Below are 69,644 nucleotides of genomic sequence, written 5' to 3' on the forward strand. Positions count from 1 at the left end.
CAAAGCCCGTCCTCTTTCCACTGAGCCACGCTGCTTCTCAAGTAAGCACACATAAATCCGATTGATCATCATCATCAATCATATTTATTGAGTGCTTACTATGTGCAGAGCACTGTACTAAGCGCTTGGGAAGTACAAATTGGCAACATATAGAGACAGTCCCTACCCAACAGTGGGCTCACAGTCTAAAAGACTGATGACTTCTAACTCGATGGTATTCTTCCAAGTGCTTAGTAATCAATCAATCAATCAATTGTATTTATTAGTACCGTTTCCGGGATACAGTAGCCATCCAAAAAAGGCTATTGATTGATTGTAAAGATCACAAACAGACCCTCCCCCAGGTCATCATCTGTGGGACAATCTTGCAGGTGTGAATTTGATCCTAGCTGTGCCCCGTTCCAACAACGGTTTGTCCCAGACCAGTGTGCCTGCCCGTCAGTGAGGAGGCCAGCTGAGCTAGACTGTGAGATAATAATAATAATAATAATAATGGCATTTATTAAGCGCTTACTATGTGCAAAGCACTGTTCTGAGCGCTGGGGAGGTTACAAGGTGATCAGGTTGTCCCACGTGGGGCTCACAGTCTTCATCCCCATTTTACAGATGAGGGAACTGAGGCCCAGAGAAATGAAGTGACTTACCCAAAGTCACACAGCTGACAATTGGCGGAGCCGGGATTTGAACCCGTGACCTCTGACTCCAAAGCCCGGGCTCTTTCCACTGAGCCACAATGCTTCTCAATAATACTGGCATTTATTAAGCGCTTACTCTGTGCAAAGCACTGTTCTAAGCCCTGGGGAGGTTACAAGGTGATCAGGTTGTCCCATGTGGGGCTCACGGTCTTAATCCCCATTTTACAGATGAGGTCACTGAGGCCCAGAGAAGTGAAGTGACTTGTCCAAGGTCACACAGTGGACGTGTGGCAGTTCCCTCATCTGGAAAATGGGGATGAAGGCTGTGAGCTCCCCCCCCACCGTGGGACAACCTGATCACCTTGTAACTAACCTCCCCGGTGCTTAAAACAGTGGTTTGCATGCAGTCAGCGCTTAATAAACGCTATTATTATTATTATTATTATTATTATTATTATAAGGTTTTTGGGTGGGTATCAGTGGGGGTCAGGGTGTTTGGCTGTGCACACATGGGTCCGCGTCCCTGTAGCTCCTTGTGTGCACGTTTGTGTACCGTCTTGTCGATGCGTCTGGGAGCATGCGCTCACTGTGCACACATGGGTCTGCGTCCCTGTAGCTCCTTGTGTGCACGTTTGTGTACCATCTTGTTGATGCGTCTAGGAGCATGCGCTCACTCTTGTGTGACACCAGGTCTGGGTGTGTTTCTCTGTGACAATGTGCAGAGACCAGTCTTCCGCCAGCATGAGTTCTCTCTGTCCTGTCCCTTCCCCTGTCCTGCTCCAGCTGCTGGCCGGGGAATGGGCCCATGGAGGGCCCTCCCATACAGGAGAAGCAGCATGGCGCAGTGGAAAGAGCCCGGGCTTTGGAGTCAGAGGTCACGGGTTCAAATCCCGGCTCCACCGATTGTCAGCTGGGTGACTTTGGGCAAGTCACTTCTCTGGGCCTCCGTTACCGCATCTGTAAAATAGGGATTAAGACTGTGAGCCCCCCCATGGGACAACCTGATCACCTTGTAACCTCCCCAGCGCTTAGTACAGTGCTTTGCACATAGTAAGCGCTTAATAAATGCCATCATTATTATTATATAGGGACCGTCTCGCGGTGGGAGAAAAACGCAGCTAGGCCTAACGGATAGAGCAGGGGCCTGGGAGTTCGAATCCCGCTCTGTCACTCCATTTCTTCCGTCTTTCCACTGTATTTATTGAGCGCTTACTGTGTGCAAACCACCGCGCCGAGCGCTTGGTGTCTGCTGTGTGACCGTGGGCAAGTCACTCGTTTCTCTGCGCCTCAGTTCCTTCATCTGTAAAATGGGGACTGAGACTGTGAGCCCCGCCCAGGCAGGCACTGTGTCCAACTTGATTATCATCGACTCCAGCCAGCAGAACAGTGTCTGGCGCATAGTCAGCACTTAACAAATACAATTAAAAAGAAAAAAAAAAGCCCCAGATCTGGAGGGAGTCATAGGGAGGGATAAGTGACTCAGATCTGAAGTTCGAGGGGAAGGCCTGAGCCTGGGAGTGAGTGTGTGTGGGGGCGGGAGGGAGTGGGGAAAGGGGCGGACTTGGATCTGTGGGCAGTTGGTGGGGAGAATAATGATAATAATAATAATAACAATAATGGCATTTATTACGTGCTTACTACTTCCCAAGCGCTTAGTACAGTGCTCTGCACACAGTAAGCGCTCAATAAATACGATTGAATGAATGAATGCAAAGCACTGTTTTAAGCACTAGGGAGGTTAGAAGGTGATCAGGTTGTCCCACGGGGGGCTCACAGTCTTAATCCCCATTTTACAGATGAGGTAACTGAGGCACAGAGAAGTTAAAGTGACTTGCCCAAAGTCACCCAGCTGACAATTGGCAGAGCCGGCGGAGAAGCCGGCCCTGCTTCCCTTTGGCAGATTGGCAGAGAAGACCCTCCCTCCCCCAAGACTAGGGAGCAGAGGTCCGCCCAGGTTTGGTGGATGGACAATAACATTAATATTTAATATAATATCAACAGTTAATATAATATTAATAATATTAATATTTAATATACTATTAATACTATTAATTAATTGATATAACAGCAATATTGATAATATTATTAATGTAATAATAAATAATAATAAATTGTGGTATTTGTTAAGCTCTTACTATGTGCCCAGCACTGTACTATTTGCTTGTAATAATAATAATAATAATAATAATAATAATAATAATGGTATTTGTTAAGCACTTACTTTGTGCCAGGCACTGTACTTAACACTGGGGTGGATACAAGCAAATTGGTTTGGACACAATCCCTGTCCTGCACAGGGCTCACAGTCTTAATCCCCATTTTACAGATGAGGAAACTGAGGCACAAAGAAGTGAAGAGACAGCCCTCTGGGAGGCCAGGTAGGCTCCAAGGAGAAGCAGCACGGCCTGGTGGCTACAGCTCAGGCCTGGGAGTCGGACTGAGTTCTAATCCCAGCTCCATCATTTGTCTGCTGTGTGACCTTGGGCAAGTCACTTCACTTCTCTGGGCCTCATTTCCCTCATCTGTAAAATGGGGACTGAGACTTGTGAGTCCCATGAGGGACAGGGACTGTGTCCAACCTGATTAGCTTGTATCCACCCCAGTGCTTAGTACAGTTTGACCTTGGGCAAGTCACTTCACTTCTCTGGGCCTCATTTCCCTCATCTGTAAAACGGGGACTGAGACTTGTGAGTCCCATGAGGGACAGGGACTGTGTCCAACCTGATTAGCTTGTATCCACCCCAGCGCTTAGTACAGTGCCTAGCACAAAGTAAGCGCTTAACAGACACCATAAAAAAAAAAAGGAGCTGTTGGCGCAGCCTGGTTGTGTCGCGGCATTGCCGATCTCACCTTCACAACATCACCAAGATCCGCCCTTTCCTCTCCATCCAAACCGCTACCTTGTTTGCAAGCTCTCTTCCTCCCTTCAAGGCCCTACTGAGAGTTCACCTCCTCCAGGAGGCCTGCCCAGACTGAGCCCCTTCCTTCCTCTCCCCCTCGCCCCCCTCCCCACCCCCCCATCTTACCTCCTTCCCTTCCCCACAGCACCTGTAGATATGTATATATGTTTGTACATATTTGTTACTCTATTTATTTATTTTACTTGTACCTATCTATTCTATTTATTTTATTTTGTTAGTATGTTTGGTTTTGTTCTCTGTCTCCCCCTTTTAGGCTGTGAGCCCACTATTGGGTAGGGACTGTCTCTATATGTTGCCAACTTGGACTTCCCAAGCGCTTAGTCCAGTGCTCTGCACACAGTAAGCGCTCAATAAATACGATTGATGATGATGATGATGATGATGATACAATCTCTCATCCTATCCCGACTGGATTACTGCATCGGCCTCCTTTCTGATCTCCCATCTTCCTGTCTCCCCCCGCTTCAGTCTATGCTTCTCTCTGATTATCTCTGTACAGAAACACTCTGGGCACATCACTCCCCTCCTCAAAAATCTCAAGTGGTTGCCTATCAACCTTTGCATGGAACAAAACCTCCTCACCCTGGGCTTCAAGGCTGTCCATCACCTCACCCCCTCCTACCTCACCTCCCTTCTCTCCTTCTCCAGCCCACACCGCACGCTCCGCTCCTCTGCCCCTAATCTCCTCACCGTTAGGCCTCGTTCTCGCCTGTCCCGCCGTCGACCCCCAGCCCACGTCCTCCCCCGGGCCTGGAATGCCCCCAATCCCTCTGCCCATCCGCCAAACTAGCTCTCTTCCTCCCTTCAAAGCCCTACTGAGAGCTCACCTCCTCCAGGAGGCCTTCCCACACTGAGCCCCCTTTTCCTCTGCTCCTCTTCCCCTCCCCATCGCCCCTACTCCTTCCCTCTGCTCTACTTCTCTCTTCCCACAGCACTTGTGTATATTTGTACATTTGTACATATGACTATTTTATTAATGATGTGTACATATCTATAATTCTATTTACCTATCTTCTAAACTGTGAGCCCGTTGTTGGGTAGGGACCGTCTCTGTATGTTGCCAACTTGTACTTCCCAAGTGCTTAGTACAGTGCTCTGCACACAGTAAGTGCTCAATATGATTGATTGATTTGTATTTCCCAAGCACTTAGTACAGTGCTCTGCACACAGTAAGTGCTCAATAAATACGACTGAATGAATGAATGGGATTGATGCCTAATTGTTTTGTTTTGTTGTCTGCCTCCCCCTTCTAGACCGTGAGCCCGTTGTTGGGTAGGGATTGTCTCTGTCATTCATTCAATCGTATTTATTGAGCGCTTACTGTGTGCAGAGCACTGTACTTAGCGCTTGGGAAGTCCAAGTCGGCAACATATAGAGACAGTCCCTACCCAACAACGGGCTCACAGTCTAGAAGGGGGAGACATAGAACAAAACAAAACATGTAGACGGGTGTCAAAATCGTCAGAACAAATAGGAATTTAACTATATGCACATCCTTAACAAAATAAATAGAATAGTAAATATGTACAAGTAAAATTGAGTAATAAATCTATACAATAAATCTGGAGAAGCAGCATGGCTCAGTGGAAAGAGCCCGGGCTTTGGAGTCAGTGGTCATGGGTTCAAATCCCGGCTCCGCCAACTGTCAGCTGTGTGACTTTGGGCAGGTCACTTCACTTCTCTGGGCCTCAGTGACCTCATCTGTAAAATGGGGACTGACTGTGAGCCCCCCGTGGGACAATCTGATCACCTTGTAACCTCCCCAGCGCTCAGAACAGTGCGTTGCACATAGTAAGCGCTTAATAAATGCCATCATTATTATTGTTATTACTACAAACATATACAAGTGCTGTGGGGAGGGGAAGGTATCTGTTGCCGAATTGGACTTTCCAAGCGCTTAGTCCAGTGCTCTGCCCCCGAGTAAGCGCTCAATAAATACGATTGAATGAATGAATAATGAATGAATTGGGGAGCCTAGGAGCCAGGCAGCCGGGCTCCCAGCCCTAAGGGAGGGATCGACCGCCCCTGCGACCTGGTCGTCCGCCGCTAGGGGGCAGGCGAGCTCCATCCATCGGCCTGGCCTGGTCATCATCATCATCAATCGTATTTATTGAGCGCTTACTGTGTGCAGAGCACTGGACTAAGCGCTTGGGAAGTCCAAGTTGGCAACATAGAGAGACGGTCCCTACCCAACAGTGGGCTCACAGTCTAAAAGGACAGTCGATGTCCCGCCATCGACCCCCGGCCCACATCATCCCCCGGGCCTGGAATGCCCTCCCTCTGCCCATCCGCCAAGCTAGCTCTCTTCCTCCCTTCAAGGCCCTACTGAGAGCTCACCTCCTCCAGGAGGCCTTCCCAGCCTGAGCCCCTTCCTTCCTCTCCCCCTCGTCCCCCTCTCCATCCCCACTTCTTACCTCCTTCCCTTCCCCACAGCACCTGTATATATGTATATATGTTTGTACATATTTATTACTCTATTTATTTTACCTGTACATATCTATTCTATTTATTTTATTTTGTTAGTATGTTTGGTTTTGTTCTCTGTCTCCCCCTTTTAGACTGTGAGCCCACTGTTGGGTAGGGACTGTCTCTATATGTTGCCAATTTGTACTTCCCAAGCGCTTAGTCCAGTGCTCTGCACATAGTAAGCGCTCAATAAATACGATTGATGATGATGATAAAAGGGGGAGACAGAGAACAAAACCAAACATACTAACAAAATAAAATAAATAGAATAGATATGTACAAGTAAAATAAATATATAGAGTAATAAATATGTACAAACATATATACATATATACAGGTGCTGTGGGGAAGGGAAGGAGGTAAGATGTCCTTGGCTTGGACTGGTCTTCGACCTGGCCTGGTCTTCGGCCTGGCCTGGTCCTCGGCCTGGGCTGATCCTCGGCCTGGGCTGGTCCTCGGCCTGGCCTGGTCCTCGGCCTGGCCTGATCCTCGGCCTGGCCTGGTCCAGCCGGACTTGGCCAGAGCGTTTCCCCTTCCATCGCCCAGGCCCCAGACCGGGCCTGGCCCTTCCAGCGCAGACCAAGACCCCCGGGGCGGTAGAGTCCCCTTACCCCCTAGAGCCCCCATCTCTTTGGGGAGGGGGCTCGGCTCCTTTCCAAGTTCCTCCTGCCGGGCAGCACCAGAGCGGGTCAGATGGGCAGGCGCGAACTCAGCCTGGCCGAGCCCCGGGCTCACGGCAGGTCCCTGCGGCTCCCGGACACCAAGATCCCCCACCCTGCCCCATTCCTTCTTTGGCCGCAGACCCTCGCTCCCTCTCCCAACCTCAACCCTTCTACACCCCACCCGCCCCCAGCCCCTCCATCTCCCCTGCCTTTGGCAGCAGCCTCTCGCCTGCCCCGCCCTCCCTCAGCCCCTCAACAACACCCCCCTCCAGCCTCAGTCCTCCAACCCACCCCCATCCACCAATGCTGCTCCCTCTGGGCCTGGGGACGGGCATCTTTAAACACAGATTTATTTGGTTGGTACAAAATGGTAGAGCCCACCTGGCTGGTAGGGACAGGGCGGCATGTAGGGATGGTTTAGACACAAGGCCTCTGCTACTCCCACCTGCTGGGGCAGGCGAGGCGGCCCCGCGGGCCCCAGGAGTCCGGGGGAGGCGAGGCACGCCCTGCTAAGGGTCACCCAAACCCGGCCGAGGTTCGCAGGAGTCGGGGGGTAGAGATGGAAGCTGGGGGAAGGGACAGAGGGGGCTGGGGGCAAAGAGACGGCTTGGAGCCAGCTGAGCTCCAGGGTCCACAACTGTTGCAACAACTGCCCTGCTGCAACTGCGAACTGCCCAGCCGGGGCAGAGTGTGGACGGGGGGGTGCATGGTCCAGCTGTCGCCGGACCCACAGGAGGAGCTGACCCTCTCTAGGGCCAAAGTGTTATTTAAAAGGCTAGTGGAGGCAGGGCAGGGCAAGCAGAGAAGAGGAAAAGACAGCAGGGGGGCACCACCCTGGGGCAATTCCCGAAGTCCTGGAGGTGGAGAAGGGGAGGGCAGAGCAGCCACCATTGGCACAGCAACCCGGCAGGCAGAGGGATGGGCTACACCGCATGCAGCTGGGCTTGCAGGGAAGGCCCACAACCCGGGCACACGAGGGCCATGTATGTGAGCATGTGTGTGTCTATGTTCGTACACATGTGGAATGCAGCTGTGGATTGGGTTTCTGGAGGAGGAAGGGCACCTGGACAAGAAGGGGCAGCAGCAGAGGTCAGACTTTTCAGCCTCGGGGGTGCCATGGCTGCAGCTGCCCTGGAGCGAGCTGGCTACTGGACAGCCCCACTTCTTGTCCACAGGAAGAAATCCCAGGAGCCTGAGGTGGGGCAGGAGATCCAGGCCCAACGCCACCTGAGTTGGGGTGGGCAGCGGAGGGCACAGGCATCTAGTCTCCCCCCAGAAGTGAAACGGAGGAGGGGCGGACCTGCGGCAGGGAAACGGGACAATCGCCACCTCCTCCTCCCCAGCCTTGGTCAGCACAGCCGGGGAGACCTGGTGGCCTCAATGGGAACCCACTCGCCACGACAGGAGTAAAGGGGAAGAGAAGAAGGGGAGGGAGAGGGAAGTAAAGACATGAGGGGCAGAGGCTGCCCCCCTCCAGCGCTCCCCTCTGAAGGCCTCTGGGTGCTGGGGTGGGCCGGCGCGACCGGGGTCACTGAAAGGCTGCGTTGAAGGCCCGGCCGATGACCAGCCGTCGGACCTCGCTTGTCCCGGCCCCGATTTCGTACAGCTTGGCGTCGCGGAGGAAACGACCCATAGGGAAGTCATTGATGTAGCCGTTGCCACCTGTGGGGAGGGTGAGGAGGGGGCTGGTGGCCGAGGGAAGAGGCGGGGGCCCCGGCAGCAGCCGGCAGGATGGCATGGGAAACAAGAAGAGCTGAGTATATGAGGAGGGGGAATAGGCAGAGCTGGGCACTTGGGCACCAAGATGCCAGAACGTGGGTGTGGGTGAAACTGGCTGAGAAAGGGCTGATGCTTGGCATCCACCTTTGGTCGGGGGTGAGGGGTGGGAAAGGAGAGGGGGCGGGCATACTCACCCAGGCACTGGATGCCATCTAGGGCCACCTGCGTGGCTGATTCTGCTGCATAGAGGATGACACCAGCACAATCCTGTGAGGTGACGAGGAGGGCAGGGTGTGCTGGGATGCCGAGGCCCAGCCCCCTGCCCCTCCTGGAGGGTGCCCAGTCCCGCAAAGCCCCTGCCCCAATCAGCGCCTGGGCACCTAAACGCCCCCACTCCGTCCCAGCAGGGCCGCTCACCTTGGCAGTGCAGTGCCCCTGGTCGCAGGCTCTGGCCACGTTGTAGATGTACTGCCGGCTGGCCATGAGGCGGGTGTACATGTCTGCCATCTTACCCTGCATCAGCTGGACACGGGCACAGCGAGGGTCAGGGGCTCTGGGGCCTCCTGCCCGACCCCCATTCCTTCGGTCTTCCCTCTCCCTGCTGTATCGAGGATACCGCGGCCACGGTGGGAGCCCGGAGACCCAGCATAGGTGGGAGGGGGGTAGTGGTCCCACCCTGGCCCCAGCGGGTGGAGGCCGGGGCCCTGGGGGGGCCTCCACACCCTGCCTCTCCTCGCCCCCTCCGGCTCACCTGGAAGTGGCCGATCTTTTGGCCAAAAGCCTCGCGTACGTGCAGGTAGGGGATGGCGTGGTCCAGGACGGCCTGCATGAGCCTGTCAGGGAAGAGTCGCCTTGCTGACGAGCCTCCCCACGCCGCCACCCCGCAGGGTACCACCCGCGGCCCCGCGGCTTCCTGTCTCTAATAATCATCATCATCATCAATCGTATTTATTGAGCGCTTACTATGTGCAGAGCACTGTACTAAGCGCTTGGGAAGTACAAATTGGCAACATATAGAGACAGTCCCTACCCAACAGTGGGCTCACAGTCTAAAAGAGGGGAGACAGAGAACAGAACCAAACATACTAACAAAATAAAATAAATAGAATAGATATGTACAAATAAAATAAATAAATAGAGTAATAAATATGTACAAACATATATGCATATATACAGGTGCTGTGGGGAAGGGAAGGAGGTATAACGATGGCATTTATTAAGTGCTTACGATGCGCAAAGCACTGTTCTGAGCACTGGGGAGGTTACAAGGTGATCAGGTTGTCCCTCGGGGGGCTCACGGTCTTCATCCCCATTTTCCAGATGAGGTAACTGAGGCCCAGAGAAGCGAAGTGCCTTGCCCGAAGTCATACAGCTGACAACTTCCCCCTTCTAGACTGTGAGCCCACTGTTGGGTAGGGACCGTCTCTCTATGTTGCCAACCTGTACTTCCCAAGCGCTTAGTACAGTGCTCTGCACACAGTAAGCGCTCAATAAATCGACTGAATGAATGAACTGGCGGAGCCGGGGTTTGAATCCATGCCTTCTGACTCCAAAGCCCGGGCTCTTCCCACAGAGCCGCGCTGCTTCTCTAGACCGTAAGCTCGCTGTGGGCAAGCAATGTGGCTAGGTACTGTTCTGCTGTACTCTCCCAAGCGCTCAGTACAGTGCCTGGTACGTCGTAAGTGCTCAGTAAATACGAGCAAATTGTCGGGCGGGGAGGGGTGGGTTGCGCTCACCCTAAGGGGCCTCCGGACAACACCAGTCGCTCCAGATCGAGGCCGCTCATCAGCACGTACACCCCCTTGCTCAGTTGTCCCAGGATGTTGGAGGCTGTTGGGAAAGGGGAGGGGGCTGTCGGTGGGAAACCAGCACCTACGTCCATCAGGTACTGGGGAATCTCCCATTCTGGGACTGGGACAAAGGTGCTGGTTTCCGTCTGGACTGGAAGGGGCCGAGGGCAGGAAGCCTGCTGCCGCAGCCCTAAACCCGGCCCCGTGGGCCGTAACCAGGCCGTGCCGGCCGCTGGGTCCTTTTTTTTTATGGTATTTGTTGTGGGCATATTATGTGCCAAGCACTGTTTTAAGAGCTGGGGTAGGTTCAAGGTCCATTTATAATAATAATAATGGCATTTATTAAGTGCTGGGGAGGTTACAATAATAATAATAATTGGCATTTGTTAAGCGCTTGCTTACTAGAGGAGCAGCGTGGCGCAGTGGAAAGAGCACGGGCTTTGGAGTCAGAGGTCATGGGTTCGAATCCCAGCTCTGCCAACTGTCAGCTGTTTGACTTTGGGCAAGTCACTTCACTTCTCTGCGCCTGAGTTCCCTCATCTGTAAGATGGGGATTAAGACTGTGAGCCCCACATGGGACAACCTCATCTCCTTGTGTTCCTCCCAGCGCTTAGAACAGTGCTTTGCACATAGTAAGCACTTAACAAATACCAACATTATAATTATTATTATGATGTGCAAAGCACTGTTCTAAGCGCTGGGGAGGATACCGGGTGATCAGGTTGTCCCACAGGGGGCTCACAGTCTTCATCCCCATTTTACAGATGAGGTAACTGAGGCCCAGAGAAGTGACTTGCCCAAGATCACACAGCAGACATGTGGCGGAGTCGGGATTCGAACCCATGACCTCTGACTCCAAAGCCCGGGCTCTTTCCCACTGAGCCACACTGCTTCTCTGATTTATTACTCTATTTAGTTTACTTGTACATATTTGTTCTACTTTTTTTTTCATTTTGTTAATATGCTTTGTTTTGTTCTCTGCCTCCCCCTTCTAGACTGTAAGCCCGCTGTTTTTTGTTTTTAATGGCATTTGCTAAGCGCTTACTATGTGCAGAGCGCTAGGGAGGTTACAAGGTGATCAGGTTGTCCCGCAGGGGGCTCACAGTCTTCATCCCCATTTTACAGATGAGGTCACTGAGAAGTGAAGTGACTTGCACACAGCTGACAATTGGCAGAGCCAGGATTTGAACCCATGACCTCTGACTCCAAAGCCTGGGCTCCTTCCACTGAGCCACGGTTCCCACCGAGGGTGCACAGTCTTAATCTCTGTTTTACGGATGAGGTAACTGAAGCCCAGAGAAGTGAAGCGACTGGCCCAAGGTCAAACAGCACACAAGTGGCGGAGCCGGGATTAGAATCCAGGTCCAGCGTGGCTCAATGGAAAGAGCACGGGCTTTGGAGTCAGAGGTCATGGGTTCAAATCGCGACTCCGCCAACTGTCAGTTTGGGCGACTTTGGGCAAGTCACTTCACTTCTCTGGGCCTCAGTTCCCTCATCTGTAAAACGGGGAGGAAGACTGTGAGCCCCCCGTGGGACAACCTGATCACCTTGTAACTTTTAGACTGTGAGCCCACTGTTGGGTAGGGACTGTCTCTATATGTTGCCAATTTGTACTTCCCAAGCACTTAGTACAGTGCTCTGCACACAGTAAGCGCTCAATAAATACGATTGATGATGATAACTAACCTCCCCAGCGCTCAGAACGGTGCTTTGCACATAGTAAGCGCTTAATACATGCCATGATTATTATTATTATTCCAAGTCACAGGTCCAGGCTCTATCCACTAGATCACACTGCTTCTCACCAGGAACCCTGCAGTTCTCGAAGATGAGCTCACAGGTGTTGGAGCCCCTCATGCCCAGCTTGTCCAGTTTCTTGGATGTGCTGAAGCCCGGCATGCCCTGCGGGATCAGGGAGAGAGGTGCCCGGGGTCAGGGCCCAGTCCTCCCTTTGGTGGGGAGGCCACTGATCCCCCTCCCAACGGGGAAGAGGCCCCAGTGGGGTGGGTTTCAGCCTCCTGCCAGGCCCGAGTGGGGCAGGGGGAGGGCACTCGCCTTCTCCACGATGAAGGCCGTGATGCCCTTGGAGGCGGGCACCGCCCCCGGGTCGGTCTTGGCGTAGACGATGAGCACATCCGCGTCCGGCCCGTTGGTGATCCAGCACTTGGTTCCGTTCAAGATGTAGAAGTCCCCTGGGGACCGGGGAGAGAAAGGAGCTGCGTCTCGGGATGGGGGGGCGGGGGTTAATAATAATAATAATGATGGCATTCGTTAAGCGCTTACTATGTGCAAAGCACTGTTCTAAGCGCTGGGGGGGATACAAGGTGATCAGGTTGTCCCACGTGGGGCTCACAGTCATCATCCTCATTTTACAGCTGAGGGAACGGAGGCTCAGAGAAGTGACTTGCCCAAGGTCGCACAGCAGCTATGTGGCGGAGCCAGGATTCGAACCCATGACCTCAGACTCCCAAGCCCGGGCTCTTTCCACTGAGCCACGCTGCTCCAGGCCCCTTCCCCCCGTCCCCCTGCTTCCTGGGGAGGTCTCCGGAGCGGGACTGCGACCCCACCCAGCCGGGTCGGGGGGCTCACCTTCCTTCTCAGCTTTGAGCCGCATGGAGACCACGTCAGAACCAGCGTTGGGCTCGCTCATGGCCAGGGCTCCGATGTGCTCCCCACTGATCAGCTGCAAGGGGAACCCCAATGCCTCACCGACTCATCAGCATCATCAATCGTATTTATTGAGCGCTTACTATGTGCAGAGCACTGGACTGAGCGCTTGGGAAGTACAAATTGGCAACATATAGAGACAGTCCCTACCCAACAGTGGGCTCACAGACTCGCCACTCCCTGGCCTCCCCCCTCCTTCCAGATCTCCCCTGGGTCCAGCCATGGGCGGGGCGGTTTCTAATAACTATAACTGCGGTGTTGGTTAAGCGTTTACTGTGTGCCGGACACTGTACTAAGCGCTGGGGTAGATACAAGATAATCAGGTTGGACACAGTCCCTGTCCCACTTAGGGTCATAATACTAGTATAGTCCTAGTCTTCTAGACTGTGAGCCCGCCGTTGGGTAGGGACCGTCTCTATATGTTGCCAACTTGTACTTCCCGAGCGCTTAGTACAGTGCTCTGCACACAGTAAGCGCTCAATAAATACGATTGGATGAATGAATGAATAATCCTCATTATACAGATGAGGAAACCGAGGCATGGAGACATTAAATGACTTGGCCAAGGTCACGCAGCAGACAAGTGGCGGAGCTGGTATTAGAACTCAGGTCCTCTGGCGCCCAGGCTCTTTCCCATTTCTGCCAGGAGGGAATCACACCCCCGACACAATACCCATCCCTTCTCCGGTTATCGGGAACCGGCCTGCCAGGATTCAGCCTGGGACGGGATTCCCTCGCACCTTGGCTCAGAACACCCTGTTCCGTCACGTCCATTCGACTGTGGACCGTGGGCTCACCTCTAGATTGTGAGCTTGTTGTGGGCGGGGAATGTGCTCTCCTAAGCGCTTGGTACAGTGTTTTGCACACAGTAGGCGCTCAATAAACACGATCAAAGGAATGAATGAATGACTGCAAACCTCCCGAGGGCGGGGGCCGGGGCCTCTCGCCAATCGTATAGGGCTCCGTTCACGGCGGGCGCTCCATCATCATCATCATCAATCGTATTTATTGAGCACTTACGGTGTGCGGAGCACTGTACTAAGCGCTTGGGAAGTACAAGTTGGCAACATATAGAGACAGTCCCTACCCAACTGTGGGCTCACAGTCTAAAAGGGGGAGACAGAGAACAAAACCAAACATACTAACAAAATAAAATAAATAGAGCCTTCTCTAAGTGGCTTAGAGAAGCAGTGTGGCTCAGTGGAAAGAGCACAGGCTTTGGAGTCAGGGGTCATGGGTTCAAATCCCAGCTCTGCCAATTGTCAGCTGGGTGACTTTGGGCAAGTCACTTCTCTGGGCCTCAGTTCCCTCATCTGGAAAACGGGGAATGAGACTGTGAGCCCCCCATGGGACAACCTGATCTCCTTGTAACCTCCCCAGCGCTTAGAACAGTGCTTTGCATATAGTAAGCGCTTAATAAACGCCATCATTATTATTATTAACAGGCCAGGCCCGGGCCCAAGCTATACGCTCCCAGTGAGGCGACAGCGGGAGGATATAAAATCAGCTATGACACCATACATCTCCTCAGTTGACTGGACCCCCCGGAAGCAGTCGAGCCCTGGGGGGTCCAGCTCGCCCTGTCTCCCCAGACCCGGACCCTAATTAAGGCCCTGGCTGAAGCAGGGAAAATCAAAGGCCAAATACCTGGCTTTGACTTAATTGACTCTGACACAATAATAATAACAACAATAATTATGGTGTTCGCTAAGTACTTACTATATTCATTCACTCAATCGTATTTATTGAGCGCTTACTGTGTGCTGAGCACTGTACTAAGCGCTCGGGACGTACAAGTTGGCAACATATGCCAAACGCTGTTCTAAGCGCTGGGGTAGATGCAAGCTAATCACGTTTTTTTTTTTCACGGTATTTGTTATGCGCTTACTATGTGTCAAGCACTATTCTAAGTGCTGGAGTAATAATAATGATAATAATGGTATTTGTTAAGCACTTACTATGTGGCAAGCACTGTTCTAAGGGCTGCAGTAATAATAATGATAATAATGGTATTTGTTAAGCGTTTACTATGTGGCAAGCACTGTTCTAAGCGCTGGAGTAATAATAATGACAATAATGGTATTTGTTAAACGCTTACTATTTTGCAAGCACTGTTCGAAGCGCTGCAGTAATAATAATGATAATAATGGTATTTGTTAAGTGCTTACTATGTGGCAAGCACTGTTCTAAGCGCTGGAGTAATAATAATGATAATAATGGTATTTGTTAAGCGCTATGTGGCAAGCACTGTTCTAAGTGCTGCAGTAATAATAATGATAATAATGGTATTTGTTAAGCGCTTACTATGTGGCAAGCACTGTTCTAAGCGCTGGAGTAATAATAATGATAATAATGGTATTTGTTAAGCGCTTACTATGTGGCAAGCACTGTTCTAAGCGCTGCAGTAATAATAATGGTAATAATGGTATTTGTGAAGCGCTATGTGGCAAGCACTGTTCTAAGTGCTGCAGTAATAATAATGATAATAATGGTATTTGTTAAGTGCTTACTATGTGGCAAGCACTGTTATAAGTGCTGCAGTAATAATAATGACAATAATGGTAATTGTTAAGCGCTATGTGGCAAGCACGGTTCTAAGTGCTGCAGTAATAATAAAGATAATAATGGTATTTGTTAAGCGCTTACTATGTGGCAAGCACTGTTCTAAGCGCTGCAGTAATAATAAAGATAATAATGGTATTTGTTAAGCGCTTACTATGTGGCAAGCACTGTTCTAAGCGCTGCAGTAATAATAAAGATAATAATGGTATTTGTTAAGCGCTTACTATGTGGCAAGCACTGTTCTAAGCGCTGCAGTAATAATAATGATAATAATGGTATTTGTTAAGTGCTTATTATGTGGCAAGCACTGTTCTAAGTGCTGGGGTAGATACAAGGTAATCAAGTTGTCCCACATAGGGCTCACAGTCTTCATCCCCATTTTCCAGATGAAGTCACCGAGGCACAGAGAAGTGAAGTGAGTGGCCCAAGGTCACACAGCAGACAAGCGGCAGAGCCGGGATTGGCGTCGAGGTCCTCTGACTCCCAAGCCCAGGCTCTTGATGATGGCATTTGTTAAGTGCTTACTATGTGCAAAGCACTGTTCTAAGCGCCGGGGGGGATACAAGGTGATCAGGTTGTCCCACGTGGGGCTCACAGTCTTCCTCCCCATTTGACAGATGAGGGAACTGAGGCTCAGAGAAGTGAGGTGACTTGCCCAGGGTCACAGAGCAGACACGTGGCGGAGCCGGGATTCAAACCCATGACCTCTGACTCCCAAGCCCGGGCTCTTTCCACTGGGCCCCGCGTCCCCGGAGGAGAGGACCCCCCATTCCCGGCTGCTCCCGCCCCCCTCACCTTGGGGAGGTATTTCTCCTTCTGGGCCTCGTTGGCGTTGCGCACCAGCTGGTTTATGCAGAGGTTGGAGTGGGCGCCGTAGCTCAGCCCCACGGAGGCCGAGACCCTCGATATCTCCTCCATCACCAGCACGTGGTCCAGGTAGCCCAGGCCGGAACCGCCGAACTGAGCTGGGAGCGGGGAGACGGAGCTAGGGTGAAGAGCGCCTGGGGCCTTGGAGCTCAGGCCTGCAAGCTCCGCTTCCCCACTGCCCGAGCACAGGGGGTGACCCTTGACAGACTTTCTAAATCTCCCGTCTCATCCGGTGCCTGGGGAGGGCAGATGCGGGGCGGGAGGGGTTGGGAGTGTGAGGGCGTAGGTGTCTTTTGGGTGAGAATCTCGTCTATCTCGCCGCCGACTCCAAGATCCGCCCTTTCCTCTCCATCCAAACCGCTACCCTGCTCGTTCAAGCTCTCATCCTATCCCGTCTGGACTACTGCATCAGCCTTCTCTCTGATCTCCCATCCTCGTGTCTCTCCCCACTTCAATCCATACTTCATGCTGCTGCCCGGATTGTCTTTGTCCGGAAACGCTCTGGGCATGTTACTCCCTTCCTCAAAAATCTCCAGTGGCTACCAATCAATCTGCGCATCAGGCAGAAACTCCTCACCCTGGGCTTCAAGGCTGTCCATCCCCTCGTCCCCTCCTACCTCACCTCCCTTCTCTCCTTCTCCAGCCCAGCCCGCACCCTCCGCTCCTCCGCTGCTAATCTCCTCACCGTACCTCGTTCTCGCCTGTCCCGCCATCGACCCCCGGCCCACGTCATCCCCCGGGCCTGGAATGCCCCCAATCCCTCTGCCCATCCGCCAAGCTAGCTCTCTTCCTCCCTTCAAGGCCCTGCTGAGAGCTCACCTCCTCCAGGAGGCCTTCCCAGACTGAGCCCCTTCCTTCCTCTCCCCCCTCGTTCCCCTCTCCATCCCCATCTTACCTCCTTCCCTTCCCCACAGCACCTGTATATATGTATAGATGTTTGTACATATTTATTACTCTATTTATCTTACTTATACATATCTATTCTATTTATTTTATTTTGTCAGTATGTTTGGTTTTGTTCTCTGTCTCCCCCTTCTAGACTGTGAGCCCACTGTTGGGTAGGGACTGTCTCTATGTGTTGCCGACTTGTACTTCCCAAGCGCTTAGTACAGTGCTCTGCACACACTGAGCGCTCAATAAATACGATTGATTGACTGATTGATTCTCGCCCATGTCCTGCCTCTAAGCTGGCACACCCTCCCTCTTCAAATCCAGGAATGACTCTCCCCACCTTCAAAGCCTCACCAGAGGCCCATCTCCTCCAAGAGGCCTTCCCTGACTAAACTCTCTTTTCCTCTTCTCCCAGGCCCTTCCGCCTCATCCTGACTTACTCCCTTTTCTCATCCCCCCTCCCAGCCCACAAGCACTTGTGTCCCTCCCTCTTCAAATCCGGCAAAGACTCTCCCCACCTTCAAAGAACTCCTCCAAGAGGCCTTCCCTGACTAAACACAATTTTCCTCTTCTCCCATTCATGCATCCAATCGTATTTATTGAGCGCTTACTGTGTGCAGAGCACTGTACTAAGCACTTGGGAAGTACAAGTTGGCAAGTTGGCTCCCACTCTCTTCCGCCTCACCCAAACTTGCTCCCTTTCCTCATCCCCCCAGCCCACAGCACTTATGTCCATAACTGTAGTTTATGTATATTAATTATATTAATGTTCATCTCCCCCTCTAGACTGTACTTGAACATATTTACTATTCTATTTATTTTGTTAATGATGTGCGTATAGCTTTAATTCTATTTGTTCTGACGATTCTGACACCTGTCCACATGTTTTGTTTTGTTCATTCATTCAGTTGTATTTATTGAGCGCTTACTGTGTGCAAAGCACTGTACTAGGCGCTTGGAAAGTACAATTCGGCAACAGATAGGGACAATCCCTACCCAAAATTGGGCTTTTGTTGTCTGTCTCCCCCTTCTAGACTGTGAGCCGGTTGTTGGGTAGGGATCGTCTCTATATGTTGCCGACTTGTCCTTCCCAAGCGCTTAGTACAGTGTTCTGCACACAGTAAGAGCTCAATAAATACGAGTGAATGAATGAATGATTGTAGGTTCGTTGTGGGAAAGAAATAATAATAAGAATAATAATGGCATTTATTAAGCACTTACTATTTGCAAAGCACTGTTCTAAGCGCTGGGGAGGTTACACGGTGATCAGGTTGTCCCACGGGGGGGCTCACAGTCTTCATCCCCATTTTACAGATGAGGCAGCTGAGGCACAGAGAAGTTAAGTGACTTGCCCAAAGTCACACAGCGGACAGTTGGTGGAGCCGGGATTTGAACTATGAAGAAATGGGTCTGTCCATTGTTAAACAGGAGGTGGGTGGGGCGGAAAGGAAGAAGAGATGTGGGATGGAAGGAGGGAGCAGTACTCTGGAGTTTCTAACTTCCTTCTTCCCAGGGGAGAATCCCACCTCAAAAGTCGGTGGGCATGTGATCTTTCCCCTTCCTCAATCAATCAATCATATTTATTGAGCGCTTACTGTGTGCAGAGCACTGTACTAAGCGCTTGGGAAGTACAAGTTGGCAACATATAGAGACAGTCCCTACCCAACAGTGGGCTCACAGTCTAAAAGGGGGATTCCTCCACCCTGAGCCCACCCCACCATGCCCACCCCTATAAGTCACATAAAGTGTTGCCCCTGCCTGCATCCCAGGACCCCCCCCCACGGTAGAGCCGGTCGGTGTTTGGCCGGAGACATCCCCCCGTTTCCTCCAAATTTCAACCCTGGTCGGTCAATCAGTCATTCAGTCATAATTATTGAGTGCTTACTATGTGCAGAGCACTGTACTAAGCACTTGGGAGAGGGTAATATAACAAACAGACACATTCCCTGCCCTCAACGAGCTTACAGTCTAGAGGAGAACCAGCCCCCTGCCCCGCCTTTTTTGGCAAATGCAAACCACTGTGGGAGATTCATTCATTCAATCATATTTATTGAGCACTTACTGTGTGCAGAGCACTGTAATAGTGATGGTATTTGTTGAGCGCTTACTATGTGCAAAGTACTGTTCATTCATTCATTCATTCAATCATATTTATTGAGCGCTTACTGTGTGCAGAGCACTGTACTAAGCGCTTGGGAGGTCCAAGTTGGCAACAAATAGAGACGGTCCCTACCCAACAATGGGCTGTTCTAAGCGCTGGGGGGATACAAGGTGATCAGGTTGTCTCACAGTCTTAATCCCGATTTTACAGATGAAGGAACTGAGGCCCAGAGAAGTTAAGTGACTTGCCCAAAGTCACACAGCTGACAACTGGCGGGGCCGGGATTTGAACCCATGACCTCTGACTCCAAACCCTGTACTCTTTCCACTGAGCCACGCTGCTTCTCACTGTAATAAGTGCTTAGTGCTGTACTAAGCACTTAAACGACTCCGCCATATTTCTGCTGTGATCTTGGGCAAGTCACTTAACTTCTCTGGGCCTCAGTTACCTCATCTGTAAAATGGGGATTAAGACTGTGAGCCCCACGTGGGACAACCTGATCACCCTGTATCCTCCCCAGCGCTTAGAACAGTGCTTTGCACATAGTAAGTGCTTAACAAATGCCAGTTATTATTATTATTATTAAACTCTACAGGGGAGATATTCCCCTCTAGACTGTTAGCTTGTTATGGACGGGGAATGTGTCTGCTAATTATATTAGAGAAGCAGCGTGGCACAGTGGAAAGAAACTGCGCTTGGGGGCCAGAGGTCATGGGTTCTAATCCCCGCTCCGCCACTTGTCAGCTGTGTGACTTTGGGCAAGTCACTTAACTTCTCTGAACCTCCGTTCCTCTCATCTGTAAAATGGGGATTAAGACTGTGAGCCCCACGTGGGACAACCTGATCACCTTGTATCCCCCCCAGTGCTTAGAACAGTGCTTTGCACAGAGTAAGTGCTTAACAAATGCCATTATTATTATTACTGTACTGTACAATCCCAAGTGCTTAGAACAGTGCTCTGCCTGTAGTAAGAGCTCGATAAATACTGTTGATCGACTGATTAATTTCCACTGTCAAATGGCTCAAATTTGGAGAAGAGGAGCCCCACTGTGGAACAGTGATGATCTGGGGGTTTGGCAGGGCACTCCCAGCAAGCCCCCCTACTATTACTACTACTACTACTAATAATAATAATAATGTGGCATTTGTTAAGTTCTTACCATATGCCAAGCACCGTATTAAGCACCAGGGTAGATACAAGAGAATCACATTAGACCCAGTCCTAATCCCACAGGGGGCTCACAGTCTACATAAGAGGGAGAAGAGGTATTGAATCCCCGTTTTACAGATGAGGAAACTGAGGCCAAGAGAAGTTAAGTGACTCGTCCAAGGATATGCAACAGACAGGTGGCAGAGCCGGGTTAGGGCCCGGATCCTCCCAAGCCCGGGGTCTTTCCACCAGTCCATGCCACTTCTCGACTCTGACTTTTCCAAATCCTCCAGGCCCCCACGGCTCACTCCCTGGGGGGCCACCCCCCGCGCCCCCCATGGCCCACCACCACTTCCCTGCTAGGTGGAGGAAGAGAGGAAGCCACTTGTCTACCGTGTGACCTTGGATGAGTCCCTTAACTTCTCTGGGCCTCGGGTCCTTCATCTGTAAAATGGAAACTAAGACTGTGAGCCCCAAGGGGACATGGAATGCGTCTGACCTGATTCATTCATTCAATCATTCAATCGTATTTATTGAGTGCTTACTGCGTGCAGAGCACTGTACTAAGCGCTTGGGAAGTACAAGTTGGCAACATATAGAGACGGTCCCTACCCAACAATGGACTCACAGGGGGAGACAGATGGCAAAACATGTGGAGAGGCGTCAAGTCGTCAGAAGAAACAGAAATAGAGCTAGGTGCACATCATTAAGAAAATAAATAGAATAGTAAATATGTACAAGTAAAATTAATAGAGTAATAAATCGGTACAAACATATATACAGGTGCTGTGGGGAGGGGAAGGAGGTGGGGCGGGGGGGATGGGGAGGAGGAGAGGAAAAAGGGGGCTCAGTCTGGGAAGGCCTCCTGGAGGAGGTGAGCTCTCAGTAGGGCTTTGAAGGGAGGAAGAGAGCTAGTTTGGGGGATGTGCGGAGGGACTGGGGGCATTCCGGACCGGGGGATGATGTGGGCCGGGGGTCGACGGCGGGACAGGTGAGAACGAGGTACACTGAGGAGGTTAGCGGCAGAGGAGCGGAGGGTGCGGGCTGGTGAGCTTGTCCTTACCCCAGTGCTTAGTACAGTGCTTGGCACATAGTAAGGGCATAACAAATAAGATAAAAACAAAAAAAGGGGAGTTGCCCTTGGTGGTTCAGGGAGCGGGCACTCACCAGGGGCAGTGATGCCCAATACGCCCAGGTTTCCCAGCTGCTTCCAAAACTCCTGAAAAGCAGAAATGGGGGAGGGATGGGGGTTGCTGAGACTGGTGGCGGTGGCACCCTCGCCCGCCTTACTCGATCGCTGAGAGGTCCGAGATGCCAAGCCGTGCCCCTGGGGGTAGGGGGCCGCCCGACCGGGTCCTCCTCCAAGATACCCAGAGGCAGCTGCTGCCCTGGGGCCTCCCCCTCCCCAGCCCCAGAGAACCCCCTTCCTCCTCTCCCCTGGCACGGCAGCAGGGCTCACCCGCATGCTCTTGAACTCATTGCTCTGGTCGATTTCCTGGGCCTTGGGGGCCAGGTGCTCCTGCAGAAACTTGCCCATGGTCTGTCGGAGCTGGAAGCCGAGGGCGGCGGTGGCGGCGAGGGAGAGAGGCACAGGTCGGGGCGGGCTCCCGGCTGCCAGGCGCGGGGGGCACCGGAGGGGTGGAGGCTCGGGTTCGGCCGGGTTTCGGCTGCGGGGATGTCCCACCCCACCCTACCTCGGCCCCGGCTCCAGCGGCTCTGCCCAGGAAAAAGTGGCCCACCCGGGGGCTCAAAAATCCCGGCCCCCCAAATCCCTGCCGGAGCCAATGGGCACCGCTTCCGAGGGTCCCTGCCAAGCCCGGTCTGAGGCAATGCAGCAGAAGGGCTTTCTGGTCTTCGCTCTAAGCGAGGGCCACTGGAGGGAGAGAGGAGGGCAAGCAAAGCAGCGTGGCTCAGTGGAAAGAGCCCGGGCTTTGGAGTCAGAGGTCATGGGTTCGAATCCCGGTCTGCTGGGTGACCGTGGGCAAGTCACTTAACTTCTCTGAGCCTCAGTTACCTCATCTGGAAAATGGGGATGAAGACTGGGAGCCCCACGTGGGACAACCTGATCACTTTGTATCCCCCCAAGCGCTTAGAACAGTGCTTTGCACATAGTAAGCGCTTAACAAATGCCAACATTATTATTATTATTATTCCCTGCCCCCTGGGAGGGTTGGCGGGGTGTGGGGGGGCTTGCACTGCCCTTCCCCTCCCCCACCCCCAATCTCAGATTAAGCCCAGTGGTCCGCTCACTCTCCCTCAACTGTATTTATTGAGCGCTTTGTGCAGAGCACTGTGCTGGGCCCTTCAGCTGCCCTGATATCCCTAGAGACAGCCTTCAAAATCAATCAATCGTATTTATTGAGCGCTTACTGTGTGCAGAGCACTGGACTAAGCGCTGGAGAAGTACAAGTTGGCAACATATAGAGACAGTCCCTACCCAACAGTGGGCTCATAGTCTAAAAGGAATAATTCAAATAATCAAAAGGAATAATTGGAATAATAATAATCAATCCTTTTTTTGGAGCATTCCTGTGGGCAGAGCACCGTACTAAGAGCTTGGGAGAGGACAATATCATCATCATCATCATCATCATCAATCGTACCTATTGAGCGCTTACTATGTGCAGAGCACTGTACTAAGCGCTTGGGAAGTACAAATTGGCAACATGTAGAGACAGTCCCTACCCAACAGTGGGCTCACAGTCTAAAAGGGGAAGACAGAGAACAAAACCAAACATACGAACAAAATAAAATAAATAGAATAGATATGTACAAGTAAAATAAATAAATAAATAACAATATGACATATTCCCTGCCCACAGTGAGTTTAATAATAATAATAATGACGGCACTTATTAAGCGCTTACTATGTGCAAAGCACTGTTCTAAGCGCTGGCAGTTTACAGTCTGGAGGGGGAGAAAGACATTAATATAAATAAATTATGGATATGTACGTTTAGTGCTGTGGGGCTGGGGCGTGGGGATGACAGTAATAGCAATGATAACGGCAATGATAACCATGGTATTGTTTTAAGCCCTCTGGTCAGCTTTTGGGTAAATACAATACCGGCAGATGATAATAATGATAACCGTGACTTTTTTTTTAAGCACTCTGGTAAGTTTTTGGGTAAATACAATACCAGTCCCTGTATCACACAGGGTTCACGGTTTAAAGGGAAAGGAGGGTTGGTGTTTGAACCCCATTTTATGGATGAAGAAACTGAATCCCAGAGGAGTTAAGGACTTGCCCAAGGTCACCAAGTGGGCAAATAGCAGACCTAATGTCAGAACCCAGGTGTCCAAGAGTAATAATAATAATGATGGCATTTATTAAGCGCTTACTATGTGCACTGTTCTAAGCACTGGGGAGGTTACAAGGTGACCAGGTTGTCCCACGGGGGGCTCACAGTCTTCATCCCCATTTGACAGATGAGGGAACTGAGGCCCAGAGAAGTGAAGCGACTTGTCCAAAGATGCACAGCTGACAATTGGCGGAGCTGGGATTCGAACCCATGACTTCTGACTCCACAGCACGTGCTCTTTCCACTGAGCCATGCTGCTTCTCGCCCATACCCTCGCCCTGCTGGGGCTGGACATCTGACTGGGCTGGGTGGCGAGCACGCATTAAAGCAATCGACGGCAGGGCGCCGTGAGAAGTGGATAGACCCCCTTACCCTGGGAGTCCGAAGGACCTGGGTTCTAATCCCTGTTCTGGCACTTGTCTGCTGGGTGACCTCGGGCAAATCACTTCCCTTCTCTGGGCCTCAGTTACCTCATCTGTAAAATGGGGAATTAGACAGCGAGCCCCACGTGGGACATGGGCTGCGTCCAACCTGATTAGCTTGTATCTACCCTTGTGCTTAGTACAGTGCCTGGCACATAGTACGCGTTTAACAAATACCATTAAAACAAAGGGCTGGGAATATTTATTACTCTATTTGTTTATTTTACTTGTACATATGTATTCTATTTATTTTATTTTGTTAATATGTTTGGTTTTGTTCTCTGTCTCCCCCTTCTAGACTGTGAGCCCACTGTTGGGTAGGGACTGTATATGTTGCCAACTTGGACTTCCCAAGTGCTTAGTACAGTGCTCTGCCCACAGTAAGCGCTCAATAAATACGACTGATTGATTGACCTGGGTTCTAATCCCTGTTCTGGCGCTTGTCTGCCGGGTGACCTCGGGCAAATCACTTCCCTTCTCTGGGCCTCAGTTACCTCATTTGTAAAATGGGGAATTCAACAGCGAGCCCCACATGGGACATGGGCTGCGTCCAACCTGATTAGCCTGTATCTACCCTTGTGCTTAGTACAGTGCCCGGCACATAGTAAGCGTTTAACAAATACCATTTAAAAAAAAAAAAAAAGGTTGGGAAGATTTTCCGATGATAAGCTCAGGCAGATCCCATTCCGGAGGGACCGGAAAAGGGCCGCAGCCTAGAGCCTGGACTGCTCCCTGCCCTACCAGAATGGGCACTGGTTTCTGGGCACCATGAGCTACTGTGTGGTGTGCCAGCTGAGAGGGAACTCCAAGCACCTTATTGGAGGCACCCCTCCTCCAAGCCTCCCATTCCCTCTTCTCCCACTCCCTTCTGCATTGCCCTGACTTGCTCCTTTTGTTCTTCCTGGGTCCCAGCCCCACAGCACTTTTGTACACATCCATAATTTATTTATTCGTATTGCTGTCTCTCTCTCCCCCTCTAGATTGTTTAGCTCACTGGGGGCAGGAATGTGCCTGTTTATTGTTGTATTGTACTCTTCAAGCGCTTAGTACAGTGCTCTGCACACAGTAAGCGCTCAATAAATACGATTGAGTGAATGACTGAATGAATACTAATGATAGCATTTATTAAGCGCTTACTAGGTGTAGAGCACTGTTCTAAGCGCCGGGGAGGTTACAAGGTGATCAGGTTGAACTCCTGTTCTCTGTCTCCCCCTTTTAGACTGTGAGCCCACTGTTGGATAGGGACTGTCTCTATACGTTGCCAACTTGGACTTCCCAAGCGCTTAGTACAGTGCTCTGCACACAGTAAGCGCTCAATAAATACGATTGATGATGATGATCAGGTTGCCCCACGGGGGGCTCACAGTCTTCATCCCCATTTTACAGAGGAGGGAACTGAGGCGCAGAGAAGCTAAGTGACTTGCCCAAAGTCACCCAGCTGACAAGTGGCAGAGCCGGGATTTGAACCCACGACCTACTGAATCAAACCGACTGTTCTCACCACCCAGGAAGACTGGATGTTTGGTCTGGGCTAGGCCGGAACTTCTTGGGGAAGAGGACTTCCCGGAATTAAACCCTTTTCTTCCCTGCTCCCTCTCATCATCATCATCAATCGTATTTATTGACTCCCTTCTCAGTCACCTCCGCAACTGGAGGTGACTCTATATGTTGCCAACTTGTACTTCCCAAGCGCTTAGTCCAGTGCTCTGCACACAGTAAGCGCTCAATAAATACAACTGAATGAATGAATGAATTGGATCTGTACTCTTTAAGTGGGAATGTGTCTAATTCTATTATAGTGTACTCTCCCAAGGGCTCAGTGCCCTGCTCTGCAAATAGTAAGCACTCAATAAATACCACTGATTGACACTCACCCCACCCTCAGCCCCACAGCACTTATGTACATATGCACTTATGTACATAAGCATAATTTGTTTAACTTAACGTCCGTCTCTCCCTGTAGCTTAGCACTTAGTACAGTGCTCTGCACACAGTAAGCGCTCAATAAATACGACAATGAATGACTGAATGAATAATAATGATAGCATTTATTAAGCGCTTACTAGGTGCAAAGCACTGTTCTAAGCGCCGGGGAGGTTACAAGGTGATCAGGTTGAACTCTTGTTCTCTGTCTCCCCCTTTTAGACTGTGAGCCCACTGTTGGATAGGGACTGTCTCTATACGTTGCCAACTTGAACTTCCCAAGCGCTTAGTCCAGTGCTCTGCACACAGTAAGCGCTCAATAAATACGATTGATGATGATGATCAGGTTGCCCCACGGGGGGCTCACAGTCTTCATCCCCATTTTACAGATGAGGGAACTGAGGCACAGAGAAGCTAAGTGACTTGCCCAAAGTCACCCAGCTGACAAGTGGCGGAGCCGGGATTTGAACCCACCACCTACTGAATCAAACCGACTGTTCTCACCACCGAGGAAAACTGGATGTTTGGTCTGGGCTAGGTCAGAACTTCTTGGGGAAGAGGACTTCCCTGAATTAAACCCTTTTCTTCCCTCCTCCCTCTCATCACCATCATCAATCGTATTTATTGACTCCCTTCTTAGTCACCACCGCAACTGGAGGTGACTCTATATGTTGCCAACTTGTACTTCCCAAGCGCTTAGTCCAGTGCTCTGCACACAGTAAGCACTCAATAAATACAACTGAATGAATGAATGAATTGGATCTGTACTCTTTAAGTGGGAATGTGTCTAATTCTATTATAGTGTACTCTCCCAAGGGCTCAGTGCCGTGCTCTGCAAATAGTAAGCACTCAATAAATACCACTGATTGACACTCACCCCACCCTCAGCCCCACAGCACTTATGTACATATGCACTTATGTACACAAGCATAATTTGTTTAATTTAACGTCCGTCTCCCCCTGTAGCTTAGCGCTTAGTACAGTGCTCTGCACACAGTAAGCGCTCAATAAATACGACTGAATGAATGACTGAATGAATAATAATCATAGCATTTATTAAGCGCTTACTAGGTGCAAAGCACTGTTCTAAGCGCCGGGGAGGTTACAAGGTGATCAGGTTGAACTCTTGTTCTCTGTCTCCCCCTTTTAGACTGTGAGCCCACTGTTGGATAGGGACTGTCTCTATACGTTGCCAACTTGGACTTCCCAAGCGCTTAGTACAGTGCTCTGCACACAGTAAGCGCTCAATAAATACGATTGATGATGATGATCAGGTTGCCCCACGGGGGGCTCACAGTCTTCATCCCCATTTTACAGAGGAGGGAACTGAGGCGCAGAGAAGCTAAGTGACTTGCCCAAAGTCACCCAGCTGACAAGTGGCGGAGCCGGGATTTGAACCCACGACCTACTGAATCAAACCGACTGTTCTCACCACCCAGGAAGACTGGATGTTTGGTCTGGGCTAGGCCGGAACTTCTTGGGGAAGAGGACTTCCCGGAATTAAACCCTTTTCTTCCCTGCTCCCTCTCATCATCATCATCAATCGTATTTATTGACTCCCTTCTCAGTCACCTCCGCAACTGGAGGTGACTCTATATGTTGCCAACTTGTACTTCCCAAGCGCTTAGTCCAGTGCTCTGCACACAGTAAGCGCTCAATAAATACAACTGAATGAATGAATGAATTGGATCTGTACTCTTTAAGTGGGAATGTGTCTAATTCTATTATAGTGTACTCTCCCAAGGGCTCAGTGCCCTGCTCTGCAAATAGTAAGCACTCAATAAATACCACTGATTGACACTCACCCCACCCTCAGCCCCACAGCACTTATGTACATATGCACTTATGTACACAAGCATAATTTGTTTAACTTAACGTCCGTCTCTCCCTGTAGCTTAGCGCTTAGTACAGTGCTCTGCACACAGTAAGCGCTCAATAAATATGACAATGAATGACTGAATGAATAATAATGATAGCATTTATTAAGCGCTTACTAGGTGCAAAGCACTGTTCTAAGCGCCGGGGAGGTTACAAGGTGATCAGGTTGAACTCTTGTTCTCTGTCTCCCCCTTTTAGACTGTGAGCCCACTGTTGGATAGGGACTGTCTCTATACGTTGCCAACTTGGACTTCCCAAGCGCTTAGTCCAGTGCTCTGCACACAGTAAGCGCTCAATAAATACGATTGCTGATGATGATCAGGTTGCCCCACGGGGGGCTCACAGTCTTCATCCCCATTTTACAGAGGAGGGAACTGAGGCGCAGGGAAGCTAAGTGACTTGCCCAAAGTCACCCAGCTGACAAGTGGCGGAGCCGGGATTTGAACCCACCACCTACTGAATCAAACCGACTGTTCTCACCACCCAGGAAGACTGGATGTTTGGTCTGGGCTAGGCCGGAACTTCTTGGGGAAGAGGACTTCCCGGAATTAAACCCTTTTCTTCCCTCCTCCCTCTCATCACCATCATCAATCGTATTTATTGACTCCCTTCTCAGTCACCACCGCAACTGGAGGTGACTCTATATGTTGCCAACTTGTACTTCCCAAGCGCTTAGTCCAGTGCTCTGCACACAGTAAGCGCTCAATAAATACAACTGAATGAATGAATGAATTGGATCTGTACTCTTTAAGTGGGAATGTGTCTAATTCTATTATAGTGTACTCTCCCAAGGGCTCAGTGCCGTGCTCTGCAACTAGTAAGCACTCAATAAATACCACTGATTGACACTCACCCCACCCTCAGCTCCACAGCACTTATGTACACATGCACTTATGTACACAACCATAATTTGTTTAACAACGTCCGTCTCCCCCTGTAGCTTAGCGCTTAGTACAGTGCTCTGCACACAGTAAGCGCTCAATAAATACGATTGATTGTAGCTGGTAAACTCTTGGTGGACAGGGAACATGTCTATCAATTCTGTTGTACTATACTCTCTCAAATGCTTTACTACAGTAAGCAGCGTGGCCTAATGGAAAGAGCCTGGAGTCGGAGCTGCGTTCCAATCCCCACTCCGTCACTTACCTGCTGGGTGACCTTGGACCAGTCACTTTATTTATTTTTAGAGCATTTATTAAGTGCTTACTCTGTGCAAAGCCCTGTTCTAAGCGCTGGGGAGGTTACAAGGTGATCAGGTTGTCCCACGGGGGGGCTCACCGTCTTCATCCCCATTTTACAGATGAGGGAACTGAGGCCCAGAGAGGTGAAGTGACTTGCCCAAAGTCACACAGCTGGCCATTGGCAGAGCCAGGATTTAAACCCGGCTTCACTTCACTTTGGGCAAGTGACTTCACTTCTCTGGCTTCTGGCCACCTGTGATTCTGGCCACCTGTGCTTCTGACCCCATTCCCTCTCATCTTATGAAATCTCTCGCTCCATCCCTTCTCCCCTCCTTAACTTCCATCTTCAACCGCTCACTCTCCACTGGTTCCTTCCCCTCTGCCTTCAAACATGCCCATGTCTCTCCCATCCTAAAAAAACCCTCTCTTGACCCCACCTCACCTTCTAGTTATCGTCCCATATCCCTCCTACCATTCCTTTCCAAACTCCTTGAACGAGTTGTCTACACGCGCTGCCTAGAATTCCTCAACAACAACTCTCTCCTCGACCCCCTCCAGTCTGGCTTCCGTCCCCTTCATTCCACAGAAACTGCGCTCTCAAAGGTCACCAATGACCTCCTGCTTGCCAAATCCAACGGCTCATACTCTGTCCTAATCCTCCTCGACCTCTCAGCTGCCTTTGACACTGTGGACCACCCCCTTCTCCTCAACACGTTATCTGACCTTGGCTTCACAGACTCTGTCCTCTCCTGGTTCTCCTCTTATCTCTCCGGTCGTTCTTTCTCAGTCTCCTCCTCCCCCTCCCATCCCCTTACTGTGGGGGTTCCCCAAGGTTCAGTGCTTGGTCCCCTTCTGTTCTCAATCTACACTCACTCCCTTGGTGACCTCATTCGCTCCCACGGCTTCAACTATCATCTCTACGCTGACGACACCCAGATCTCCATCTCTGCCCCTGCTCTCTCCCCCTCCCTCCGGGCTCGCATCTCCTCCTGCCTTCAGGACATCTCCATCTGGATGTCCGCCCGCCACCTAAAGCTCAACATGTCGAAGACTGAGCTCCTTGTCTTCCCTCCCAAACCTTGTCCTCTCCCTGACTTTCCCATCTCTGTTGACGGCACCACCATCCTTCCCATCTCACAAGCCCGCAACCTTGGTGTCATCCTCGACTCCGCTCTCTCATTCACCCCTCACATCCAAGCCGTCACCAAAACCTGCCGGTCTCAGCTCCGCAACATTGCCAAGATCCGCCCTTTCCTCTCCATCCAAACCGCTACTCTGCTCATTCAAGCTCTCATCCTATCCCGTCTGGACTACTGCACCAGCCTTCTCTCTGATCTCCCATCCTCGTGTCTCTCTCCACTTCAATCCATACTTTATGCTGCTGCCTGGATTATCTTCGTCCAGAAACGCTCTGAGCATATTACTCCCCTCCTCAAAAATCTCCAGTGGCTACCAATCAATCTGCGCATCAGGCAGAAACTCCTCACCCTGGGCTTCAAGGCTGTCCATCACCTCGCCCCCTCCTACCTCACCTCCCTTCTCTCCTTCCACTGCCCAGCCCGCACCCTCCGCTCCTCTGCCGCTAATCTCCTCTCCGTACCTCGTTCTCGCCTGTCCCGCCGTCGACCCCCGGCCCACATCCTCCCCCGGGCCTAGAATGCCCCCAATCCCTCTGCCCCTCCGCCAAGCTAGCTCTCTTCCTCCCTTCAAGGCCCTACTGAGAGCTCACCTCCTCCAGGAGGCCTTCCCACACTGAGCCCCTTCCTTCCTCTCCCCCTCGTCCCCCTCTCCATCCCCCCATCTTACCTCCTTCCCTTCCCCACAGCACCTGTATATATGTATATATGGTTGTACATATTTATTACTCTATTTATTTATTTATTTATTTATTTATTTTACTTGTACATTTCTATCCTATTTATTTAATTTTGTTGGTATGTTTGGTTCTGTTCTCTGTCTCCCCCTTTTAGACTGTGAGCCCACTGTTGGGTAGGGACTGTCTCTATGTGTTGCCAATTTGTACTTCCCAAGCGCTTAGTACAGTGCTCTGCACATAGTAAGCGCTCAATAAATACAATTGATTGATTGATTGATTGATTAAAATGAATATAGTAATAAATACGAACAAACGTATATACATATATATGAATGAGAGTCAGACATCATGGGTTCAAATCCCGACTCCGCCACTTGTCAGCTGGGTGACTTTGGGCAAGTCACTTCACTTCTCCGGGCCTCAGTTCCCTCATCTGGAAAATGGGGATGAAGACTGTGAGCCCCCCGTGGGACAACCTCATCACCTTGTAACCTCCCTAGTGCTTAGAACAGTGCACACAGTAAGTGCTTAATATATGCCATCATTTTTATTCTTGGACACCTGGGTTGAGAAGCAGCGTGGCTCATTGGAAGGAGCCCGGGCTTTGGAGTCAGAGGTCATGGGTTCAAATCCCGGCTCCGCCACTTGTCAGCTGGGTGACTATGGGCAACTCACTTCACCTCTCTGGGCCTCAGTTACCTCATCTGTCAAATGGGGATGAAGACTGAGCACCCCGTGGGATAACCTGATCACCTTGTAACCTCCCCAGCGCTTAGAACAGCGCACATAGTACGCGCTTAATAAATGCCATTATTATTATTATTATTCTTGGACACCAGGGTTGAGAAGCACCGTGGCTCAGTGGAAAGAGCCCGGGCTTTGGAGTCAGAGGTCATGGGTTCAAATCCCGACTCCGCCACTTGTCAGCTGGGTGACTCTGGGGAAGTCATTTCACTTCCCTGGGCCTCAGTTCCCTCATCTGTCAAATGGGGATGAAGACTGTGAGCCCCCCGTGGGACAACCTGATCACCTTGTAACCTCCCCAGCGCTTAGAACAGTGCACATAGTAAGCGCTTAATAAATGCCATCATTATTATTATTATTATTATTCTTGGACACCTGGGTTGAGAAGCACCGTGGCTCACTGGAAAGAGCCCGGGCTTTGGAGTCAGAGGTCATGGGTTCAAATCCCGACTCCGCCACTTGTCAGCTGGGTGACTCTGGGGAAGTCATTTCACTTCCCTGGGCCTCAGTTCCCTCATCTGTCAAATGGGGATGAAGACTGTGAGCCCCCCGTGGGACAACCTGATCACCTTGTAACCTCCCCAGCGCTTAGAACAGTGCACATAGTAAGCGCTTAATAAATGCCATCATTATTATTATTATTATTCTTGGACACCTGGGTTGAGAAGCACCGTGGCTCACTGGAAAGAGCCCGGGCTTTGGAGCCAGAGGTCATGGGTTCAAATCCCGCTCCGCCACTTGTCAGCTGGGTGACTCTGGGGAAGTCATTTCACTTCCCTGGGCCTCAGTTCCCTCATCTGTCAAATGGGAATGAAGACTGTGAGCCCCCCGTGGGACAACCTGATCACCCGGTAACCTCCCCAGCGCTTAGAACAGTGCACATAGTAAGCGCTTAATAAATGCCATCATTAATAATAATAATGATAGCATTTATTAAGCGCTTAGTATGTGCAAAGTACTGTTCTAAGCGCTGGGGGGGTTATTCTTGGACACCTGGGTTGTGACATTAGGTCGGCTATTTGCCTGCTTGGTGATCTTGGGCAAGTCCTTAACTCCTCTGCAACCTCCCCAGCGCTTAGAACAGTGCTTCTCACATAGTAAGCGCTTAATAAATGTTATTAGGATCGGTATTATTATTCTTGGACACCTGGATTGTGACATTAGGTCTGCTATTTGCCTGCTTGGTGACCTCGAGCAACTCCTTAACTCCTCTGCAACCTCCCCAGCGCTTAGAACAGTGTTTCGCACATAGTAAGCGCTTAATAAATGTTATTAGGATTAGTATTATTATTCTTGGACACCTGGGTTGTGACACTGGGTCCGCTATTTGCCTGCTGGGTGACCTTGGGCAAGTCCTTAACCTCCCCAGCGCTTACAACAGTGCTTCGCACATAGAAAGCGCTGAATAAATAAATGCCTTTTATTCTGAGGATGATTAGGATTCTATATAGAGGTGGCGGGTCGGTAAGTAGGACGGATGGAGGGGAGGGAGGGAGGGAGGGAGGCGGGTACCTGTCTCTGCTCCTCGCTGAGCCCGTTGACCGTGTCGTCGACGTGCAGGGCGGAGTAGGCCCGCCGACACGGGAGCCGGAGCCAGCTCCGGACGGCCCGGGCCCCCGCCAAGCCCCGCACCGCCGCCATCTCTGCCCCGACCAATCCCGCCCGCCCCCTTCCCCGCCCCGACCAATCAGCGAGGGGGCGTGGCCCCCCTCCAGCCGATCGCTACCCGCCCTCCCCCTTCCCCGCCCCGACCAATCCCGCCCGCCCCCTTCCCCGCCCCGACCAATCAGCGAGGGGGCGTGGCCCTCCTCCAGCCTATCGCTACCCGCCCTCTCCCTTCCCCGCCCCGACCAATCAGCGAGGGGGCGTGGCCCCCGCCAGCCGATCGCTACCCGCCCTGCCCCTTCCCCGCCCCGACCAATCCCGCCCGCCCCTTCCCCGCCCCGACCAATCAGCGAGGGGGCGTGGCCCTCCTCCAGCCTATCGCTACCCGCCCTCCCCCTTCCCCGCCCCGACCAATCAGCGAGGGGGCGTGGCCCCCGCCAGCCGATCGCTACCCGCCCTGCCCCTTCCCCGCCCCGATCAATCCTGCCCGCCTCCTTCACCGCCCCGACCAATCACAGAGGGGGCGTGCCCCCGCCAGCCTATCGCTGCCCGCCTTCGCCCTTCCCCGCCCCAACCAATCCAGCCTTCCCCTTCCCCGCCCCCAACCAATCCCGCCCGCCCCCTTCCCCGCCCCGACCAATCAGAGAGGGGGCGTGGCCCCGCACAAGCCTATCGCTGCCAGCCCTCCCCCTTCCCCGCCCCGACCAATCCCGCCCGCCCCCTTCCCCGCCCCGACCAATCAGCGAGGGGGCGTGCCCCCCCGCCAGCCTATCGCTGCCAGCCCTCCCCCTTCCCCGCCCCGACCAATCCCGCCCTCCCCCTTTCCCCGCCCCGACCAATCCCGCCCGCCCCCTTCCCCGCCCCGACCACTCAGCGAGGGGGCGTGTCCCCCCGCCAGCCTATCGCTGCCCGCCCTCCGCCTTCCCTGCCCCGACCAATCCCACCCGCCCCCTTCCTCACCCCGACCAATCAGAGAAGGGGCGTGGCCCCCGCCAGCAGCGTGGCTCAGTGGAAAAGAGCACGGGCTTTGGAGTCGGAGGTCGTGGGTTCGAATCCCCAGAGGTCGTGGGTTCGAATCCCGACTCCGCCACATGTCTGCTGTGTGACCTTGGGCTAGTCACTTAATTTATCTGAGCCTCAGTTACCTCATCTGTAAAATGGGGATTAAGACTGTGAGCCCCATGTGGGACAACTTGATCACCTTGTATCCACCCCCAGTGCTTAGAACAGTGCTCTGCACATAGTAAGCGCTTAACAAACGCCATTATTATTAATATTATTATTATCATTATTATTCCCCGCCCCGACCAATCAGCCAGGGGACGTAGCCCCCCGCCAGCCAATCGCTCTCTTCCTCCCCCAAACTAGCTCTCTTCCTCCCTTCAAAGCCCTACTGAGAGCTCACCTCCTCCAGGAGGCCTTCCCGGACTGAGCCCCCTCCTTCCTCTCCCGCTCTCCACAGCACCTGTATAGATGTATGTTTGTATGCATTTATTACTCTATTTATTTATTTATTTTATTTGTACATATTTATTCTATTTATTTTATTTTGTTAGTATGTTTGGTTTTGTTCTCTGTCTCCCCCTTCTAGACTACTGTGAGCCCACTGTTGGGTAGGGACCGTCTCTATATGTTGCCAACTTGTACTTCCCAAGCGCTTAGTACAGTGCTCTGCACACAGTAAGCGCTCAATAAATACGATTGAATGAATATGTTTGTACTTATTTATTACTCTATTTTATTTGTACATATTTATTCTATCTATTTTATTTTGTTAATATGCTTTGTTTTGTGGTCTGTCTTCCCCTTCTAGACTGTGAGCCCGCTGTTGGGTAGGGACCGTCTCTATATGTTGCCAATTTGGACTTCCCAAGCACTTAGTGCAGTGCTCTGCACACAGTAAGCGCTCAATAAATACGATTGAATGAATGAATACGATTGAATGAATGGATGAATGAATGCGAACGCGCGCCCGCCCGCTACCCCTCCCCACCCCCCCCCGCCTAACCTCCTTTCCCTCCCCACAGCACCTGTGTATATGTATATATGTTTGTACGTATTTATTATTCTATTTATTTTATTTGTACACATTTATTCTATTCATTTTATGAATATGTTTTGTTTTGGGGTCTGTCTCCCCCTTGTAGACCGTAAGCCCGCTGTTGGGTAGGGACCGTCTCTATGTGTTGCCAACTTGTACTTCCCAAGCGCTTAGTACAGTGCTCTGCGCACAGTAAGCGCTCAATAAATACGATTGAATGAATGAATGAATATCGCTGCCCGCCCTCCCCCTTCCCCGCCCCGACCAATCAGCGAGGGGGCGTGGCCTCTCGCCAGCCTATCGCTGCCCGCCCTCCCCTTCCCCGCTCCATCCAATCAGAGAAGGGGCGTGGCCCTCGCCAGCCTATCGCTGCCCTTCCTCCCCTTCCCGCTCCATCCAATCAGAGAAGGGGCGTGGCCCCCGCCAGCTTATCGCTGCCCGCCCGGTCCCCGAAGGTCGCTCTGCCCTTGGGCGGGCCACCAGCCAATCAGCGCTCGGGCACCCGGTGGCTCTGCCCAATCAGGAGGCGGCCTGCTCGCCGAAGGCCCCCCCCCCCCCCACAGCCCCACTCTGTGAGCATTCAATAAGTCACTGCTATTTACTGAGTACTATGTGCCCTGCAGTGTAGTTAGCACTTAGGAGAATCAGAAAGTTGGTAGACAAGTCCCCTGTCCACGGTGACTTCTCTGTGCCTCAGTTCCCTCATCTGTAAAATGGGAATTAATACTGGGAGCCCCCCGTGGGACAACCTGATCATCTTGCAACCTCCCCAGCGCTTAGAACAGTGCTTTGCACATAGCAAGCACTTAATAAATGCTATTATTATTATTATTTATTGAGCACTTAGTGTGTGCAGAGCCCTGCACTAAGGACTGAGAAATCAGGTACAGAGAAGTTACGTGAGTTGCCCAAGGTCACACAGCAGGCAAGTGACAGAGTCAGCATTAGAACCCAGCTCCCAGGCCTGTGCTCCCTCCATTAGGGGCCACTACTGAATAGCCAATGGAAAGGCAGCTCTGAGAATTGGTGTGGAAAAATCTGCAGGGATTTTGAGATCACAGCTGTAGGGAAGAGGGGTGGAAAAGAGGCTCAAGTGAAACCAAGGTGGGGGTGGTGTCAACTGTAATGGGAATTAAGGGGAGAGGGTCTTAAAAAAAGAAAAAAAGAGGAACTTCTTTTATTTAGAAAGAGAGGATAGGTCAGAGGGGCAATCATAGATTGGAAAATCAGTCCCCTGGAGCGGGGAGCAGATGAGCTTTCTATGAAGAGATGAGAAGATCAAGACAGAACTGGAGCTTGAGGAATTCCTACCGTAAGAAGGCAGGGAGGTAGAGGGGAGGAGAAAGTCCGCAAAGAGAAGGACCTGGCAGAGGAGGAAGGAGGCCTCAGCATTATAAGTCCACATTTCACAGCCAGGTACAGAGAGCATAGGGTGCTTAAACTACGTACGGTTGTGGCAACTGGGGTTATATCTCCCTCCCCAGGCAGTTGTCTGGAAAAAGCCACAGAACCTGCACGCTCGGGGAGCAGGGGCGATCCCCTCTGACCACTGATACGGAGAGCGGGGCTTGAAGCTCTGGCTTAAGGAACCCAGAAGCTATTTGCCTTGGCTGGGGGAGGAGGTCAAAGTAGCCGTTGGCCTTGTTCACCGTGCCAGTCAGGGGGCTGACAGAGGCAAAACAGCTTTATTGGCTAAAATGGAAAGGAGACCAGGCACGGTGGTGGGCCCAGTAGTCTTTCGGCCCTAGCTGGGAAGGTCCAAAGCAGAATCCCGGAAAGAGGCTCAGGGCAGGAAAACGGCGTCACGCGTTCCAAAGTGTCCCAAGCTTGGAGTCAAGTTTGTGCAGGGTTTCAGTCCCTCGCCACCCCCGCTTCTCTCTGGGGGGCAAAAGGGGGATATCCTAATTTGGCGGTGGAGCTTGGGAAAGGGATGGGTGGCTGGGACGCAGGACTGCCAAGTTAGCCCCACCAGTCTGGCCCTGGGGCTCCAGGTTGGGTCCCGCCCGCCTGCCCGGTTTGGGCGGGCTGGTTCTGACGGTCTGCCCCGGCTCCTCACGGCCTCAGCAGCTGCTCCATTTGCTCCAACATGGCCGTCACGTCATCCATTCTGCTGCCGAACGTCGCCTGTTTCTCCAGGAAGTGGGTCCTCTCCTCTTCGGCCTTGGCTAACTTGGCCTTCGCTGCCTGGGAGGAGAGAGAGAGAGAGCCATCGACGCCGCCTCCTGTCTCCCCGGGAAGGACGGTGGCAGTCGCTTTCCCCCCGCACCGCCCTCCTTCCCCCTACGGCAGACAGGGCACACCAGCAGCGGACATCCGGGCCCGGCTGGTCAGGAGGAAACCCTGCATCTGGCGAGCCCCCGGGGTGGACCCCCAGGCCTCGGCAGCGGGGAAGAGCCCTCGAGGGGCTGGGCAGGCAGCTCTGCTAATCTCCTCACCGTACCTTGTTCTTGCCTGCCCCGCCATCGACCCCCGGCCCACGTCATCCCTCGGGCCTGGAATGGCCTCCCTCTGCTCATCCGCCAAGCTAGCTCTCTTCCTCCCTTCAAGGACCTATTGAGAGCTCACCTCCTCCAGGAGGCCTTCCCAGACTGAGCCCCTTCCTTCCTCTCCCCCTCGTCCCCCTCTCCATCCCCCACTTCTTACCTCCTTCCCTTCCCCACAGCACCTGTATATATGTATATATGTTTATACATATTTATTACTCTATTTATTTTACTTGTACATATCTATTCTATTTATTTTATTTTGTTAGTATGTTTGGTTTTTTCTCTGTCTCCCCCTTTTAGACTGTGAGCCCACTGTTGGGTAGGGACTGTCTCTATATGTTGCCAATTTGTACTTCCCAAGCGCTTAGTACAGTGCTCTGCACATAGTAAGCGCTCAATAAATACGATTGATGATGATGATGCTAAGACATGGGAGACATGCTCATGGTGAGCCTTGGCTTAGGAAAAAGTGATCGGATTCCAATTAACCATCTCTGCCCACACTTCCAAGGAGTGTGTTAACCCAGGACAGTTGCATCCCAGGCTTTAGTTTGGTGGACAGGTTTGATCCCAATCACCAAAGGAAGGCCCACTTTTGCGGGCCCAACTTTAAACGCTGAGGTTCCTCAGAGGAGCGGATCCCCTGCAAGCCCCAGGTTTGACCCCTACAAGTTGGGAGACGGGGCCCAGGCAGACCGTGACCTCTTTATGGGCAGGGAACGTGTCTAATTCTGTGCTACTATATTCTCCCAAGCACTTAGTGCAGCGCTCTGCACCCAGTAAGCACTCAATTAATATCAGCGATCAATTAGGACACCTGCTTTTCAGGGCCCCGGCCCAGCTGGGAGGGCTGAATGGGGGCAGAGAGGAAGGAGCACCGGATCCGCCGGAATCCTCACCTTCACCTCCTCCCTCTGCTTCGCGACGGTCTGGTTGAACAGCCTCAGCTCAGCCATCAGAGAGTCCATCAGCGACTAGAAGATGAAGGGGTGGTCAGTCAAGCTGCCCCCTGGGTCTCCCAGATGTCGCCCTCCTCCCCCGAGCCCGCTCGCCCCTCACCGCGCTCTCTGCCTGGCACGAGGTCCTCTCTTTCAGCTCCTCCAGGATCTGTTGGCCTGTGACTGGGGGAGGAGGAAGCCCGTTAGGGTTGTTAGTCGGGGGTCCTTTTTCTGGTGTCTTCCTCTATCCACGCCCCCCCCATCAACCGGCTCGGAGCCTGCCTCCTCCCACTGCTCCCGAGCTTAAGGGCTCGGTAGGTCCTGAGATGAAGGTCCCAAGACCGGAGATGAGGCAGCGGGGGTCCCGGGAAACCCAAGGCCAGACCGGTGAGGGCGGAAGCTCCGATGAAAATCGAGTAGGGTGGGGTGGAGGGCGGTCCTCACCTGGGTCGATACTGCGGCTCTCCAGGATGGCCAGGCAGCGGTCCTGAAAGCTCTCCAGCAATTCCTTCTTCTCCGTCACTTCCCTCAGCAGGCCCTGCCGTGGCACCGCACCATTCATTCAATCGTATTTATTGAGCGCTTACTGTGTGCACCATCTGCTCCAGTCCCCCACCCCCTCCACTGAGCGGGGGTCCGCCCCAGGCCGGGTGGACAGCTTAGGCCCGGCCCCGTACCTGGGTCTCGGCCAGCTGCAGGTGGAGTTGCTGGTTGGCCGCCTCCAGGAGCCGGTTCTTGTCTGTGAGCAATTCCTCGGGCCTGTTCCGGCTTGGGGGACAGTAGCTGGGCGTGGTGAGGGACATGACGAAGGCCAATACTTAGTGGGCGCTTTCCTCCCAAGGCCCCACCTCCCCGGGAGCTCGGAGGAAACGCACCTTCCCTCCCGCAGTCTCGGAGAGTGTAAGCGACTGGCCTAAAGTCACGCGGGAGTGGCAGAAATGGGCACTGAAACCCGAGTCTCCCGCTTCCCAACCCGGGGCTTCTTTTTTTTATAATGGCATTTATTAAGCGCTTACTATGTACAAAGCACTGTTCTAAGCGCTGGGGAGGTTACAAGGTGATCAGGTTGTCCCATGTGGGGCTCACAATCTTAATCCCCATTTTACAGATGAGGTAACTGAGGCCCAGAGAAGTTAAGTGACTTGCCCCAAGTCACACAGCTGACAAGTGGTGGAGCCAGGATTTGAACCCATGACCTCTGACTTCAAAGCCCGTGCTCTTTCCACTGAGCCACGCTGCTTCTTGAGAGGAGACTTTCTCCCGTGTCCACACTGGGGACTCACCCTCTCCTGCTGGTCTTCTTTAGACCAGGGTCGGCCCCCTTTTTCAGCCTGGAAGGAGCAAGGACAGTGTGAGTACGGTTGAACCCAGGACAGCCCTGGAGGTCTTTGTTGGGGTAGTCGGTCTACCCAGTCGCAGAATCCACTGGGTGAACCGGAGCAGGACCAGATGGCTCTGGGCCTTCTTTGATGCAGAAAATTCATTCACTAGGGCACGGGGGCTGCCTGGGGGAGCCCACCTGCTCGGAGCCCCCGTCCGCCGACTGCACTAGAATTATGCAATTTATGAAGTGCTTTGCCCGACACAGACGCTCACAACTTCCAATAGCGCTTGGGTCCATATCTTCCATTCCCTAATACGCACTAACCCATGAAAAGATCCACTTTGCCTTCCTTCTCCTATTTTAAAATTTGCTCCATTCTTTAAGCTTTTTGAGGGCACGGATCTAATTCTACCGGCCTCTCCCAAGCGCTCAGTACAGTGCTTGGCACACTAGCTGCTGGGTAAATACTCCAACTGAATGACTGCGATAACTAGACTGGGCTCAGCTCTTGTTTGTGCTGGTATTTATTAAACGTCTACTTCATTCATTCAACTGTATTTATTGAGCGCTTACTGTGTGCAGAGCACTGTATGAAGAGCTTGGGAAGTACAAGTTGGCAACATATAGAGACGGTCCCTACCCAACAGTGGGCTCACAGCCTAGAAGGGGGAGACAGAGAACAAAACATATTAACAAAATAAAATAGAATAGATATGTACAGGTAAAATAGAGTAATAAATATGTACAAACATCAATCAATCAATCAATCAATCATCGTATTTATTGAGCGCTTACTATGTGCAGAGCACTGTACTAAGCGCTTGGGAAGTACAAATTGGCATCACATAGAGACAGTCCCTACCCAACAGTGGGCTCACAGTCTAAAAGGGGGAGACAGAGAACAGAACCAAACATACCAACAAAATAAAATAAGTAGGATAGAAATGTACAAGTAAAATAAATAAATAAATAAATAAATAGAGTAATAAATATGTACAACCATATATATATATATACAAACACCATGCTAAGCCCTGGGGTAGGATGCCCTACGAATCGGAGCTGACAGAGTCCCTGCCCCACCTGGGGCTCGGAAGCTAAGAGGTGGGAGGACAGGTATCTTGTCTTCATTTCAGAGATGGGGGAAACTGAGACCAAGGAAGGTTAATTGAGCTGTCCAAGGGAAAACAGCTGGTCAGTGGTGGTCAGGGCTAGGAGCAGCTGTCCCAAATCCCAGGCCTGTTGCTCACTCCAGTAATTCACCTGGCCTGGGACCTTTTCCATTGTTCCCCTTCAACTCTCACCTGTGGGTGGTGGCTCGGAAGCTCTCGGGGGCCGCCGGGTTAGTTGTCCTGCTGCCGTCCCCCTCTCCCGGCTTGGAGAGACATGGCTTCTTGGAAGCAGCTGGAACGGGACCGCGGGGCTGGGCGTCTGGCAGGGACAGACAAGGAGGGATGGCCGCTCAGAGGGCCGACCCAAAGGCTCCCAGGTGGAACGGGCGCGGTACACACACATCCGCGCCGACTCGGGGAGCCCCTTTCTCCCCCTCCTCACCACGCTGGGACCGCAGGGCCAAGTGAGCCTACACAAAGCTGGGTTCCAATCCCAGCTCCGCCAATCGCCAGCTGTGTGACTTTGGGCAAGTCGCTTCACTTCTCTGAGCCTCAGTTACCTCATCTGTAAAATGGGGTTGAAGACTGTGAGTCCCCCGTGGGACAACCTGATCACCCTCTCCCCAGCACTTAGAACAGTGCTTTGCACATAGTAAGCGCTTAATAAATGCTGTCATTATTATTATTATTAAAGCACATTTGGACTGAGTTCAGACACCCCCAGAATCCCCACTTGCATTTTTTGGTGAGTGCGTGTGTGTGTGTCGGTGTCCTTTTAGAGGGAAGTAGCTGGGATGATGATGATGATGATGGCATTTATTGAGCGCTTACTATGTGCACAGCACTGTTCTACGCGCTGGGAAGGTTACAAGGTGATCGGGTTGTCCCACGGGGGGGCTCACAGTCTTCATCCCCATTTGACAGATGAGGTAACTGAGGCTCAGAGAAGTGAAGCGACTTGCCCAAGGTCACACAGCAGACGTGGCGGAGCCGGGATTCGAACCCATGACCTCGGACTCCAAAGCCCGGGCTCTTTCCACTGAGCCACGCTGCTTCCCTAACGTGGGATGCTAACATGTACAGGCCACAGCCTACACACACACACACACACACACAGAGTTGTCTTTCCTGTGTATTCTCTCCCAGCACTACGTACAGTGCTCTGCACACAGTAAGCGCTTACTAAATACTAATACTATAGGGTTTTAAAAACTACAACTGCCAGGATGGCTCAGTGCCCACCTGAGTGCCCGCCCGGACCACGTCATCCCCCGGGCCCGGAATGCCCTCCCTCTGCCCATCTGCCAACCTAGCTCTCTTCCTCCCTTGAAGGCCCTGCTGAGAGCTCACCTCCTCCAGGAGGCCTTCCCACACTGAGCCCCTTCCTTCCTCTCCCTCTCCATGCCCCCCATCTTACCTCCTTCCCTTCCCCACAGCACCTGTATATATGTTGGTACAGATTTATTACTCTATTTATTTATTTATTTTACTTGTACATATCTATTCTATTTATTTTATTTTGTTAGTATGCTTGGTTTTGTTCTCTGTCTCCCCCTTTCAGACTGTGAGCCCACTGTTGGGTAGGGACTGTCTCTAGATGTTGCCAACTTGTACTTCCCAAGCGCTTAGTACAGTGCTCTGCACATAGTAAGCGCTCAGTAAATACGATTGATGATGATGCCACAATCCCCTGCTGGACCCGGGCTAGGCCAGGTGGCGGACTGGCCCCGGGCTTGCCGTCTCTACGCCCACCCACTTCCTTCCTGCCCCGGCAGATCCCTGCTGCTCGGCTGAGACCACCCAGGGCTCCCGGGATGGGGACCCTCGGCGCCTCGGGGTGAAGCCTGGTTTCTGGCCCGGGGTGGGGGGGGTCTGGGGGGAGCTCCACCTCGACGCTGGGACATTTGGGAAAAAGGAGCCACTTCCTCCAAGTGGCACGAACGGACGTATCCTAGCAGCCCTCCAGAGATAACCGATCCCGCATCCCAAGGGACAGCCTCCTGCTCAAATTCCCGACTTTATTCTGCGGGAGCCAACGGGGGCCATTGGCATTTCAACCCCTCACCTCTCCCAGCCCACCATCAGCACCCTAACTCTCCCCTTCTCGGCCCCACTCTCTCCACCCACTACACCCCAGCTCGCCCTCTTCATCCCTCCTGAGCTCACCTCCCTCGGTTCTCCCCATCTCCATCCTCTCCTGCTGCTCCCTGCCACTCCATGCCTGGAATTCCCTCCTCCTTCAAAAACCACAGCTCTCCCCACGGTCAACGCCCCACCCTTCTTCCATCAAGGAGTCCCTGATTCCCCAAACCCCACCATCTCAATCCATCAGTCACCCTCAGCGTGGCTCAGTGGAAAGAGCCCGGGCTTTGGAGTCAGAGGTCATGGGTTCGAATCCCGACTCTGCCACGTGTCTGCTGTGTGACCTTGGGCAAGTCACTTAATAATAATAATAATAATAGCATTTATTAAGCGCTCACTGTGTGCAAAGCACTGTTCTAAGCGCTGGGGAGGTTACAAGGTGATCAGGTTGGCCCACAGGGGGCTCACAGTCTTCATCCCCATTTTACAGATGAGGTAACTGAGGCACAGAGAAGTCAAGTGACTTGCCCAAAGTCACACAGCTGGCAATTGGCAGAGCCGGGATTTGAACCCATGACCTCTGACTCCAAAGCCCGGGCTCTTTCCACCGAGCCACTTAACTTCTCTGAGCCTCAGTTCCCTCATCTTTAAAATGGGGATTAAGACTGTGAGCCCCAGGGGGGACAACCTGATCACCTTGTATCCCCCCCTCCCAGCACTTAGAACAGTGCTCTGCACATAGTAAGCGCTTAACAAATGCCATCATTATTATAATTATTATTTCCCTTCTGTGTCACCCTTGCCCTAAGATTCTTTTAATGGTATTTGTTAAGCACTATGTGCCAGGCACTGTACTGAGCGCTGGGGTAGATACAAGCTAATCAGGTTGGATACAGTCCAGTCCCATCTGGGGCTCACAATCTTAATCCCCATTTTACAGATGAAGTAACAGGCACAGGAAAATGAAGCCACTTGACCAAGGGTCACACAGCAGACAAGTAGCAGGGCAGAATTAAAACCCAGGTCCGTTCTCTATCCACTCCTTTATTCATCCCTTCCGCAGCCCCACAGCACTTACGTCCATATCTGTAATTGCTACTATTTATATTAACGTCTCTAGGCTGTAGGCTCACTGTGGCAGAGAATGTTTTACTGTTATATTGCACTTTCCCGAGTGTTTAGTACAGTGCTCTGCACACAGTAAGCGCTCAATAAATACAACCGACTCACAGTACAATACAACTGATTTATCGACTGACGGTGCTCTGCACACAGTAAGCGTTCAGTACATACAGCTGACAATGCTTTGCACACAGTAAGCGCTCAATACATACGACTGACAGTGCTCGGGACACAGTAAGCGCTCAGTACATAAGACTGACAGTGCTCTGCACACAGTAAGCGCTCAGTACATAAGACTGACAGTGCTCTGCACACAGTAAGCGCTCAGTACATAAGACTGACAGTGCGCTGTGCACAGTTCACGCTCAATACATGGGACTGACAGGCAGTGCTCCGTGCACAGTAAGCGTTCAGTACATACGATTGACTGAGTGACCACAGGCAAGTCCTTGGGCTGAGGCGTCTCCCCCATCCCGCTCCCCCCGGGCCCGGCTCTGACCTGCGAGGAACACGGGGAGCTGGAAGCTGAAGGCCGGGGGCTTACACTTGGTGGTGGCCACCGCCGCCGGGGGGTCCTCGGGGATGCCGCCCGCCGGGTGTAAGTTGAACACGGGGATTTTAGACTTGGCCATCCCAGTCTGAACGGGGCTGGAGCTGCAGGGAACAAGACTAATAATAATAATAATGATAATAATAATAATAATAATGATAATAATAATAATAATAATAATGGTATTTGCAGGTGCTATGTGCCAACCACCGTTCTAGATACAAGGTAATCAGATTGTCTCACTTGAGGCTCACAGTCTGGTAGGGACTGTCTCTATATGTTGCCAACTTGTCCTTCCCAAGCGCTTAGTACAGTGCTCTGCACACAGTAAGCGCTCAATAAATACGATTGATGATGATGATCCCCATTTTACAGACGAGGGAACTGAGGCACAGATAATAATGATAATGATGATATTTGTTAAGCGCTTACTATGTGCCCAGCACTGTTCTAAGCGCTGGGGGGATACAAGGTCATCAGGTTGTCCCCCGTGGGGCTCACAGTCTTCATCCCCATTTGACAGATGAGGTCACTGAGGCTCAGAGAAGTTAAGCGACTTGCCCAGGGTCGCACAGCTGACAAGCGGCGGAGCCGGGATTAGAACCCACGGCCTCTGACTCCCAAGCCCGGGCTCTTTCCACTGAGTCACGCTGCTTCTTCTTCCCTCCTCACCGTCCATCGTGCGGGGAAAGAGGGGAGAGGAGGGAGGGTAGGGTCGAAGGACGCAGTTCTGGTCTCCAAATAATAATGATGGTATTTGCTAAGCGCTTACTATGTGCCAAGCACTGTTCTAAGCACCGGGGTAGGTACAAGGTAATCAGGTTGTCCCACGTGGGGCTCACGCAGAGAAGCAGCGTGGCTCAGTGGAAAGAGCCCAGGCTTTGGAGTCAGAGGTCACGGGTTCAAATCCCAGCTCTGCCAATTGTCAGCTGTGTGACCTTGGGCAAATCACTTCACTTCTCCATGCCTCAGTTACCTCATCTGCAAAATGGGGATTAAGACTGTGAGCCCCCCGTGGGACAACTTGATCACTCTGTAACCTCCCTAGCGCTTAGAACAGTACTTTGCACATAGTAAGCGCTTAATAAACACCATTATTATTATTATTAATCCCCATGTCACAGTTATGGTAACTGGGGCACAGAGAAGTCAAGTAGCTTGCCCAAAATCACACAGCAGACAAGTGGCGGAGTCACTTGCCAAGTGAATTGTAATAATAAAGATGGCATTTATTAAGCGCTTACTATGTGCAAAGCACTGTTCTAAGCGCTGGGGAGGTTACAAGGTGATCAGGTTGTCCCACGGGGGGCTCAAGGTCTTCATCCCCATTTGACAGATGAGGTAACTGAGGCCCAGAGAAGTGAAGTGACTTGCCCCAAGTCACACAGCTGACAGTTGGCGGAACCGGGATTTGAACCCAAGACCTCTGAGTCCAAAGCCCGGGCCCTTTCCACTGAGCCACGCTGCTTCTCACTTTCCAAGCGCTTAGTACAGTGCTCTGCTGAGCCACGCTGCTTCTCACTTTCCAAGCGCTTAGTACAGTGCTCCGCTGAGCCACGCTGCTTCTCACTTTCCAAGCGCTTAGTACAGTGCTCTGCACACAGTAAGCGCTCAATAAATACGATTGAATGAAGACCGTGAGCCGCCCGTGGGACAACCTGATCACCTTGTAACCTCCCCAGCGCTAAGAACGGTGCTTTGCACATAGTAACCGCTTAATAAATGCCATTAAAAAAAAATACGATTGAATGGATGAGTAGGATTAGGACCCAAGTCCTCTGATTCTAAAGGCCACGCTCTTTCCATTAATAATAATAATGCTGGTATTGGTTAAGCGCTTACTATCATCATCATCATCAATCGTATTTATTGAGCGCTTACTATGTGCAGAGCACTGTACTAAGCGCTTGGGAAGTACAAATTGGCAACATATAGAGACAGTCCCTACCCAACAGTGGGCTCACAGTCTAAAAGGGGGAGACGGAGAACAAAACCAAACATACTAACAAAATAAAATAAATAGGATAGATATGTACAAGTAAAATAAATAGAGTAATAAATATGTACAAACATATATACAGGTGCTGTGGGGAAGGGAAGGAGGTAAGATGGGGGAGATGTGTTTACTATGTGCAAAGCACTGTTCTAAGCGCTGGGGGAGATACAAGGTCATCAGGTTGTCCCACGAGGGGCTCCCAGTCTTCATCCCCATTTGACAGATGAGGGAACTGAGGCCCAGGGAAGGGAAGTGACTTGCCCAAAGTCACCCAGCTGACAAGTGGAGGAGGCAGGATTTGAACCCACGGCCTCTGACTCCAAAGCCCGGGCTCTTTCCACTGAGCCACCCTGCTTCCCGGCCCAAGACCCCCTCCCCCCCCCCCCCCACCAGGACCGGCTCGTACACTCACCACGGACTCTCTACTAACCGCCACTCTCACTCCCGCCGCCGGTTTTAAACTGAAACTTCCGCTGGGGGCAGGAAGGGGCGGGGCCTAAACCACGGGCGCCGCCATGTTGTACGGCAGCGAGCGGTCGGCGGTGGGTGGACACTGAGCGCTTGGGCGCCGCCATATTGTACGGCTGAGGGGCGCCATGTTGTACGGCCGTGCCCCCCGTGACGTCATGAGGAGGCGGCCCCGCCCCCTCCGCGGCCGGGCTCGCTGCTGGAAGGCGCGAGGCTCTTTTTGGGCGCGCTTATGTGCTGGTTTTTAATATAATAATAATAATAATAATAATAATAATAATAATGGCATTTATTAAGAGCTTACTATGTGCCAAGCACTGTTATAAGAGCTGGGGAAGATACAATCAATCAATCAATCATATTTATTGAGCGCTTACTGTGTGCAGAGCACTGTACTAAGCTCTTGGGAAGTACAAGTTAGCAACATGTAGAGACAGTCCCTACCCAACAGTGGGCTCACAGTCTAGAAGGGGGAGACAGAGTACAAAACCAAACATATTAACAAAATAAAATAAATAGAATAGATATGTACAAGTAAAATAAATAAATAAATAAATAGAGTAATAAATATGTGCCAACATATATACATATATACAGGTGCTGTCAATCAATCATATTTATTGAGCACTTACTGTGTGCAGAGCACTGTACTAAGCGCTTGGGAAGTACAAGTTAGCAACATATAGAGACAGTCCCTACCCAACAGTGGGCTCACAGTCTAGAAGGGGGAGACAGAGAACAAAACCAAACATATTAACAAAATAAAATAAATAGAATAGGTATGTACAAGTAAAATAAATAAAGAGTAATAAATATGTACAAACATATATACATATATACAGGTGCTGTGGGGAAGGGAAGGAGGTGAGATGGGGGGATGTAGAGGGGGACGAGCGGGAGAGGAAGGAAGGGGCTCAGTCTGGAAAGGCCTCCTGGAGGAGGTGAGCTCTCAGTAGGGCCTTGAAGGGAGGAAGAGAGCTAGCTTGGCGGATGGGCAGAGGGAGGGTATTCCAGGCCTGGGGGATGACGTGGGCCGGGGGTCGATGGCGGGACAGGCGAGAACGAGGTAGGGTGAGGAGATTAGCGGCGGCAGAGAAGCGGAGGGTGCGGGCTGGGCTGGAGAAGGAGAGAAGGAAGGTGAGGTAGGAGGGGGTGAGGTGATGGACAGCCTTGAAGCTGAGGGTGAGGAGTTACACAAGATAATCAGGTTGTCCCATGTAGGGCTCACAGTCTTCACCCCCATTTTACAGATGAGGTAACTGAGGCACAAGGAAATTAAAAGTGACTTGCCCAAGGTCACCCAGCTGACAAGTGGCGGAGCCGGGATTAGAACCCACGACCTCTGGCTCCCAAGCCCGGGCTCTTTCCACTAAGCCACGCTGCTTCTACATCTCAAGTGCTCAGTATTCATTCATTCATTCAATCGTATTTATTTAGCACTTACTGTGTGCAGAGCACTGTACTAAGCGCTTGGGAAGTACAAGTGCTGTGCACACAGTAAGCACTCAATAAACGGGATTGATTGATTGCGAAGCAGGATGGCGTCTTGGATACAGCATGGGCCTGGGGGTTAGAAGTTCATGGGTTCCATTTCCAGCTCTGCCACTTGTCTGCTATGTGACCTTGGGCAAGTCACCTCAGTTCTCTGTGACTCAGTTTCCTCATCAGTAAAATGGGGATTAAGACTGTGAAACCCATGTGAGAAAGGGACTGTGTCCAACCTGATTCACTTGTAACCACCCCAGCACTTAATACAGTGCCTGTCACACAATAAGCGCTTAGCAAATGCCAGAATTATTACTATTACTATTACTGTACTAAGTGTTGGGCAAGCAAATGTTGGAGAAGCAGCGTGGCTCAAAGGAAAGAGCCCAGGTTTTGGAGTCAGAGGTCAGGGATTCAAATCCCGGCTACGCCACTTGTCAGCTGTGTGACTTTGGGCAAGTCACTTAACTTCTCTGGGCCTCAGTTACCTCATCTGTAAAATGGGGATTAAGACTGTGAGCCCCTTGGGACACCTTGTAACCTCCCCAGTGCTTAGAACAATGCTTTGCACATAGTAAGCGCTTAATAAATGCCATTTAAAAAAAAAGCAAATCAAAGTGCACGCAGCCCATGTCCCACATGGGACTCACAATCTTAATCCCCGTTTTGCAGTTGAGATGACTGAGGCACAGAGAAAAGAAGTGACTTGCCCAAGGTCACACATCAGGGAAGTGGTGGAGTCGAAATTAGAACCCACGACTCCCAGGCCCGTGTTCTATCCACTTGGCCTTTTCTGCTTCTCTTGTTGAACTGTTTAGATGGGTGAAGGCCAGTGAACCCCAGCTCCCAACAGTTCTCTAGTATAACCATCCCCTCCCTTCCTTCCCGAGGGTGGGGGTGCTTGCATGGTCTCTTTTGCAGGCTCCTCCTCCCCCTCCCATCCCCTTACTGTGGGGTTCCTTAAGGTTCGGTTCTTGGTCCCCTTCTGTTCTCGATCTACACTCACTCCCTTGGTGACCTCATTCGCTCCCACGGCTTCAACTATCATCTCTATGCTGATGACACCCAAATCTCCATCTCTGCCCCTGCTCTCTCCCCCTCCCTCCAGGCTCGCATCTCCTCCTGCCTTCAGGACATCTCCATCTGGATGTCTGCCCGCCACCTAAAACAACATGTCCAAGACTGAACTCCTTGTCTTCCCTCCCAAACCATGCTCTCTCCTTGACTTTCCCATCACTGTTGACGGCACTACCATCCTTCCCGTCTCACAAGCCCGCAACCTTGGTGTCATCCTCGACTCTGCTCTCTCGTTCACCCCTCACATCCAAGCCATCACCAAAACCTGCCAGTCTCAGCTCCGCAATATTGCCAAGATCCGCCCTTTCCTTTCCATCCAAACCACTACCCTGCTCGTTCAAGCTCTCATCCTATCCCATCTGGACTACTGTTTCAGCCTCCCCTCTGATCTCCCATCCTCTTGTCTCCCCCCACTTCAATCCATACTTCACGCCGCTGCCCGGATTGTCTTTGTCCAGAAACGCTCTGGGCATGTTACTCCCCTCCTCAAAAATCTCCAGTGGCTACCAATCAACCTACGCATCAGGCAGAAACTCCTCACCCTGGGCTTCAAGGCCGTCCATCCCCTCGCCCCCTCCTAACTCACCTACCTTCTCTCCTTCTCCAGCCCAACCCGCACCCTCCGCTCCTCTGCCGCTAATCTCCTCACCGTTAGGCCTCGTTCTCGCCTGTCCCGCCATCGACCCCCGGCCCACGTCATCCCCCTGGCTTGGAATGCCCTCCCTCCCCACATCCGCCAAGCTAGCTCTCTTCCTCCCTTCAAGGCCCTACTGAGAGCTCACCTCCTCCAGGAGGCCTTCCCTGACTGAGCTCCCTCCTTCCTCTCCCCCTCCTCCCACTCTCCATCCCCCCGTCTTACCTCCTTCCCTTCCCCACAGCACCTGTATATATGTATATAATGTTTGTACATATTTATTACTCTATTTATCTATTTTACTTGTACATATCTATTCTATTTATTTTATTTTGTTAATATGTTTGGTTTTGTTCTCTGTCTCCACCTTCTAGACTGTGAGCCCACTGTTGGGTAGGGACCGTCTCTATATGTTGCCAACTTGTACTTCCCAAGCGTTTAGTACAGTGCTCTGCACACAGTAAGCACTCAATAAAAACGATTGATTGATTGATTGATTGAGGCAGAAAGCAAAGTCTTGGTTTGGGCCTGGGTGGGGGAGGATCTTGGAATCACTCTCCAGCTCCCTGTAGCTGAGGTCTGAGCCCCATTTTCCTCAGGGAATCCCCTTATTCCCCCTCCCATTCCTGTTTCAGCCAGAATATGGACAGCTGTTTAGTAGCTTATTTCTGTTTATTTTATCCATCTCTACTCTCTCATTCTTTTACCTGGTGTATGTTGGCTATTTGTGTTCATTTATCTCCCTTTATTAGTCATCATCAGCCTGAGGGCGAGGGGCAGTGTCTTTTATTTCTGCTGTAGGTTCCCTGGTACCCAAAACAGCGCTCTGCACACAATAGATGCATGGTACACCGCAATGCCCTCAGGAGGCACCCAGTACAGCGCCCTGCCCGCAGCATACATCCAGTTCAGCACTCTCCCCACAGTATTGACGATGATCGGCCTGGAGGGCGTCAGCTGACATTGAAGGGGGGGAAATCAAGGAACGCTGAGGGATCCTGTGAGAGGATCTCAACCGGCCTAGTTCCTGTTTCTCCTTTAATTCCTTTCAGCAGCTTCCCTCCCTCAGCCAGGCCGCCTGGAGGCCCATCTCCCTGGCCCTGCAGACCCCTCGCCCCCTTTTCTTTCGCCCCAGGTGTGGTCTTCAGGCCTCCTGGTCCCCCGAGTGGCAGTCAAATGGGGGAAAGTACGGGCTCATAGTTTCTGATGGGCCTCTGAGGCACGTCAGGGTTCTCTGCAACCTTCAGGTCCGGGTTGGAAAGATCCTCTCTAGCCTCTGGGAGCCAGGGACTGGGCCCACCGTCCGTGCGGCTGCCCGGGTGGTCTTCCTTCTTCCCAGCTGTCCAATTCAACCCTGAGCAGTGGGACATCTTGTGGGGCCAAGGTTGGCAGAGGGCTGAGTCCTGACATGTATCCCCAGGGGCCTTGGGGAGGATCAGACCCCCGGCTCCGGCCTCCGGTCAATCCCCAGTCCATCCTCGCTTGGCCCACCGTAGCCGGCGGGTGGGGAGCTGGTCCGGGGCAGCCACACGTCCGGCAGATCCGGCTGGCTGTTGGGCAGCACGACGGGCCCCTCTCCTGCGGCTGCCCCTCGGGCCCTCCTCGACGACCCACTTGGGTCATAGACGGTTTCTCGAAGGGCCAACCTCAGGCCGCCCCTCTGGCCGTTCAGCTGACCCCGCTCCGGGGCCGGGGGGCCGGCGGTGGGGTTCTCTGGGGAGGGGTCTTCTGGGGAAGGGGAAGGGGCTGTGGAGGGGTTCTCTGGGGAGGGACAGGGAGTGGGGTCCTCTGGAGAAGGGGAGGGGGCGGCGGCGGGCCTTTTTGGGGTGGGAGAGGGAGTGGGATCCTCTGGAGAAGGGGAAGGGACGGTGGAGGGGCTTTCCGGGGAGGGGTCCTCTGGGGACGGGGAGGGGGCGGCGGGGGGGCTTTCTGGGAAGGGAGAGGGATTGGGGTCTTCTAGAGAAGGGGAAGGGGCGGTGGAGGGGCTTTCTGGGAAGGGAGAGGAAGTGGGGTTCTCTGGAGAAGGGGAGGGGGCGGCGGAGGGGCTTTCTGGGGAGGGAGAGGGAGTGGGGTCTTCTAGAGAAGGGGAAGGGGCGGCGGAGGGGCTTTCTGGGAAGGGAGAGGGAGTGGGGCTCCCTGGAGAAGGGGAGGGGGCGGCGGAGGGGCTTTCTGGGGAGGGGGCCTCTGGGGAAGGGGAGGGGGCGGCGGGGGGGCTTTCTGGGAAGGGAGAGGGAGTGGGGTCTTCTAGAGAAGGGGAAGGGGCGGTGGGGGGGCTTTCTGGGAAGGGAGAGGGAGTGGGGTCTTCTAGAGAAAGGGAAGGGGCGGTGGGGGGGCTTTCTGGGAAGGGAGAGGGAGTGGGGTCTTCTAGAGAAAGGGAAGGGGCGGCGGGGGGGCTTTCTGGGAAGGGAGAGGGAGTGGGGCTCCCTGGAGAAGGGGAGGGGGCGGCGGAGGGGCTTTCTGGGGAGGGGGCCTCTGGGGAAGGGGAGGGGGCGGTGGGGGGGCTTTCTGGGAAGGGAGAGGGAGTGGGGTCTTCTAGAGAAGGGGAAGGGGCGGTGGGGGGGCTTTCTGGGAAGGGAGAGGGAGTGGGGTCTTCTAGAGAAGGGGAAGGGGCGGCGGAGGGGCTTTCTGGGAAGGGAGAGGGAGTGGGGCTCCCTGGAGAAGGGGAGGGGGTGGTGGGGGGTCTTTCTGGGAAGGGAGAGGGAGTGGGGTCTTCTAGAGAAGGGGAAGGGGCGGCGGAGGGGCTTTCTGGGAAGGGAGAGGGAGTGGGGTTCTCTGGAGAAGGGGAGGGGGCGGCGGAGGGGTTATCTGGGGAGGGGTCTTCTGGGGAAGGGGAGGGGGCGGCGGAGGGGCTCTCTGGGGAGGGGTCCTCTGGGGAAGGGGAAGGAGCGGCGGCGGGGCTCTCGGGGGAGGGGTCCTCTGGGGACGGGGAGGGGGCGGCGGAGGGGCTCTCGGGGGCGGGAGAGGGAGTGGGGTCTTCTGGAGAAGGGGAGGGGGCGTCGGGGGGGCTTTCTGGGAAGAGAGAGGGAGTGGGGTTCTCTGGAGAAGGGGAGGGGGCGGCGGGGGGGCTTTCTGGGAAGGGCGAGGGAGCGGGGTCTTGCGGAGAAGGGGAGGGGGCGTCGGGGGGGCTGCCTGAGGAGGGGGAAGGGTGGGCGGCGGGTCGGGGGTCTCTGCGGGCGGGGCCGAGGGGCGGCGGGCCGCCTAGAGCCGGGGCGGGGCGGGCGGGCGGGGGTCGCCTGTCGGGGTCCCGGGGCCAGGGCGCGGGGAGGCCCCCGCGGACGGGGGAGGAGGTGTGCAGGGCCGGGGGCCGGGCCCCCCAGGGGCCGTCCGCCAGCTCCTCCGACAGCACGGAGGGCCGCTGGCTGAGCTTGCTGGTGTCCGTGCTGGTGTCCAGGCTGGCGCTGCGGGGCCGCGGGCCGGGGCCGCGCCCGCGGGGCTCCTCGGCCGCCGAGGGCCGCGGGAAGGGGGCGCGGGAGCCCAGGACCGGCCCGCAGCCCCGCTCGGGCCCGAAGAAGCAGCACAGCGACTGGAAGAAGAAGCTGGCGAAGCCGCAGCTGACGCAGCGGACGGTGAGGAGGAAGATGCCCAGCTGGCGGTAGAGCAGCACGGTGGAGGGCAGCATGAAGACCCCGGCCGGGAACAGGGCCGAGGCCCCCACGGCCGTGGCCCGGCTCAGGTGGCGCAGCGAGAAGGCCACGCGGCTCAGCCGGTCCGGCTGCGGGCACAGGTGGTAGGACGCGCAGTAATTGACCGTCAAGTCCACCGACAGCCCCGCGGCCGCCGACAGGAACAGGGACTCGGCCGCGTTCAGCTGCCACTCCAGCAGGACCAGCAGCCCGGCCGTCACCAGCACGGTGCCCGCGATGGCCGTGACCGAGAAGAGGCTGAGCGGCAGGTTCCAGGTGCCCAGCAGCAGGGTGGCGAAGGCCAGGGCCAGGGCCAGGCCCAGCACGGCGCCGGGCTCCGTGCTCAGGCTCAGCTGCAGGCTGTACACCTGCGGGACGACACCGAGAAGAAGGATGACGATGGCATTTGTTAGGCGCTTACTACGTTCTAAGCGCTGGGGGGGGGGGGGGATACACGGTCATCGGGTTGTCCCACGGGGGGCTCACAGTCTTCATCCCCCTCTTCCAGATGAGGTGACCGAGGCCCCAGGGAAGGGAAGCGAAGGAGCGGGGATGGAAGGCCCGGGCTGCGTCTCACCTCGAGGCGTCCCGTCATCCAGCCGTTGCGCAGGCCCTGCGGGGCGGTGGCCAGCTCGTCCCGCAGCCAGCGGCTGACGGCTCGGTAGAAGCGTTGGGTGCGGGTGTAATTGGCACTGTAGCAGAAGGTGGTGTGGAACTGCAGGACGAGGGCGGCCAGGCCGCCCGAGGCGTCGAAGCGCAGGCCCAGGTCCTGGGCCCGTTCGCGGGCCATGAGCCGCAGGCAGTGCAGGAAGAGGCTCGGGGCCAGGGGGAAGCGTCCGGGCCCGCAGCAGGGCTCGGGGGTCGGGCAGGGGCGGGAGTCCAGCCACCGTCGCAGCTCCTCGACGAAGCAGACGCTGGGCAGGCCTTCGGGCTCGGCGCGGAAGAAGCTCTGGTTCCGCGCCCGGTGGCAGAGGCCTAGCAGCCAGCGCTGGGCCTGGGGGTCCCCGGCGGCGAAGGCGGGGTCCCTCACCAGGGCACCCCGGCCGCGGGGGTCCAGGGGGTCGGCCGTGTCCACGGGCAGCACGCCCCAGACCAGGGCGACGGGCATGGGCCCGCCCTCGCCACGTGGCAGCCGCTCGAAGCCGAACTGCTGGCGGTACTCGGCGTCGAAGCGCTCGAAGGGGTGGCCGGGCCGGAACAGCTGGCTGCCGGGGAGGGTCAAGGTGGGCAGGCGCAGGCGGGGGCTGAAGCAGGCCATGTAGGCTCCCCCGGCCGCCAGCGCGGCGAACCAGCCCACCCAGATGTAGCGGAACTTGATGACCCCGCAGGGGAGCAGCCGCTGGAACAGGAGGTGCGAAGCGCCCGCCAGGGCCCGGCGGGGCAGCGCCAGGGCTGGCACCAGCCTCCGGGCCCCGCGGCCACCCCGGGCCTCCCGGGTGGCACAGCCCGGGGCCAGGTAGCGCTCGTAGAGCACCATGGCCGAGGGCAGCCAGGTCAGCGCCAGCGCCAGGCTCACCAGGACCGCCGTGCCCATGTAGACGGCGAAGCAGCGGACGGCGGCCAGGTGGCTCAGGGAGCTGGCGAAGAAGGCGGCACTGGAGGTCAGCCCGGACAGGAGCAGCAGGTAGCTGAAAGGCCGCAGGGTGCGGCCTACCCTCTGCACCAGGCCCGCCGCGGGCGGCAGCTGGCCCCGGCTGAGCCGCCACAGGTCGCAGAAGACCAGGCTGTGGTTGGCGCAGACGGGGCTGAGCAGGACCACGGCGGCCAGGTTGGCGACGGGGAAGTAGGCCAGGCGGAAGGCCACCCGGTAGAGGAAGAAGGAGACCAGCAGGCTGCCCACAACCACCAGCAGCGCCATGAGGGTGACGAAGAGCGAGCGCAGGTAGAGGGCCACGCTGAGGAAGATGGTGCCCACGGCCAGCAGCGGGTACACCAGGTCCCGGGCCAGGTAGTGGCGGAACAGCTGCTCCTTGAGGCCCAGGTCCATGCCCGTCACCGTGGTGAAGTTGTCCGACAGGCCCTGCGGCGAGGCCAGCGCGTCCAGGTAGATGCCCATCATGGATGGCCCCTTCTGGGTGGGCAGGAAGAGGAGGCTGTACTTGAGCGACGGCACCCGGTAGCCGGCCGTCTGGGGGCTCAGGAAATCCCGGTCCACCAGGAAGTGGAGGAGCTGGTACACGGTGCCGCCGTCGCGGGCGCACCTCTCGGCCAACCGGGCGCAGCGCGGGTGCCGGCTCCGCCCGGGCCCCAGGCAGGCGGGGGCCAGGGCCCCGCGGTGGTAGTCCGGGGCGCAGGCCCGCAGCAGGGCCAGGGTGCGGGCCAGGTCGCCCTGGGTCACCGCCAGGCAGGAGGAGCGGTTGTGCAGCTCGGCGATGTAGTTGCCCAGGGACCAGCTGGGGCAGCAGGCGTTGGCGGCCGTGCGTTGGCACAGTTCGCCGAAGCGGGCGTGGGAGCGGATCTGGAGGGCGGCACGGGGCGGGATGCCTGTGTGTGTGTGTGTCCTGGGGAAGGTGCTTTCCCCCGCCTCCCATCCACGGGTCCCCCCGAATCCTCTCCAATCCATGCCAGGCTCCCCTGGCCCAAGTAGGCCTCCCCACCGCCCTCCGGTCCCCCGCACTGACCCTAGCCAGTGCTCTCCCCGGCCCAAGTAGGCCTCCCCACCGCCCTCCGGTCCCCCTCCACTGACCCTAACCAGTGTTCTCCCCGGCCCCCTGGGCCCTCCCCTCCACCAGAGCCAGCCTCCCCTCAACCCTCACCTTGTCCTCCTCCAGGCGGCACATGGACTGAACGGCCGGCAGGTTCCACAGGCTGCCCGCCGTGGTGGACATGAACACCAGTTGCGAGTAACTCTTCCCTGCAACGGTGCCAACCTCTCAGTGCACCGCCCGGCACGCGGTGGGCTCTCAATAAATACTACCGATGGAAGGACGGCAGAGGTCTCGGTGGGCTCGGCCTCACTTGGCACTGCCCCTGCCCCGAGCCCCTCGGGAGCCGCCGGGCCCCTGACTCTCCCCTCTTCGGTGGGGTGGGGGATCTTGCGTCCGGAGGTGAGGGAGGGAGGGGGCCGGAGCTCCGAGTGCTCTGCACACAGTAGGTGCTCAATAAACGCCGCTGTTTGATCTCTTCCCCCGCCTAATGCTCCCCCTCGGGACACCCACCCACGGCTTCCTGGCACCTTGGAGAAGCAGCATGGCTCAGTGGAAAGAGCACGGGCTTTGGAGTCAGAGGTCGTGGGTTCAAATCCCGGCTCCGCCAACTGTCAGCTGTGTGACTTTGGGCAAGTCACTTAACTTCTCTGGGCCTCAGTTACCTCATCTGTAAAATGGGGATTAAGACTGTGAGCCCCCCGTGGGACAACCTGATCACCTTGTAACCTCCCCGGCGCTTAGAACAGTGCTTTGCACATAGTAAGCGCTTAATAAATTCCATTATTATTATTATTATTATTATTCCAGTTCCCCTCGCTCCGGGGTCCAGGGTTTGACCCTCATCATCATCATCAGTGGCATATATTGAACACTCACTGTGTGCAGAGCACTGTACTAAGTGCCTAAGGAGAGTACAATACAATAGAGTTGGTAGACCCGTTCCGTGCCCACAGTGAATTTATATTCTAGTGGAGGAGATGGGCATTAATAGAAATAAATAAATTATAATATATAAATGTCCCCACTCCACTTCCAGAAGCCTTCCCCCTTTGGCCCTTCCCTGATCTCCCAGCCTTTATCCTAATGCCCCCTGAGCACTTCTCTGCGGGGTCCATAGCCCAGATTCAAGATCAATACCCACACCCCATCACCCCTCACCCCCCTCTCAGGGCAAGCAGGGGGCGAGGCCGCCCAGACTTGCCTGCTCTGTGACCTCGGGCAAGTCACTTAATTTCTCTGAGCCTCAGTTCCCTCATCTGTAAAATGGGGATTCAATACCTATTTCCCCCCTACGTAGACCATGAGTCCCATGTAGGTCAGGGACTGTTTCCCAGCTGATTGTAGTGCATCTCCCCCAGCATTTAGTTTAGTGCTTGGTACGCACTTAACAAATACTATTATTATTATTGTCACTGTTGTTGCTGTTGTCGGACTGAGCCCCCTCCTTCCTCTTCCCCTCCTCCCCCTCCCCCCGGCCTTACCTCCTTCCCCTTCCCACAGCACCTGTATATATGTATATACGTTTGTACATATTTATTACTCTATTTTACTGGTACATATTTATTCTATTTATTTTATTTTGTTAATATGTTTTGTTTTGTTGTCTGTTTCCCCCTTCTAGACTGTGAGCCCCCTGTTGGGTAGGGACCGTCTCTAGATGTTGCCAACTTGGACTTCCCAAGCGCTTAGTTCAGTGCTGTGCACACAGTAAGCACTCAATAATTACGATTGAATGAATGAATGAATGATATCTACCCCAGCGCTTAGAACAGTGCTTGGCACCTAGTAAGCGCTTAACAAATACCATCATTATTATTATTATTCTCTGGGCCTCATCGACCTCATCTGTAAAATGGAGATCATCATCATCATCATCAATCGTATTTATTGAGCGCTTACTATGTGCAGAGCACTGTACTAAGCGCTTGGGAAGTACAAATTGGCAACATATAGAGACAGTCCCTACCCAACAGTGGGCTCACAGTCTAAAAGATGTGAGATGAAGACCATGTGCCCCTGTGGGGCAGGGAGTGTCCAATCTGATTCCTTATATCTATGTCAGCACTTAGAACAGTGCTTGGTACATAGTAAATGCTTAATAAATACCATTGTTACTATTATTATTATTATTACCTGGGGGGCCACAGAAGAAGCCATCCTGCTCTCTGCCCTCCACGGGATCCACCATCCTCTGGGTCCAACCTGGCTCCTCCCCATCGATGGAGCTCCCGGTGAAATTACTGTGGGAGCTGGGAAGACACGGTGGGGCAGGGGGCGAGGGGCGGAGTAGTGACCACGGGATGGGAAGCGAGGCCTGGGCACCGAGCGGACACGGGCACGGAGTGGATAGGGCAGGGCATCCATGGACACAGAAGGGGCTCAGACCGGACCCAATTCTGCTTCCCGGAAACTTGTGCCCAGGAGGGAGCACGGGGAGCAGGGCACATCCCACCCACCCATCCACCCCGCAATGGGTACCTGTTCTGCTCGGGGTCAGGAGCCAGAAGAAGGGCCTTTTGGGGACCGGTGTGGCCCTCCACGGTCCGCCAGACGGCCAGCTTGCGCCCGATGTCCGTGCCCCGTGGCTCGAAGCCCTGTGTCCGAGCCCCGGGAAGATGGGCTTTCTGGAGTGGAGAGGCCCCAACCAGCCCCTCGCCCGAACCCACTGCCAGTCGCCTGGCAGAGCTGGGCAGACCTCCCCACCAACCCCGCCGTGGTCCAACACGAGGGAGCCGTGGCCTGATTTCCTTCTCGCTCCTAGGCCACAGCTGTGCCTGCCTCCTTCCGTGCCCCAAACCCTGGGCCTGACAGGCCAGAGGGCCCCCCGGTCATCCTCCCAGGGGGTGCCTCTCCCCGATCCCTCCCGTCTCGGTGTGGGGAAGGACAGGGAGCGTGTGCGGTGCCTCTATCTGAATTTTCCACCTCTGGTACTCACCAGGAGGGGTTGAGAAAAGTCGGGCAACAGACCGCCCAACAACCCGGCCAGTGTGCACAGCAGGACGGTGGCCAGGCACAGCAGGAGCACGGCTAGTGGCCACTCGGCGATCAGCTGGGAGTAGCTGGAAGGGAGGAGAGTGGAAGGGAGGGGGTTTGGGGGAGCAGGGGGTGGGGGCGAAGGGGGGGGCAGGTTCTCTGCTCCTGCTCCTGTGTCCAGAGCCCAGAGCTCAGGGCTCCCGGGCAGGAGGGAGGTGTTGCCAACAGGAAGGGTCTTGCCAGCTGGACCTGGCAGAAGAGTGACAGAAGCAGGCGGGGAGGGAAGGGTGCCTACCTCCGTGGCATCCGGAAGGCCCGTTCGTGCCTGTGGACGGGAAAAAACTACGTGACCCGTGGGAGGACGAGCTCACCGCCACCTCCCGCCCCCGGGAGCCAATCCTCCCCTCGCCCCACGAACCCCCGGCCTGGTCCTCACCCGACGCTGACAACGTGGCGTTGCAGGGGCTGCCCCTTCCAGGAGGTGTCCTGCTGCGAGGGGACGGGAGAGGGACTGAGGCTGGAGCGGTGGGAGCAGAGGGCAGCCCTGTCCCCAGGCCCGCCCGGGGCAAAGAGCCCCCGGCACTCCTGATGGGCCTGGAGGTAGGAGAGGCGGGGAGGGTCCGGGGCTCTGGGGGAGCTCTGGACTTGGGGCCGCGGGGACCGGTCGGGGCCACTGGGAGGAAGGGAAAGGGGGCAGCGGTGCAGTGGACAACTCCATTCCTGGCCCAGCTCTGGGACCAGGGCTTCCAGCTGGAACCTAGAAGGAGAGAGGGAGGGCAGAGTTGGACATTCAGCCGTCCTCGGGCATCCCTAGCCTGGTTCCCCAAGCTGCCCCTCTCCCTCTCCCTGGGGGGCGGGCGGGGAAGTGCCGGGGAACCCCTCTCCCCCCCCCCCACCCCCACCCCCACCAGGCCTCAGTGTGTACCTCGGATTTGTTCACAATCTCAATCCCATTTTGCAGATGAGGTAACTGAGGCACAAGAAAGTGAAGTGACTTGCCCAAGATCACACAGCAGACAAGTGACAGAGCCGGGATTAGAACTCAGGTCCTTCTGACTCCCAGGGAACATGGGAGTGTGGGAACTAAGGTCCCTACTCTCTGTCCCTCTTAGACTGGGAGCCTTGTGTGGGTCAGGGACTGTGTTCAGATTATCTGTTTCTACCTCAGGCACATCAGACTCTGGCGCATCATAAATTCAGTCGAAACCATGGTTGGTGCATCTCCTTCAGAAGCTCGGGGCTGTGTGCTCTTCCCAGTGAGTCAAACAGAGTCAGCACTTGCCCTCAGAGGGTTTCTCCAGGCCCCAGACATGTCGATTAAAGGCTTGGAGAAGCAGCGCGGCTTAGTGGATCGAGCCCGGGACCGGGAGTCATAAGGACCTGGGTTCTAATCTTGTCTCTGCCACCTGTCTGCTGTGTGACCTTGGGCAAGTCACATCACGTCTCTGTGCCTCAGTTCCCTCATTTGTAAAATGGGGATTAAGAGTGTAAGCCCCATGCTGGACAGGGACTGTGTCCAACTCAATTAACTTGTATCTACCCCAGCATTTAGAACAGCGCTTGGCACATAGTGTTTAAAAAGTACCATTGTGATAATGATGATGATGATGATGAAGATGCCCCCTGATCCTAGGCATCCTGCCAGCAGCCTTGTTGACTCAAGGCCATCCCTCCAAAATTCAGCAAAATGAACGAAAATCTATCTGCCCCGTTTATCTGGTCAGCGGTTCTAGATATTACTAGATATACTGCCCCTAATCATCTTCTTCCATGTTGGTCCGTGGGTTTAAGATGCAAGGGCTTGGAAGGGCTGGGTCGGGGTGGAGAGGGAATATTGTGGAGCTCATTTGTTGGCACTGGAGAAAATTTCCCTGCCCCCGTGGGTTGTCTGTGGCCCTTTGGCAAGACCCACGCTCTGCGCTCCAGGCTACTGCAGTGCAGGAGAGGATTAGGGCTGGAGCCCTTGGAGGGGAAGGGACACTTTATCGGGGGCGGACTGGGTCCTCTCCTCTCTCCCTACCTGATGAGCCGGTAGGAGAGAAGACCGCTCTTTTTCCGTCTGTCTGTCCGGAAAAAGCCACAGCTCCCCTGACGCTGGGGATTCTGCACCTCCATTTCTCCAGACATCCTGCTTTCTGGATCTCTGTCACCTCCTCCAGAGACCCACCTGCTGTACCTCTGTCCATCTCTCCAGAGACCCCGCTTTCTGTATCTCCAGCTCTCTCATACCCCCGCTCCCTGTGTGTGTGTGTCTTTCCAGAGATCCGCTTCCTGTATCTCTGTCCATCTCTCCAGAGACCCCGCTCCCTGCAGAGCCATCTCTCCAGACACCCTGCTTCCCGCATTTGTCTGTCTCTCCGGGGATTCCGCTCTCTGTATCTCTGTCCCTCACTTGAGAGACTCTGCCCCTTGCATCTCTGTCTTTCCAGGGACCCTACTCTCTGAAGCTCTGTCTGGCTCTCCAGATATCTTATTAGTGATATTCCTGGCTCCAGAGATGCCCCCACCCCCATCTCCTTTAGTTGCAGCTACTCTCCCAATCTGGTAGGATCTGGAAACCCATCCATCTTCCGGCCATAGCGGTGACCACCTTCTGCTCCACACCCCCCTGCCCTGCAGGAGCTGCCAACCCCATCCCTTCTTCCCGGGAAGCCAAGTCCAGGCCAAAGCCCTCCTCTCCCCTCTTTCTCCGGCTCGCCCGCCCTCCAGACCTCGCGAGGCTAGGTAGGATCCATCTGCCCGGAGGATCCTGCCAGGGAAGAGCCCATAAGAGTCGCTTTGGGATGATTAACTCAGGCTGGGCAGCGTGCCCGCTGGACCAGGACTCCGGAGGGGGGAGGGAGGAGGAGGAATGCTAACCGGCTCCTTCCCCACTGCCTCCCTCCATCTGATCCTTCTATCTCTCTCACCTTCCTCTGCTCTCCTCTACCCCTCTGCTTCCCTCACCCCACCCTGCCTCACTCTGACCCTTCTGCCCTCCCCGCTTCCCTCCACCTTCCAGGAGAGGTAGCACTTTCTCCTCCTCCCTCCTGGGAACTTCCACACCATCGGGGATGGAGACAGGCCTGGGCAGAGACGGAGGAAGGAGCCACACTGGGCCACGAGGCTTCAGCCTGGGTCCTTACCGAGGACGGAGAATCCACATTCATTCATTCAGTCGTATTTATTGAGCATCTACTGTGTGCAAAGCACTGTACTAAGCGCTTAGAAAACGAGGGCCAACCCCTCCTCCTTCCCCCAACCACAGTGACATACCTCCCCAGCGCTTAGAACAGTACTTTGAACAGTAAGTGCTTAATAAATGCAATTATTATTATTATTATTATCAGCACATGGGACTTGGAGGACACTCAGTTCACTTGCTGCTGAATGTACAGAGGTGTCCAGTATACACCGAGCAGATCGGACCACAGAGAGACTGGTGGGCCCAGGGAGCAGCTGGTACACTCACAGGGCAACAAGTACACCGGACGTTAGTAGTACACGGAGCGCGTCTGTGGGATTGACCAGGATCCGTGGGCATTGACAGAGTTTCCCTGGGGAGCTATGGGGTGTCGTGATATAACAACACTGAGACTCCATCCTCTCCCACCTGTGTGGGTGGCGGCTGAATACAGAGACTTCTACCCACCCGCCGCTGGCCCCAAAGTTGCCAGGACCCGCAGGGTGACTAGTTATACCCAAATCACCTGCAACCTCACCCTCACCAGGGGCACAGGCTCGGAGAACTGGACACACTCACTTTCTCTCTCACCCTCGCACACTTTACCTCATACACGCGCTCAATCTCACATTCATTCATTCTTATAACCACACGCCCTCACACGCTCATTCCCAAATAGATTCTAGAAGTTCGATGATTCAGCATGTGATAGGTGTGTGATGGTGTGGGTTCATGCCTGGGGGAGTGTGAATGTGACGATATGTGTGTTCACATGAATGTCTGTGGGTTAGCGGGAGCCAGTCAGTCAGTCAGTTGCATTTATTGAGTGCTGACTGTGTGCAGAGCACTGTACTAATCGCTTGGTGGAGTACAATATAACAATAAACAGACAGGTTCCCTGCCCACAACAAGCTTACAGTCTAGCCGAGAGTGTGTGCATCCCTGTGTGTAAGCGCCTCTAGGCCATACACTCGTTATGGGCAGGGATTGTCTCTATTGCTTTACTGTACTTTCCCAAGCGCTTAGCACAGTGCTCTGCACACAGTAAGCGCTCAATAAATACGATTGAATGAATGAATGAAATCTGTCTATTGTCCTATTGTAGTCTCCCAAGCGCTTAGTAGAGTGCTCTGCACGCAGCGCTCAATAAATACGCTTGAATGAATGAATGAATGAATTCAAGCATATTTATTGAGCGCTTACTGTGCGCATTGTACTAAGCGCTCGAAAAGCACAATACAGCAATAGAGAGACAATCCCTGCCCACAACAGGCTCACGGTCTAGAGGTGGGGGAAGACAGACATCAGTACAAATAAACAGACATCAAAACAAATACCCGTTGGGTACTAATGAATGTGTGTGCATGTCTCTGGGAGGTGCGTGTGTGTGTGTGTGTGATTGGTTTCAAAGTTCTCCATCCCCTCGCCCCCTCCTACCTCACCTCCCTTCTCTCCTTCTCCAGCCCAGCCCGCACTCTCCGCTCCTCTGCCGCTCACCTCCTCACTGGGCCTCGTTCTCGCCTCTCCCGCCGTCGACCCCCGGCCCACGTCTTCCCCCTGGCCCGGAATGCCCTCCCTCCACAAACTAGCTCTCTTCCTCCCTTCAAAGCCCTACTGAGAGCTCACCTCCTCCAGGAGGCCCTCCCAGACTGAGCCCCCCCTTTCCTCTGCGCCTCCTCCCCTCCCCATTGCCCCCACTCCCTCCCTCTGCCCTACTCCCTTCCCCTCCCCACAACGCTTGTGTATATTTGTACATATTTATCACTGTATTTTATTACAGATGTGTATCTATCTATAATTCTATTGATCTATTTTGATGGCATCGACGCCTGTCTACTTGCTTTGTTTTGTTGTCCGTCTCCCCCTTCTAATAATAATAATAATGATGATGGCATTTGTTAAGCGCTTACTATGTGCAAAGCACTGTTCTAAGCGCTGAGGGGATACAAGGTGATCAGGTTATCCCACGTGGGGCTCACAGTCTTCATCCCCATTTTCCAAATGAGGTAACTGAGGCTCCGAGAAGTGAAACGACTTGCCCAAGGTCACACAGCAGACATGTGGTGGAGCCGGGATTCGAACCCATGACCTCTGACTCCAAAGCCCGGGCTCTTTCCACTGAGCCACACTGTAGGCCCGTTGTTGGGCAGGGATTGTCTCTATCCGGTGCCGACCTGTCCTTCCCAAGCGCTCAGTCCAGTGCTGTGCACACAGTAAGCACTCAATCAGAAAGAGCACGGGCTTTCGTGGCTCAGTGGAAAAGAGCCCGGGCTTTGGAGACAGACGTCATGGGTTCAAATCCCGGCTCTGCCAATTGTCAGCTGTGTGACTTTGGGCAAGTCACTTCACTTCTCTGGGCCTCAGTTCCCTCATCTGTAAAATGGGGATGAAGACTGTGAGCCCCTCGTGGAACAACCTGATCACCTTGTAACCTCCCCAGCGCTTAGAACAGTGCTTTGCACATAGTAAGCGCTTAATAAATGCCATTATTATTATTAATATGTGGAGTCAGAGGTCATGGGTTCAAATCCCGTCTCTGCCAATTGTCAGCTGTGTGACCACGGGCAAGTCACTTAGCTTCTCTGTGCCTCAGTGACCTCATCTGTAAAACGGGGATGAAGACTGTGAGCCCCCCGTGGGACAATCTGATCACCTTGTAACCTCCCCAGCGCTGAGAACAGTGCTTTGCACCTAGTAAGCGCTTAACAAATGCCATTATTATTATTATTATTATGTGGAGTCAGAGGTCATGGGTTCAAATCCCATCTTGACCCCGGGCAAGTCACTTAGCTTCTCTGTGCCTCAGTGACCTCATCTGTAAAACGGGGATGAAGACTGTGAGCCTCACGTGAGACAACGTTGGTCACCTCGTATCGTCCCCAGCGCTGAGAATAGTGCTTTGCACATAGTAAGCGCTTAACAGATGCCATCATTATGATGATTATTATTGGAGGAATTGCGGGGGAGAGTGGGTGGAGGGGAAGGGAGGGGAAAGGGGAGGTTCTGGGGGTTTCTGGGGGCAGGTACCTGTCCATGGAGCTGCTGCTGTCCGGGGCCCGGCGCTGCTGCCCGTCGGAGCGCCGCTCCTCGCCCACCCGACTCGGCCCGTCCATGCCGGAGGGAGGCGCCGCCGCTGTCCGGGCTCTGGTGCTGAAGCGCCCGCCCACTGCGCCTGCGCCGAGACGGAGGCCCGGCCCCCCCTCCGTCTCCACCAATAGGAAGGCAGAGAGTGTCAGGGCTCGTCCAATGAGCGCCGAGCAGGGCGGGGAGGGGCGGGGCCACCGCCGGGCCGCCTGAGCTCCGTTCATTCATTCATTCCGTCGTATTTATTGAGCGCTTACGGTGTGCAGAGCACCGGACTAAGCGCTTGGAAACTACAATCCGGCCATTAAGAGAGACAATCCCTGCCCACGCGGGGCTTACAGTCTAGAAGTGCATGCTTCTAGAATGAATGAATGAATAGAAGGGGGGAGACATTCATTCATTCATTCATTCAATCATATTTATTGAGCACTTACGGTGTGCAGAGCACTGAACTAAGCGCTTGGAAACTATAATCCGGCAATTAAGAGAGACAATCCCTGCCCACTCAGGGCTTACAGTCTAGAAATCCATACTTCTGGAATGAATGAATGAATAGAAGGGGGAAGACGTTCATTCATTCAGTCGTATTTATTGAGCGATTACGGTGTGCAGAACACTGGACTAAGCGCTTGGAAACTACAATCCGGCCATTAAGAGAGACAATCCCTGCCCACGCGGGGCTTACAGTCTAGAAGTCCAGACTTCTAGAATGAATGAATGAATAGAAGGGGGAATTCATTCATTCATTCAATCGTACTTAATGATGGCATTTGTTAAGCGCTTACTATGTGCAAAGCACTGTTCTAATCGCAGTGCTTTAGACTGTGAGCCCACTGTTGGGTAGGGTCTGTCTCTATATGTTGCCAATTTGTACTTCCCAAGCGCTTAGTACAGTGCTCTGCACATAGTAAGCGCTCAATAAATACGATTGATGATGATGATGATACAATGTGATCAAGTTGTCCCACGTGGGGCTCACAGTCTTAATCCCCATCTTTACAGATGAGGTAACTCATCTGTAGGCTCAGAGAAGTAGGCTCAGAGAAGTTAAGTGACTTGCCCAAGGTCACACAGCAGACTTGTGGTGGAGCCGGGACTCGAACCCATGACCTCTGACTCCAAAACCCGGGCTCTTTCCACTGAGCCACGCTGCTTCTCTATTATTGAGCGCTTACTGTGTGCAGAGCACTGGACTAAGTGCTTGGAAACTACAATCCGGCCATTAAGAGAGACAATCCCTGCCCACGCGGGGCTTACAGTCTAGAAGTCCATACTTCTAGAATGAATGAATGAATAGAAGGGGGAAGACATTCATTCATTCAATCGTATTTATTGAGCGCTTACTGTGTGCAGAGCACTGGACTAAGCGCTTGGAAACTACAATCCAGCCATTAAGAGAGACAATCCCTGCCCACACGGGGCTTACAGTCTAGAAGTCCATACTTCTACAATGAATGAATGAATAGAAGGGGGGAGACATACATTCATTCATTCATTCAATCATATTTATTGAGCGCTTACGGTGTGCAGAGCACTGGACTAAGCACTTGGAAACTATAATCCGGCAATTAAGAGAGACAATCCCTGCCCACGCGGGGCTTACAGTCTAGAAGTCCATACTTCTAGAATGAATGACTGAATAGAAGGGGGGAGACATACATTCACTCATTCATTCAATCATATTTATTGAGCGCTTACGGTGTGCAGAGCACTGGACTAAGCGCTTGGAAACGATAATCCGGCCATTAAGAGAGACAATCCCTGCCCACACGGGGCTTACAGTCTAGAAGTCCGTCCTTCTAGAGTTTTCTAGACTGTGAGCCCACTGTTGGGTAGGGACCATCTCTATATGTTACCAACTTGTACTTCCCAAGCGCTTAGTACAGTGCTCTGCACACAGTAAGCGCACAATAAATATGATTGAATGAATGAAAGACAGACATTCATTCATTCAATTGTATTTATTGAGCGCTTACTGTGTGCAGAGCACTGGACTAAGCGCTTGGAAACTACAATCCAGCAATTAAGAGAGACAATCCCTGCCCACGCAGGGCTTACAGTCTAGAAGTCCATACTTCTAAAATGAATGAATGAATAGAAGGGGGAAGACATTCATTCATTCAATCGTATTTATTGAGCACTTACTGTGTGCAGAGCACTGGACTAAGCGCTTGGAAACTACAATCCGGCAATTAAGAGAGACAATTCCTGCCCATGCAGGGCTTACAGTCTAGAAGTCCATACTTCTAGAATGAATGAATGAATAGAAGGGGGAAGACTTGAGAGAGGACAATACAATAGTCACATTCCCTACCCACAACGAGCTTACAGTCTCCCATTCCCCAACACTTGGCCATGTCCAGAGCCCGAGGCTCAATCAATCAGTGGTGTTTATTGAGCACTTATTATGTGCAGAACATTGTACTAAGCGCTTGGGAGAGTACAATATACCAGGAGAAGCTGTAAGCTCGTTTTCTAGACTGTACGTTTGTCGTAAGCAGGATATGTATCTGTTTATCATTGTATAGTAATAATAATGATGGCATTTATTAAGCGCTTACTATGTGCAAAGCACTATTCTAAGCACTGGGGAGGTTACAAGGTGATCAGGTTGTCCCACGGGGGGCTCACAGTCTTAATCCCCATTTTACAGATGAGGTAACAGAGGCCCAGAGAAGTGAAGTGACTTGCCCAAAGTCACACAGCTGACCAGTGGCAGAGCCGGGAATTGAACCCACGATCTCTGACTCCAAAGCCCCTGTTCTTTCCACTGAGCCACGCTTCTTCATAGTACTCTCCCAAGCGCTTAGTACAGTGCTCTGCACACAGTAAGCGCTCAATAAATACCACTGACTGAATACAATACAACAGAAGTAGCAGGCACGTTCCCTGCCCACAACGAGTTTACAGCCTAGTCTGGAGGACACTGCTCTCTTGATACCCAGTATATGCTTCCCCATTCCCTCTTCCTTTCTCCTCCCCAGGGGCTACTAGATAGAAGGGTGTCAGGTACAGTGCCCAGGCAGAGTCTAGCATTGGGCTGGCAAAGGTGCCTCCTGGATCTTTCTGGCCTCCCTGTTTCTCTCTACAGCCTCTTTGGGGGTGAGGGTGGGGGGAACCCTTTGCCTTGGCACTGCCTGTAGGACTCCCTCTTCTTGGGCAGCGCTGTGCTGAGGGGTTGCCCATTCTCATGGCCTAGAGAAAATGGGAAGAAAGATATTAGAAATCAGGGACTGTTGGTGGGGGCATTTGAATGTGTGCACGTGGGTGTGTCTGGGGGTATATATGTTCGTACATATTTATTACTCTATTTATTTATTTATTTATTTATTTATTTTACCTGTACATATCTATTCCATTTATTTTATTTTGTTAGTATGTTTGGTTTTGTTCTCTGTCTCCCCCTTTTAGACTGTGAGCCCACTGTTGGGTAGGGACTGTCTCTAGATGTTGCCAACTTGGACTTCCCAAGTGCTTAGTCCAGTGCTCTGCACACAGTAAGCGCTCAATAAATACGATTGATTGATTGATTGATT

General features: G+C 53.4%; 3 protein-coding genes across 3 annotated transcripts; all 3 read right to left on the bottom strand.

Moving 5' to 3' along the window:
- Window positions 1–7,018: 7,018 nt before the first annotated feature.
- Window positions 7,019–33,338, bottom strand: IVD (isovaleryl-CoA dehydrogenase). The gene is made up of 12 exons (XM_038741445.1): window positions 33,210–33,338; window positions 21,891–21,980; window positions 21,599–21,650; window positions 16,218–16,387; window positions 12,783–12,876; window positions 12,249–12,385; window positions 11,999–12,095; window positions 10,140–10,233; window positions 9,155–9,236; window positions 8,821–8,925; window positions 8,598–8,670; window positions 7,019–8,346 (listed from the first exon to the last, which is right to left on the bottom strand). The coding sequence occupies exons 1-12, from the start codon at window positions 33,336–33,338 to the stop codon at window positions 8,213–8,215; spliced, it is 1,257 nt and encodes a 418-aa protein (XP_038597373.1). The 3' UTR covers window positions 7,019–8,212.
- Window positions 33,339–36,969: 3,631 nt separating this feature from the next.
- Window positions 36,970–45,054, bottom strand: KNSTRN (kinetochore localized astrin (SPAG5) binding protein). The gene is made up of 8 exons (XM_038741471.1): window positions 44,907–45,054; window positions 41,396–41,522; window positions 40,051–40,098; window positions 39,445–39,550; window positions 39,212–39,305; window positions 38,889–38,950; window positions 38,729–38,803; window positions 36,970–37,527 (listed from the first exon to the last, which is right to left on the bottom strand). The coding sequence occupies exons 1-8, from the start codon at window positions 45,037–45,039 to the stop codon at window positions 37,396–37,398; spliced, it is 777 nt and encodes a 258-aa protein (XP_038597399.1). The 5' UTR covers window positions 45,040–45,054; the 3' UTR covers window positions 36,970–37,395.
- A 6,036-nt stretch (window positions 45,055–51,090) lies between these two features.
- On the bottom strand, window positions 51,091–66,085 carry DISP2 (dispatched RND transporter family member 2). The gene is made up of 12 exons (XM_038741089.1): window positions 66,052–66,085; window positions 60,298–60,618; window positions 60,157–60,186; window positions 59,824–59,947; window positions 59,367–59,482; window positions 59,022–59,137; window positions 56,997–57,094; window positions 54,818–56,698; window positions 53,895–54,608; window positions 53,666–53,815; window positions 52,727–52,774; window positions 51,091–52,376 (listed from the first exon to the last, which is right to left on the bottom strand). The coding sequence occupies exons 1-12, from the start codon at window positions 66,057–66,059 to the stop codon at window positions 52,053–52,055; spliced, it is 3,930 nt and encodes a 1,309-aa protein (XP_038597017.1). The 5' UTR covers window positions 66,060–66,085; the 3' UTR covers window positions 51,091–52,052.
- Window positions 66,086–69,644: the final 3,559 nt, after the last annotated feature.

The sequence above is a fragment of the Tachyglossus aculeatus genome, assembly GCF_015852505.1.
Source record: "Tachyglossus aculeatus isolate mTacAcu1 chromosome 12 unlocalized genomic scaffold, mTacAcu1.pri SUPER_6_unloc_1, whole genome shotgun sequence".
NCBI classification, from domain to species: Eukaryota; Metazoa; Chordata; class Mammalia; order Monotremata; family Tachyglossidae; genus Tachyglossus; species Tachyglossus aculeatus.

What these genes read in the sequence shown, in the direction of transcription:
- IVD (XM_038741445.1), bottom strand. Translation starts at nt 33,338, where the DNA reads ATGGCGGCGGTGCGGGGCTTGGCGGGGGCCCGGGCCGTCCGGAGCTGG. An exon ending in GCTCAAAGCTGAGAAGGAAG is followed by an intron (nt 12,386 to 12,782) that starts GTGAGCCCCCCG and finishes CCCGGTCCCCAG; the next exon opens with GGGACTTCTACATCTTGAAC. An exon ending in CGAGAACTGCAGGGTTCCTG is followed by an intron (nt 10,234 to 11,998) that starts GTGAGAAGCAGT and finishes CTTTCCCAACAG; the next exon opens with CCTCCAACATCCTGGGACAA.
- KNSTRN (XM_038741471.1), bottom strand. Translation starts at nt 45,039, where the DNA reads ATGGCCAAGTCTAAAATCCCCGTGTTCAACTTACACCCGGCGGGCGGC. An exon ending in TGCAGCTGGCCGAGACCCAG is followed by an intron (nt 39,306 to 39,444) that starts GTACGGGGCCGG and finishes GTGCCACGGCAG; the next exon opens with GGCCTGCTGAGGGAAGTGAC. An exon ending in CGTGCCAGGCAGAGAGCGCG is followed by an intron (nt 38,804 to 38,888) that starts GTGAGGGGCGAG and finishes TTCATCTTCTAG; the next exon opens with TCGCTGATGGACTCTCTGAT.
- DISP2 (XM_038741089.1), bottom strand. An exon ending in GCCTTCCGGATGCCACGGAG is followed by an intron (nt 59,948 to 60,156) that starts GTAGGCACCCTT and finishes CCTCCCTTCCAG; the next exon opens with CTACTCCCAGCTGATCGCCG. An exon ending in GCCGCCTGGAGGAGGACAAG is followed by an intron (nt 56,699 to 56,996) that starts GTGAGGGTTGAG and finishes GCCGCCCTCCAG; the next exon opens with ATCCGCTCCCACGCCCGCTT.